This window comes from Lolium rigidum, chromosome 7 (assembly GCF_022539505.1).
Source record: "Lolium rigidum isolate FL_2022 chromosome 7, APGP_CSIRO_Lrig_0.1, whole genome shotgun sequence".
In the NCBI taxonomy this organism is placed as follows: domain Eukaryota; kingdom Viridiplantae; phylum Streptophyta; class Magnoliopsida; order Poales; family Poaceae; genus Lolium; species Lolium rigidum.
This window is the reverse complement of record NC_061514.1, coordinates 55548448-55620536: the sequence shown is the minus strand read 5'-3', so window position 1 is coordinate 55620536 and position 72089 is coordinate 55548448. Positions and strand designations below refer to the sequence as shown.

The 72089-nt window shown below is 45.6% G+C and overlaps 1 protein-coding gene across 1 annotated transcript; it reads left to right on the top strand.

Moving 5' to 3' along the window:
* Positions 1-34510: 34510 nt before the first annotated feature.
* LOC124673854 (calcium-transporting ATPase 5, plasma membrane-type) lies at positions 34511-46569 on the top strand. Its single transcript, XM_047209896.1, has 34 exons — positions 34511-34657; positions 36679-36795; positions 36869-36926; positions 37101-37207; positions 37278-37409; positions 37495-37584; positions 37830-37899; positions 37986-38056; positions 38129-38212; positions 38295-38372; positions 38449-38520; positions 39075-39158; positions 39275-39357; positions 39430-39538; positions 39621-39676; positions 39747-39789; positions 39890-39973; positions 40099-40236; positions 40405-40467; positions 40551-40649; positions 41047-41157; positions 41239-41406; positions 42484-42543; positions 42668-42829; positions 43524-43640; positions 43741-43839; positions 43910-44047; positions 44282-44382; positions 45284-45329; positions 45409-45543; positions 45635-45742; positions 45831-45922; positions 46066-46157; positions 46262-46569. The coding sequence occupies exons 1-34, from the start codon at positions 34526-34528 to the stop codon at positions 46309-46311; spliced, it is 3249 nt and encodes a 1082-aa protein (XP_047065852.1). The 5' UTR covers positions 34511-34525; the 3' UTR covers positions 46312-46569.
* Positions 46570-72089: the final 25520 nt, after the last annotated feature.

Below are 72089 nucleotides of genomic sequence, written 5' to 3'. Positions count from 1 at the left end.
TATGGATGTCTAAGTTGAGAATAATCAAATGCGAGAAATCCAATGCGAGCTTTCTCCTTAGACCTTTGTACAGGCGACATAGAGGTACCCCTTTGTGACACTTGGTTGAAACATGTGCTATGCTATGATAATCCATGTAAATCCAAGCTAATTAGGACAAGGTGCGGGCACTATTGGTATACTATGCATGAGGCTTGCAACTTGTAGGATATAATTTACATAACTCATATGCTTTATTACTACCGTTGATAAAATTGTTTCTTGTTTTCAAAATAAAAGCTCTAGCACAAATATAGCAATCCATGCTTCCCTCTCCGAAGGGTCTTTCTTCTACTTTTATTGTTGAGTCAGTTTACCCATTTCCTTCTATCTCAAAAAGCAAACACTTGTGTGAACTGTGCATTGATTCCTACATACTTGCATATTGCACTTGTTATATTACTTTGCATTGACAACTATCCATGAGATATACATGTTACAAGTTGAAAGCAACCGCTGAAACTTAATATTCCTTTGTGTTGCTTCAATACCTTTACTTTGAATTATTGCTTTATGAGTTAACTCTTATGCAAGACTTATTGATGCTTGTCTTGAAAGTACTATTCATGAAAAGTCTTTGCTATATGATTCATTTGTTTACTCATGTCATTTACCATTGTTTTGATCACTGCATTCATCTCATATGCTTTACAATAGTATGATTAAGATTATGTTGGTAGCATGTCACTTCAGAAATTATCTTTGTTATCGTTTACCTACTCGGGACGAGTAGGAACTAAGCTTGGGGATGCTGATACGTCTCCGACGTATCGATAATTTCTTATGTTCCATGCTTGTTTTATGACAATACCTACATGTTTTGTTCACACTTTATATCGTTTTTATGCATTTTCCGGAACTAACCTATTGACGAGATGCCGCAGTGCCAGTTCTCGTTTTCTGCTGTTTTTGGTTTCAGAAATCCTAGTAAGGAAATATTCTCGGAATTGGACGAAATCAACGCCCAGGATCTTAAAATCCCACGAAGCTTCCAGAACACCCGAGAGCCACCAGAGGGGAGCCCTGGGGGCCCCAGACGACAGGCTAGCGCGGCCAGAGGGGGGGCGCGCCGCCCTAGTGTCTGGTGGCCCCACAAGCCCTCTGACGCCGCCCTTCCGCCTACTTAAAGCCCCCGTCGTGAAAACCCTACCACGATCGACGAAAAAGCCACGGTACGAGAAACCTTCCAGAGCCGCCGCCATCGCGAAGCCAAGATCTGGGGGACAGGAGTCTCTGTTCCGGCACGCTCCCGGGATGGGGAAGTGCCCCCGGAAGGCATCTCCATCGACACCACCGCCATCTTCATCAACGCTGCTGTCTCCCATGAGGAGGGAGTAGTTCTCCATCGAGGCTAAGGGCTGTACCGGTAGCTATGTGGTTAATCTCTCTCCCTATGTACTTCAATACAATGATCTCATGCGCTGCCTTACATGATTGAGATCCATATGATGATGATTGTAATCTAGATGTCGTTATGCTAGTCAAGTGAATTTTACTTATGTGATCTCCGGAGACTCCTTGTCCCACGTGTGTAAAGGTGACAGTGTGTGCACCGTGTGGGTCTCTTAGGCTATATTTCATAGAATACTTATTCACTGTTATGAATGGCATAGTGAAGTGCTTATTAATATCTCTTTATGATTGCAATGTGTTTTGTATCATAATTTATCTGTGTGCTACTCTAGTGATGTTATTAAAGTAGTTTATTCCTCCTGCACGGTGTAATGGTGACAGTGTGTGCATCGTGTAGTACTTGGCGTAGGCTATGATTGTGATCTCTTGTAGATTATGAAGTTAACTATTGCTATGATGGTATTGATGTGATCTATGCCTCCTTTCGTAGCGTGAAGGTGACAGAGTGTGCATGCTATGTTAGTACTTGGTTTGGTTATGTTGATCTGTCATGCACTCTAAGGTTATTTAAACATGAACATCGAATATTGTGGAGCTTGTTAACTCCGGCATTGAGGGTTCGTGTAATCCTACACAGTTAGTGGTGTTCATCATCCAACAAGAGGGTGTAGAGTCTAGTATCTATCTATTTATTATGTTATGTGATCAATGTTGAGAGTGTCCACTAGTGAAAGTATGATCCCTAGGCCTTCTTCCTAAATACTGAAATCGCTGCTTGTTTACTGTTCTACTGCATCTGTACTTTCTGCAATATTACCACCATCAACCACACGCCGATCCGGACGACAAAGCACTTTTTCGGTGCCGTTGCTATCGCTCATACTTATTCATACCACCTGTATTTCACTATCTCTTAGCCGAACTAGTGCACCTATTAGGTGTGTTGGGGACACAAGAGACTTCTTGCTTTGTGGTTGCGGGGTTGCATGAGAGGGATATCTTTGACCTCTTCCTCCCTGAGTTCGATAAACCTTGGGTGATCCACTTAAGGGAAACTTGCTGCTGTTCTACAAACCTCTGCTCTTGGAGGTCCAACACTGGCTACAGGAAAAGGAGGGGGCGTAGACATCAGTAAGCAGCCGCCGCCCCCCAGTCCTCGTCCGGCGGGTGATCAGACACCGCCCCCCAATCCACCTCCGGCGAAGAAGCAGAAGCAGTCCTTGACTATTAACCCGGACCATTATGTACCTAAGACCAAAAAGGTACCGGAGCCATCACTGAAGCCTCTCCCCACAAGGCCTTGGGAACGTAGTGCCGAGGAAACTAACGCAGCCGCGACTGCTGATTATGAGAAATGGAAGGCTGATATGAAGGCGAAAAGAGAGCCTGAGCCCAAGCCAGTATATTCTGACAAGGAAAAGAAGTGGGCTAAGTCATTTTTGAGCACACCGACCCAAGCCGCGAAGAATTTGCCTGACGACTATGCACGTGAACTTCGTAGGCAAGCACTCATGTTGAAGGAGAAGAAAGACTTGGCGGAGAAGCAGGAGAAGAAAGCCTTGGAGGAGGCCGAGAAAGAATTAGCAAGTAAAAAAGCGGGAAACGAGTTGCCCGAGCTCGGGGAACAAAGTAAACAATCGATCCCCCCGCTCATAGTGAAAGCCGTCGGTCCGGATGCTGAACTAATGGACCCCACAATCATAGCAGCTGCGGCAGAATAGGGAATGACTGTAACGGGTGCCAGAGAACAAGCGGCCCAGATCGGTATGACTCTTCGTGCACTGTTAGGCCTTGAGGAGGCGCCAATGAGTGTGGTAGTAATTACAGCAGGAAGAGGATCTACCTCCACAAATGAAAAATCTGCTAATTTGGTACAAGGGTTACATAAAAAATAAAGCCGCCAAAGAATATATTTATGCGGAAGTTAGACACGAGCATCACTTCAAACATTACTATGTAACAGTTCATCTGAGTGAATTGTTCCAGTCTGCTCAATCTGCGCGAGCTCGACAAATCTATCATCAGTTGCTATGTTCTGTAAGTGATTTATTTCTACCCCATCTCGTTCATTGTCCGCACTATATATATATATATATATATATATATATATATATATATATATATATATATATATATATTGTCCTAACTATATTGTTGTGTACGCTATTAATTATGCAGAATGAAGCTTAGGGAATGCATAATAAGGAACATCCATGATGTTGGGTTCATTGACCCACAAATTGTTAATGGATATGTGTTAGAAAAACACCCCGCCGACGTGGAGCAAGACCTGTGGCTTTTTCTTACAAGGCAGGAACTCAAAAGTGATATTCTATTTCCTTACCATTTTGGGTGAGTGTTTCTGTTTTGAGCACATTCTCTTTTGTTTACTCCATGCATGGTATGTGGCTAATCGATGAGTTATGCATGACTGTGGATGTATCGTGTCCGCAGGTTCCACTGGATTCTGCTAGTAATTCAATTTCACACCTCCACAGTTCTCGTCATCGACTCTCTGAATATGGATCCAAAGCTTTGGGTCGACATGAGAAAAATGATGCAAAAGTAATTATTTTCATTCATTTGCGCTCTATATCGATCGGCCTATTTCGTTCATTTCCTAATATCAAGTAACTAATTAATAACTCTCTTGTTCATTTAATTTTCTTTGCCTCGTAGGGTTTGGAGACGGTTCGCAGATGAAAGGGTCGGTGAATTCAAAAAAGAACTACAATTTAGAAGGTCAGTGACTGGGGATACTCAGCCACCGGGGACCAATCTATGTGGATACTATGTTTATGAGATGATCCGGAGATACACCTCTGAGCGGCAGCCGTCTGATAACAATGTCAAGAGGAATAACCTCCGGAAGACGCTTAGTCCAGAAGCTCGCTTCCGACCACTTCAAGAGGAACTAGCAGGATGGTTCATGAGGGAAGTCCTCCATCCTAAAGGAGAACACTATTACGAGGACGTAGAACTTCTGATGCAGTAAATTATGTATGGAAACTTGTTCAAAATTGTATATGGTCATCCGATATTGAATATATATTGTATATTCCTCTTGAATTCTTTTTGGTTCTAATTTCAAATTTGTTTGAAATTGTACATTCATATGCATGTATGTAGTACCGTAGAATATGTGAAACTCCTTCAAAATTAAAATAAAACAATAAAAATTATAAAGAAACCAGATTTAGGGGGGGCTAAAACCCTAAACCTGCGGCAGCCTTTAGTCGCGGTTGGCCAGAAGAACCGCGACTAAAGGTCATCCACCCCGACGGTCGCCTGGCGCCCACGTGGACGGGCCTTTAGTCGCGGTTCGTAAGCAACCGCGACTAAAGGGGAGGGGGGCTTTAGTCGCGCATATTTAATACCGGTTGCGCAACCGGTATTAATGGCCGTTGCGAACCGCGACTATTGGCCCTTTTTCCACCGGTGGATCCAATCCTTCATATCCAAACGGCCGCCATGAACGACATGTTTTGCCGGGACAGCCAAATGCTCACGGCAGAATCTACGTGCTGATAACGTATTAGAGTATAGAGAGAAGAGATACAAAAGAATGGAGCAAATGATTCTCTTGTTTCATTGCAATGTGAGAGACCCACTTATATACAGGGTGAAGGGGTGTGTTGGGGAGATATCTCTTCCCCAACAGACACCTCCTGGGAGGCATCCCTCCCAATACAATTGATCACATGTTTTATTTCACAACAAAAACGTCAAAGTGTCAAAACTTTTGGAAATAGACTTTTGCCCGCTATATTAGTATAGCAACCGCACCGATAAAAGAGTTCGAAAACAAGGAAATGCTAAAACACCAACATACACATGTCCAAAAAAAATGAAGGCAACGGTGAAGCGACTAAACGATGATGGCCCACAATCGTTGCACTCTCCGTCATTGTTCCGCCGAACTTCAAGCACAACGAAATGCCCCGTATCGAGAAGCTCCTTCAAGAAAGGACACGCCGCCGACCTAGATCGATCCTAGAGTTTCTCCGTTACCAATGAACAAGAAATTTTCAGGACAACTTTCAAGTTATCGTCACTACGATCTTGAAGTCATCGTCATTAGTCATTTCGAGACACCGGCAGGTATCGGGTGGCACACACTCTCCTATCCCACCGCTCTCCTCTCTCCCTCCTCCTCCTTGAGAGTCCTCCAAGAGAGACCGGGCCGAATCCGAGCCCTCTCCGGTGGCGCTGCCGGCTGGAGATGGCGAAGGGGAGGCGCCGGAGTTGTACATAGGGTTATGTTTAAGTGTCTCGGCGGTCTGCCGGTAGTTTGGAGTAGGGCACGAGATCTTTGGGGTCAGATCTGGTGCATTTGGGTGTGGAGGTCTTGTCTCGTCGAGCTCCGGCGGCCGGAGAAGGCGAGCTCCTCCACCTCGGGGATCTCCGTCAATAAGATCCTGCTTTGCTGCTGCTGGATTTGGTGTGCTTTGCTACTCTGGTTTCCTCCTCTGGACGGCCATGGAGGCGAGGGGATGAGAAAGCTAGGGGCTAGCTCAGCGGATCCTACAGTCAGCCGGAGGTCAGCTTCTTCCCTGGCGCTTCAACGCGGTGCCAGGCAATCACAGGTGAGGTCCTTCCCTCTGCTCCTGAGGTGGGAGATGGGGAAGTTCTCCGCATATGTGAGGCCTCCCTTCAATAAGCGTCGTCGCCTCTTCTTCGTTGGAGGCCAACCACTGTCGATGCTCCTCTCGGCCGGCCTTGGTGGCGAGGGAGAAGAGCATCTGCTGGTGGATCTGGCGACCGAGCAGAGGCTGCCCAAGAGGTGCTATAGAGCTGCAACTTCTTCTTCGTCGTCGATGCGGGGGCGGCGTCCATCTCGAGAAGCTCTTCAACGGGGGACTTATGCCGGCGGCAACGCCCTGCCCCCGTATCATATGGTCGATTAGCGGCCCTTCTCCTGGATATCCTACTTCCCAGAGACCAAGAAGTCTGAGGGAAAGAATTTTTGCTCCTGCCACGACGCCGGACCAAGTGGTTTGTCCCCGGCGCCGGTGTCTGTTCGGTGGTGGAGCAACTCGACGACGATTTGCTGCACTGGCGGTGCTGTGCACGAAGGACCTGATTGCTTTTTCCTCATTTCCTGCGGGGTCTTTTCTGTAAAAGCTATCTCCTTATCTAGAAATGCCCTGGTCTGTAGGGGTTTTTCTGCAAATTGTAATCGCCACTTAGTCAATACTAGCAGCTTCTAGGGTCTTTTTACCCTATCTTGTTCAAAAAAAAGAGACACCGGCAGGTGAGCTGATCTACGGAAGGTAAGAGCATCCCCACTCGTCTCCCCGATGAGGCCCCCGAGCGACGTTTTTCCCATCCGGACGGCGAAATTCGGCCCAGTCGCGCCCCCGGTTCCTCTATTCCGTCCGGATTTGGGCCTTCATCCATCCGGCAAGCCCACGCGATCCCCGATCCCCCGAGGCGTGCTCGGGGACTCCAGACGAAGCGAAAGCGCGCGAAACATCGAGAAATCTCTCCCGCGCTTTCGCCTCTGCTTCGCCGCAGAGATGGACCCGGCCAGTCAACGGCACACGCATCGTCTTCCGTGCGTAGTAAAGGCCGCCGCTGGTCAGCTCGCCGCGGACGCGTCGCATTCCATGCGGCATTAAATCGCCGGCTCCAGCCCCTCCTAAATACCCCGCTCGCCGCGACGAGTAGCACCACTCTCCCCCTCGACTAGTTCCATGGCATTCAACGAGGAAGACGGCGCGGCCAACAACGGCTTTCCCCGCCGGTCGCTCCACGCGTGGGAGGGGCACCTCCTCCACCAGGCGGGGTACCCCTGCCCGCCGGACACGAGGCCTCCCGGCGGCGGGTGGCGGCTAAGTGCGGGCGGCGTGCCAATCCCGCCGCCGCCCCAGGGACACGCCCTCGACGTCGCCATCGAGGAGGTCCGGCTGACCTTGTCGGACCAGGACCGCGCCCAGCCACAGTTCCACCCCAACAACTACACGACGTGGAATTCCTTCTTCCTGCGGCGGCGGGAGCGGGAGCTCGCCTCCTACGACGGCCCACCGCCTCCGCCTCTGCGCAACAACGCAGCTGGGCGCCGGCGTTGGTGGAGCGCGCCGGGTCGGTCGCTCGAGGCCGTCCTCGAACACATCGAGGGAGGCAACTATCCCGTTCTGACGATGCCCCCGCCGTCGAGGGTATCGGCCAGCCGACGCCGGGGAAGCAGTTGGCAGCCACGGCGCATGGCTGCCAGCTCGTCGTCGTCCGGCTCGGCGTCGAGGTCCGCGCCGATCTCCAGGTCGGCGCCATCATGGGCGCCGGTGAAAACGGAGCAGCCTTCCCCGCCGAGCACTCGCGCGCGCAGCGGCGGCAGGATCGTCATCCGCGAGACGTCGACGCCACACGGCCACCTCCGCCTGGTTCGCCCCAAGCGCGAACCAGGCACCTCCGACGAGCGGAAGCGCAAGCCGGCGAAGGTGAAGGTGGAGGAGGTCAACGATGCCGAGGACGCCGCAATCCTCGAGGCCGTCGTGACGAGGTCCCTCCAGGACCTCGTCCCCGCCGACAACGCCATGCCCCTCGACCAGGTCTGCGCCTGGTCGAGGGAGCAGTGGGAGAAGGAGGAGGCGGAGCTGACGTGGGCATAACCCTTCGGGTACTCGACATTGCCATACCCGGTGCAAACTATGAAGCTGGACCAGCACAAGGACTCGACGAGCTGGACCTGCACGCGCCTCAACTTGGACTACAAGGAAAGAAGATTCCAACACGAATCCTACTAGAACTCTTGTAAACCCTAGCTTGGCTGATATATAAAGCCAGGCAGGGGCACCCCTTAGGGGACATAATCAGAAACATAGATCATGGAGGCGACACGCCTAGACACCGCAACCCGCGGATTAGAACTAGACTAGATCCAACAACTCCGCCTATGGCGTCCCCCTGTACACATATATTCATATACTGGAATGCTAGAAGGACGTAGCGATCCTCCACCGCGGGGACTTGAACCTGGGTACGTCGTGTACCGTCTCGCTCCCGGAACTTCCGTCGTCGGCTTTCTCTAAAACCCAAGCCTCTCATGGTGGGCATTGCCGAGGAACCGCATCATCAATTGGCGCCGTCTATGGAAATGCGACCCTAGATTTTGTCATCCGGGCGGGATCTCTTATCTTCAACAAGTTTTTGTGGATCGTATCCGACATCTCATCAACAACAAGAAGCTATACTCAACCGTCGTGCTGGACCTACGCATAGGCTTGATCTACTGAGATGATATTCGCAGCGGCAGAATTTTTGCCTAACAAAGCCCAGCAGAACCGGCCAAAGCTTGGACAATCTCATACAGTAAATAAAATCAGCGCTTGGATCTGGACGGAAGGAAGAAGAAAGAAAAAATCGTATGGGCAAACTTGGTAGACTACAACGCAGTGCACCCGACCGATTCCAACGCAGTGCCTCCGGAAGCTTTGTCACGACTAGCTTTCTCGTCCAAACATGGCCGCGGCCTAGTGCGTTCCGTCATAATCAACCTACACGCGGTGTTCAGCCGCGGAAGAAAAAGATAGAAACGTTCGGCAGCGCCCCGCAGAACATGTTCTCTACAAGGCATCCAAGAAGGAAGGAAAGGCAATTGGCTAAGGAAAAAAAGACTACTACCGTACGCGTTAGTAAGGAGTAAAGAAAAAAAAAAGAGATCGACCAAATACCTTGCCAGACTCATCAAAAAGAAAAAAGAAAGGAGGATGAGTTCGATCTCAAGACGAATCAGTAGACGAATCAGAAGCTCTAAGACGAAAAAGAAGAAACTGCCAAGACAACGCATAGATTGGATCAAATTCGAAGATGAATCAGCAACCTTTTCGTGAAGCTCCATTGATTAAAGAAAAGAGATCATTAATGCAGCTCCTTGAAGATCAAGCTACAAAAAAAAAAATTCGGGGATTCATCATGACGGCTCGGTCCCGTATTTTTTGGGTCACCTCGTCACAGGCAACACAATGTCTGGCGACTCTAGGGAGTGTTCATACTGATATCACCGGCCATCATACGACTTTGTTCGTCGCTCGACCTCATCCATCGGACCGGTCATTATCAACCAGTCGTCTGATAAAAAACACCAGATTGAAACAAAGCTTCGACTGCTCTGCTCGGTTGATCGCGCCCGCCATCGCGCACTAGTTGCACTCGGGGCTTACCTGTCTTGCACCCGATATTGCAGACTCGATATATTCGGGTGCTCGCCCGTGGTGGATTGGACATATCAACTGCGTCTTCTTCACCGACCACGCCGGGCAGGCGCCGTGCGGCTACATCGAGTATTTCTGGTCGGACTACTATTTCAACTGCGCCAGCCGCATAGACTATCTTGGATGGCGCAATTATTTCGACTGCGCTCGCCACGTGGATTATCTTTGGCCGTGCAACTATTTCGACTGCGCGAACTAAGTGTTCCTCTTTCTTTCGCCACACCCGATGATTGGGAAGGCGCCATTACATCATTCCCTCTGGAGCGCTGGAATTACTCGGGAGCTCTAGGAGTGTTTTCAAACTATTGCGTTTACTCCCATCGGGAGCATTGGAATTCAAGAAGACATGAAGATTCGACTGTGCTCACGGTCCCTTGAAGATTCGACTGTGCTCACGGTCCCTTGAAAATTCGACTGTGCTCACGGTCCCTTGAAGATTCGACTGTGCTCCTCGAGCATGCCGCTCGCTACCGCCGGCCTGCGACTCCTCCATCTGGTGCCCCCGTCCCCGTCATCGACCTCGAGGAGTCCAACGACGAGTGGTACAAGCCGTCGCCGTCCCCACCGAGCAACGGTGGCCGGTGGGGAGACCCCGGCCAGGGCACTAGCAGCCAGGCGGCGGCGGCGCCGCCACGCTTCGACGACGACGGCTCCGACGATGATGGCGGCGATGGTGACGGCGACTACACGGTGTTCTACCGCCATTTTGGCATGTAGAGCGCCGTGATTTAATATTTAAAGTTGTATTCCCCGGCCGAATTCGAAATATATTTGAATCCTCTATGTATGAACTTCGCCATCTATATAGTAAATATTATTAAATTCAGTCTAAATTCAAACGTGTTTATTCGTATTTCGTCAAGCTTTCGTTTTTCGAAATTAGATCGACGTCTTCGCCTGAGATCGCGGCTGGGAAACTGGTCCTCCGCACGTCAATTTTACATCCAATCCAAACGAAATTTACTCCAAATTTTGGAGTGGGAAGGACAAACGAGTGGAGATGCTCTAACAATGTGTTAAACCTAGGGTGTACATTCTCTTCGACAGAACATTCCCGGCGCACCATGATTAAACTATGTATACTTTTCGTTGTGGCGGAAGCTCCATCTTTTGGCACTCTGCGAGGGCCACACTGCAGTCACCAGGCCAAGACAAAACGAAACGCAACCACTATTCTTTCCGTTCGTCCGCTTCTCAAGTTCTGAACGCGTGTCCCGTAATCCAGAGCTCGGTACTGCCACGTTGCCGGAAAACGGTCGACCAGCCGGCTCCGTGTTTTCAAGCAGCTTCGATCGACATTCTCTATGGGAGAAGGTAGATAAAAAAAAGGAGTTTCATATCAGTCGACTGTGCGCCCGTCTTCTCCTGGAAAGGAGAAAATCCGGCGTATCAAAGCCATACGTGCGTGTAGATATCGATCGGCGAGATAGCGACGTTTGTCTGCCCGGCTTTGTATATGTCGGTCGTCCGCTAAGGATCGCCACGTCCCGTTCTACTTTCGGAAGGAACAGCTACGTGTTTGTTTCCAGAAGGAGTACAAAAGGATTTAGATTCGGCGCCAATCACAATAATTCAAATTTCACGATACAGTTAACCAGTTGAGACCGTCGTGTATGTGTTGCAGACTTGCAGCTCGAAAGAATGTGAAGCATTTCACCAAGTGTCCACGCGATATATGATCGTAGAAAAAACACTTTTCTTGAAATAACAACTGTACAGCATTATTAACGTTCCAAAACTACCTTTTTTTTTGTCTTGAATAGTGTTATTATTAATAAGAAAGGGATAAATTACATGTAATTTTGAACGCATGTGTAGGAAATGCTAGTGTATCTATATATCTCATCAATTCGACATATTGCAAACGCGGCAAAAAAGCTCTAAGCCCGTGTGTACGTATCATCTGAATTTCAAGTTGGCTATGCAAAGTGTTGATGAAACTTTGCAGAGAACATGCGCATCTTGAGAAACCGCTACATGCATTGTTCACAATGGACGCATGCTTGTTAAATTTTAATATCCAGCTCCAACAAGTCATTTAAAATGTATAGCAGCACAACGGTGATTTAAATTTTAACACAAATACATAAAGTAAATCTTCTTTTAACAAGGGAATGGGCCTAGTTGCTTCATTATTTTAGTCGGTGGGGGCTATAGTTTACAGAGGACACCAAGGAAAACTGAAATTAAAGAGTGGTCCTCGAAACATACAAAAGAACCCAAAAAATCAGAGGAAAAGCAATCTGGTTCTTCTACTCCAGCAGCAGAACCGCGACTCCACCAGCAGAACCGCGACTCTACCGCTTGCCGGCCACCCTCACCACCACAGGGGACGAGACCACTTGGGGCAACAAGCATGCTGAGCGTGAGTATGAATCCTTGAAGGGGCCTCCGAACTGGAGGTTAAAAGAACACAATCCATGGCATCTTGGGAGGCCACCTCTTTGGCCGTAAATCATGGTGGCAAGCCATGTCCCACCATATGTGGATCTCCACTATGTAGCTTCAAACTTCCCCACGATGACCTAGATCTATCGATAGTGCTGACATCAGACTCCTCCCTGTCATCACCAAGGTGACGAAGATGAAGAAATTTACCGCTCGCACCGCACCGCCCTAGGAAGCTGCCCTGAGCATTCGACTTATTGACGGAGTCCACGTCGGAGCCTCTCGCCACAGCCCTCAGCTCCGACCGACCATGGCGATGAGGAGAGCTCCCAAGTAGCATGAGATTTGAACGAGATGATCTAGGGCTCTCCCTTCTACTGCATACAACTGAAGACCAGCATCACACCAAAAATGAACCTAGACTACCCTATACAACCTACGTTGTGCATCCCCTTCCATGCCGGCCAACAACATCGCCAGAGAGGAGAGTGGAGCGAGCAGGGATTTCTTTTACCGACCCTCACGGACTGTGCGGTGGAGACAAGAGACGAGCGAGAGGCAGAGAGCGGTGTGAGGTGTGGTTAAAATTTTATCCTATTATACATAAAGTAATATGTATGATATGTATGATCAAAGTAAACAAAATTAAAGAAATAATCATTTGTGATTTGTAGAGAAAAAAACTAGCTTTTCAGGAACACCTGAATAGGTTATTTATCAATCCATGCATACACTTATTTTTGGTTGCATCATATTTTTTATTGGAAAAGAAGAAATAGCCTCAGCTTCTTCATCGGTTAATGCAAGCGACATTTTATTACTTTTATTGTACCACTATCTACATGGATACATGTTTTATTATTTTGAAGCATAAAAGGTGCAAAACCACACTAAGATGTGGTGGTAAAGTCTGGAGGTGGTTTAAAGGTGCTTAATATTGCAACACCACCACCCTCTTAGCTCTATATTACTTTTTCGTCCAAACTCTTCACGTGTGTGTGCGCGCCAGTGGGCGTGGGCGTGTGCACGTGCGTGTGTGTGCGCGTGTGAAAGACCATTCGATTCATTTTAAAAAAATATTTTTAATTGTATAATTTTTGTGGCATAGAATTCATATATGTTGATCAAATTTATGATTAAATGTTTTCTTATGTAGTTTTGATTCATCGGTATGCAAGGACTACATTGGGTTTGATTCCTCGTTAAGTAGTTCTGATTCAACGGTATGCAAGAATTACTTCATCAGTATGTAGTTTTGATTCATATTTTTCTCTCAAAACGCAAATTCACACAAAGAAAATCCCAAATATACAAAATACACCACCCACCTACATTTGGACGTTGATCGGACAGTAGAATTAGGTACATTGCTTCAACATGGAGTTCTTCCTTTCTTACGTACCAAGTCGATCTGCATACGATCTGCCTTTTTTGTATATATAGTCAAACAAAGCATGAGCTTTTTGATTTGTTGCACCTACCACTACCCGTTTTAGAATGTGTATGAGTGCATCCAGCGAGTTTCCCCTTGTCTTTGGGTTTGGTTTGTGCTTTGTCTCTCTTTTGTTACCCAGAAACTATTGCCAAGGTGAGGCTCTTTTGCTTTGGCCGGTCTTGGGATTGGGAGGTCGATGTAACGGCCAGCGAAAGAAGTGAACTCACTTGTCTGATTTCGTTTGCAAGTACTACACGCGCTCCATGCTTTCGGGCTTCCGTAGAGAATGCACTGTGGTATCAGGGAAAGCAGACGGAGGCGAATGATCGAATAAAGTGATTTGCTGTTCCAGTTCTGTCCAAGCTTTACCTATTCAAGTTCAGAATGCGTTTTAATTAGTCAGCAGCTTAAACCAAATTTTCTGGATGTAGATACTCCAAAACCCAATTAAACATACTTCGGTAGTAAGTTACATAGTTATCCGCAGAAAGTTTTTAAGGGAGAGTTTCCTTTAGACTATTCATTTAAAAATTGTAATTTTTATCTAAGCTATATAATTTCGAATTTGTCAATAAAAAATAGCACGTATCTATGTGCGTCCTCACCCGCAATTTACTTTTACTTTTTTTAAGCGCTAGAAATACGAATTTAAGGCCGGCAAGTTATAGGGTTTATGAGTACCAATGTCCTTCGGTAGCTTTTGGGTTCTTTGATTTGCAAGTACAACTAGCAGTATGTGTAAAGAGCAGACGTACGATTAGCTACTTTGAAAAATGCCATTCGGTTCAGTTTCATTGCTTTGTGTGGCCGTACGTGTAAAGCTCGGGCCTTTAATCAGCTCGAGGAAAAATGCGAGTGAGCTCCTCCTGGAAAGTAAAAAGATAAGAAGCCAGTTGTTGGAATTAGCTACGGAGTACATTACCTAGGATGAAAGTCCATGGAGAGGGCAAATCATGCATGTTCTGCACCAGCGTTCCATGCGGTCGAGAATATATGCTTTGTGTTAGCAGTACTGTTAATCGACGTGTTCACGTTAGGCCGATCCATGGCATGGCATCCTCACGAGGGGCCACATGGACAGCTTAAGCTCATTCATGAAACATGATTAATTCTTTGACCCGAAGATTAAATGATTAGAATGGTCGGTAGGGTTGGATCCAACGCTCCCTATTTTATTGCGCGAAGCTTCCGTGAATAGATTAACACCAAAAATTTAAAAATGCTGATGAACTAGGTGACATATGCTGTTGTATAAGATGTCAGGTGAGATGGCCAGTTGGCAAGACTACTGACCCATATAACCGTGCCCGTGTGTTTAGGAAGAAGAAGAAGAAGAAAATGGGGCCCTCCCGTCCACCACTATGCTGTAATCCCAAATGGAGGTACCGGGGACTATACCACCGAAATAAGGGCTTGTTGGGATAGAGATTTAGTGTACATGGATATCAGTGATCTTTTTATTAAAAAACTTCCAAAAAACATATTTCTAGGTTTTATTTTTTAAAAAAAAATCATGATGTAGCTAGTAATATATCTCACAAACTTGCAAATTTTCAATTGGTAATAATGTGTAGTTTGAGCTAGCTCAGAAAACAAAACATTTGAAATTGAGATTTTGCACTTTAGTGGGATATATCATTAGCTACTTTTAGAATTTTATTTCATATTTTTTAAAACCTGTAAATATAAATTTTATAATATTTTAATATGCCGACAACACTACTGCTTAGGACTGAAAATGTCTTCTAGCTTGTTCGGTTACTCTCCACGCCAAGTGGATTAGAGAGTATTAGAGTCGATAAAAAAACTTATAAGAACATTTTGGTTTAAAGGGGATTGACACGGATTGGTAAGTATTGATCGAACTGTATTTCATGCCATTCCCTACCAACCCCTCCTAGCTTGGGTCTAACCGAACAAGGTCTAAAGGATTTCATACCCTTCAATTCATTTCAAACCTCATATAATCGAACAAGGCCTAAAGAAGATCGGACAAAATGGGTCACCGTATGTCAGATTTTGCCGGCGTGCCTCAAAGTGGTGATCCAGTTTGCCCCCTGCGCGCCTTTCGGTCAATTTTTACACCAAATTGCGAAGGAATTTCGGTTAGGGAGACACATGTCCGCCAAGGGCCAGCCGGTCAGCCTCCCGCCTATCGTGCAATTCTTTTTAATCACTCCGTCGGCATCCTGCTACGACACACAACCCTCTCTCCGGAAGAGACCCTCAGCGCAGTAGACCAGAACCGCCACCATGCTCGCGTTGCCGAAGAGGTGGAGGTGTCGCACGGAGAACGCCCACAAGGTAGGGTCCTCGTTGGGCAACCGTTCCACGACTTCTTTCGTGCGTGGACCACGAAGGAGCCGGTGCGCCACCAGGTACGTGAACATATCCATGGATCACGCGCAAGCGTACTTTGATGTGTACACCGTCTTGCCATTGCCCGACCTCCACCTTCTTAACTGGTGGCACTTGTATAATTATTTACATAACAATTTTGGTCGTTGTGTATAATTATTTTTATTGCAAAAATGTAAAAAGCCCGACGGCTGCGCAAACAAAATTCGTCACACCGTTTGGTGCATAGCACAAACATGGCTGATCATTGTCCGCCACACCCTTCGAGCAACAAAATTCGTCACACCATTTGGTGCATAGCACAAACATGGTGATCCTCATCCGTGACACCCTTCAAGTGAACAAGAACGAACATATTTCTTATCTAATTTAGAACTAGGTTGTATGGCTATCATGGTAAGGGCTTGTTTGGTACTAGTGATTTTACGGGGCTTTGTGGGGATAATTCTCTAGGGGTTTGAGTGAAATCCCTACCTTCATCTAATTCCCACAAATTGCAATCCCTAATAGGGGTAGACTATTAGAGCTCGAGGAAAATACACTAAATTTAGGAAAAAGTGTGGATTAAACTAGGCCGATACTCTAGTACGAGACATGGTTTTAGAAATAAGTTGGGATTTAGGGTTTGGTGAGAATTTATCCCCACGAAATTCTAGTACCAAAGAAGACCTAAGGAGTAAATTGTATGGATACTATTCAAATTATCATTAGTGCAAACCCGTAGTTTCCACTACCGTATAACCTTCGTGTTCGTTCCACACAAAGTAGCATAGAGATGCATCTTGTTCTCGGCTCCTCCTTCCATCATTCCTCCTTCCACGCACTACTCTTCCCGTTCAAGATTATAAGGTGAAGAGAAAAACGCATCCGCGTTCCCAATTCTTTCACCTTTGCGGTGCATTTGAATACTTGAATGCTATTGATCCTAGACAATGGTGCAAGGCTTTCTTTGAGGATCTGCCCAAATGTGATTTGCTTCTGAACAACATATGTGAAGTATTCAACAAGTGAGTTACTCCTCTATTTATTTATTTATTTTCTCATGCATTGGTCAGTACCTTGAGAACCCTGCATTTATCTTTACTTATTTATCCATGTAGGTATATACTTGATGCTAGAGAACTGCCTGTAGTTACTGGTTTGAAAAAGATTAAAGATCAATTAATTCTTAGGTTTTTTAGCAAACGGAAGGAACTTGGTGAAATGTGTGGCTCCATTTGTCCTAAGATAAGAAAGAAATTGGACAATAATATTAACTTTGCCAGCAATTATGAAGCGCTGCCTGCAGCAGAAGATTTGTTTAAAGTTACTGGGTTATATGGTGAATATGAGGTGCACATTGGGAAGATGGAATGCTCTTGTAGGGCTTGGCAATTGTCTGGAATTCCATGTAGACATGCATGTGCAGCTTTTAGGCATGAAAGGATAAAACCTGAAACCTGTGTGCACAAATGCTATAGTTTGGATGCCTTCAAATCTGCTTACAGTGAGGTAATCATGCCATGTAGTGATCCTAGAGTTTGGAAGAAAATGAATGGTCTTGAAATAAAACCACCTAAATATGACAAGAAAGTGGGTAGGCCTAGTAAGAAGAGAAAGAAATGCCCACTGGAGGAGGAAGATGGCACAAGGATTAGTAGGCACGGCATCATTGGACATTGCAGTGTGTGCAATCAAACTGGCCACAACAAGAGAAAATGTCCAGAAAGAGAGAGGAGCAACCAACCTACAGGGGAGCAAGCAGGTCAACCTGAGCCTGAGCAAGAAGGTCAACCTGAGCCTGAGCAAGAAGGTCAACCTGAGCCCATTCATGTAGTATATCCTGATGATGAAGAGCAAAAGCAACCTCCTAAGAAAATGCCAGTAAAAAGGAAGTGTAGTGCCAAGGTAAAATACTACCAATTCTCTTTTTCCATTGCAAACTATAGTTGTATCTCAAATTTTATCACATTTCTGTAGAAACAAATAATGCCACACACTGCCACAGCGAGTATTGTGGCATCTGCAATGAGCTATGACATCACAACCTCTACTGTTATGCAAGTTCTACAAGACCAAGTGAGTCAGTTATATGAAATTCAATTGATATTCAAGCCACAAACATTTCAATAACTAGTGCTGCACTTGATCTGTAGGCAGTAGCAACACAAATGTCACAGACTTCACCACCAGGTCCTCTACCCGAGAGTCAGTTCATACCGAGCTGCATAGCAGATCTCCCACCTCCAAGGGCAGGCACCAAGACACTAGGTTTATCAAGGCAAAGGAAGAAGCTTGCTTCTACGAAGAAGAAAAACTGATGCTCAGTAGTTAGGTTCAAGTATTTTGAATAGATTTGCCATATTTTGCATAGGTTTGTGATGTCTACGGGAGCTTCTATTCTTGTAGACAGTGTTGGGCCTCCAAGAGCAGAGGTTTGTAGAACAGCAGCAAGTTTCCCTTAAGTGGATCACCCAAGGTTTATCGAACTCAGGGAGGAAGAGGTCAAAGATATCCCTCTCAAGCAACCCTGCAATCACAATACAAGAAGTCTCTTGTGTCCCCAACACACCTAATACACTTGTCAGATGTATAGGTGCACTAGTTCGGCGAAGAGATAGTGAAATACAAGTGGTATGAATGAATATGAGCAGTAGTAATGGCACCAGAAAATAGCTTGCTGGCATGTAGTAAGTAAACATGCAGCAGAACAGTAAATAAATGGAGATTGCAGTATTTGGAAACAAGGCCTAGGGATTATACTTTCACTAGTGGACACTCTCAACATTGATCACATAACAGAATAGATAAATGCTATACTCTACACCCTCTTGTTGGATGATGAACACCACTAATTGCGTAGGATTACACGAACCCTCAATGCCGGAGTTAACAAGCTCCACAATATTCGATATTCATGTTTAAATAACCTTAGAGTGCACGATAGATCAACACAACTACACCAAGTACTAACGTACCATGCACACTGTCACCATCACACTACGAAGGAGGCATAGATCACATCAATACTATCATAGCAATAGTTAACTTCATAATCTACAAGAGATCATAATCATAACCTACGCCAAGTACTACACGATGCACACACTATCACCATTACACCGTGCAGGAGGAATAGAGTACTTTAATAACATCACTAGAGTAGCACATAGATAAATAGTGATACAAAACACATTGCAATCATAAAGGGATATAAATAAGCACTTCACTATGCTATTCATAACAGTGAATAAATATTCTGTGAAATATAGCCTAAGAGACCCACACGGTGCACACACTTGTCACCTTTACACACGTGGGACAAGGAGTCTCCGGAGATCACATAAGTAAAACCCACTTGACTAGCATAATGACATCTAGATTACAAGCATCATCATATGAATCTCAATCATGTAAGGCAGCTCATGAGATTATTGTATTGAAGTACATGGGAGAGAGATTAACCACATAGCTACCGGTACAGCCCTTAGTCTCGATGGAGAACTACTCCCTCCTCATGGGAGACAGCAGCGTTGATGAAGATGGTGGTGGAGATGGCAGCGGTGTCGATGGAGAAGCCTTCCGGGGGCACTTCCCCGTCCCGGCGGCGTGCCGGAACAGAGACTCCTGTCCCCCAGATCTTGGCTTCGCGATGGCGGCGGCTCTGGAAGGTTTCTCGTACCGTGGATTTTCCGTATCGAAGATTTAGGTCAGGGACCTTTATATAGGCGAAGAGGCGGCGTCAGAAGGTCAACGAGGCGGTGACACACTAGGGGGGCGCGGCCAAGGCCTGGGCCACGCCACCCTGTCGTCTGGGGCCCACAGGGCCCTCCTCTGGCGGCTCTCGGGTGTTCTGGAAGCTTCGTGTGATTCTAAGATGCTGGGCGTTGATTTCATCCAATTCCGAGAATATTTTCTTACTAGGATTTCTGAAACCAAAAACAGCGAGAAAACGAGAACTGGCACTTCGGCATCTCGTCAATAGGTTAGTTCCGGAAAATGCATAAATATGACATAAAGTATGCATTAAACATGTAGATATCATCAATAATGTGGCATGGAACATAAGAAATTATCGATACGTCGGAGACGTATCAGCATCCCCAAGCTTAGTTTACTGCTCGTCCCGAGCAGGTAAACGATAACAAAGATAATTTACGGAGTGACATGCCATCATAATCTTGATCATACTATTGTAAGCACATGTAATGAATGCAGCGATCAAAACAATGGTAAATGACATGAGTAAACAAATGAATCATATAGCAAAGACTTTTCATGAATAGTACTTTCAAGACAAGCATCAATAAGTCTTGCATAAGAGTTAACTCATAAAGCAATAATTCAAAGTAAAGGTATTGAAGCAACACAAAGGAAGATTAAGTTTCAGCGGTTGCTTTCAACTTGTAACATGTATATCTCATGAATATTGTCAATGTAATGTAATATAACAAGTGCAATATGCAAGTATGTAGGAATCAATGCACAGTTCACACAAGTGTTTGCTTCTTGAGATGGAGAGAAATAGGTGAACTGACTCAACATAAAAGTAAAAGAATGGCCCTTCGCGGAGGGAAGCATTGATTGCTATATTTGTGCTAGAGCTTTGGTTTTGAAAACAAGAAACAATTTTGTCAACGGTAGTAATAAAGCATATGTGTTATGTAAATTATATCCTACAAGTTGCAAGCCTCATGCATAGTATACTAATAGTGCCCGCACCTCGTCCTAATTAGCTTGGATTTACATGGATTATCATAGCATAGCACATGTTTCAACCAAGTGTCACAAAGGGGTACCTCTATGCCGCTTCGTACAAAGGTCTAAGGAGAAAGCTCGCATTGGATTTCTCGCTTTTGGTTATTGTCAACTTAGACATCCATACCGGGACAACATAGACAACGAGATAATGGACTCCTCTTTAATGCATAAGCATTCAACAACGAATAATATTCTCATAAGAGATTGAGGTTTGTTGTCCAAACTGAAACTTCCACCATGGATCATGGCTTTAGTTAGCGGCCCAATGTTCTTCTCTAACAATATGCATACTCAAACCATTAGATCATGATAAATCACTCTTACTTCAGACAAGACGAACATGCATAACAACTCACATGATATTCAACAAAGAAATAGTTGATGGCGTCCCCAGGAACATGGTTATCGCTCAACAAGCAACTTATAAGAGATAAAGTGCATAAGTACATATTCAATACCACAATAGTTTTTAGGCTATTTGTCCCATGAGCTATATATTGCAAAGGTGAAGAATGGAAATTTTAAAGGTAGAACTCAAGCAATTTACTTTGGAATGGCGGAGAAATACCATGTAGTAGGTAGGTATGGTGGACACAAATGGCATAGTGGTTGGCTCAAGAATTTTGGATGCATGAGAAGTATTCCCTCTCGATACAAGGCTTAGGCTAGCAAGGTTTATTTGAAACAAACACAAGGATGAACTGGTGCAGCAAAACTCACATAAAAGACATATTGTAAACATTATAAGACTCTACACCGTCTTCCTTGTTGTTCAAACTCTTTACTAGAAATTATCTAGACCTTAGAGAGACCAATTATGCAAACCAAATTTTAGTGAGCTCTATGTATTTCTTCATTAATAGGTGCAAAGTATATGATGCAAGAGCTTAAACATGAGCACAACAATTGCCAAGTATCAAATTATTCAAGACATTATACCAATTACCACATGTAACATTTTCTGTTTCCAACCATATAACAATTAACGAAGCAGTTTCAACCTTCGCCATGAAAATTAAAAGCTAAGAACACATGTTTTCATACGAACCAGCGGAGCGTGTCTCTCTCCCACACAAGCATTTATTCAAACAAAAACAAAAACAAAAACAAACGAGACGCTCCAAGTAAAGTACATATGATGTGACCGAATAAAAATATAGTTTCAAGAGAAGGAACCTGATAATTTGTCGATGAAGAAGGGGATGCCTTGGGCATCCCCAAGCTTAAATGCTTGAGTCTTCTTGAAATATGCAGGGATGAACCACCGGGGGCATCCCCAAGCTTAGACTTTTCACTCTTCTTGATCGTAGTATATCATCCTCCACTCTTGACCCTTGAAAATTTCCTCCACACCAAACTCAAAACAACTCATTAGAGGGTTAGTGCATAGTCAAAAATTCACATGTTCAGAGGTGACACAATCATTCTTAACACTTCTGGACATTGCTTAAAGCTACTGGAAGTCAATGGAACAAAGAAATCCATCCCACATAGCAAAAGAGGCAATGCGAAATAAAAGGCAGAATCTGTCAAAACAGAACAGTCCGTAAAGACGAATTTCTAAGAGGCACGAGACTTGCTCAAATGAAAATTCTCAAATTGAATGAAAGTTGCGTACATATCTGAGGATCACTCACGTAAATTGGCATAATTTTCTGAGTTACCTACAGAGAATTAGGCCCAGATTCGTGACGAGCAAGAAATCTGTTTCTGCGCAGTAATCCAAATCTAGTATGAACCTTACTATCAAAGACTTTACTTGGCACAACAATGCAACAAAACTAAGATAAGGAGAGGTTGCTACAGTAGTAAAAACTTCAAAGACACAAATTTAAAACAAAATTACTGTAGCAAAATAAACACATGGGTTATCTCCCAAGAAGTGCTTTCTTTATAGCCATTAAGATGGGCTCAGTAATTTCAGTGATGCACTCGCAAGAAATAGTAGTTGAAGCAAAAGAGAGCATCAAGAAGCAAATTCAAAACACATTTAAGCCTAACATGCTTCCTATGAAAAGGAATCTTGTAAATAAACAAGTTATGTAGGCATAATGCAATAAGCATAGAAAGATAAAACAAGTGCAGCTTCAAGATTTTTAGCAAAAAGAGAGGTGTTTTAGTAACATGAAAATTTCTACAACCATATTGTCCTCTCTCATAATAACTTTCAGTAGCATCATGAGCAAACTCAACAATATAACTATCACATAAAGCATTCTTATCATGAGTCTCATGCATAAAATTATTACTACTCCCAACATAAGCATAGTCAATTTTATTAGTTGTAGTGGGAGCAAATTAAACAAAGTAGCTATCATTATTATTCTCATCATCAAATATAGGAGGCACATTGTAATCATAATCAAATTTATCCTCCATAACAGGTGGCACCAAAAGGCTACTATCATTATAATCATTATAAATAGGAGGCAAAGTATCATCAAAGAAAATTTTCTCCTCAATGCTTGGGGGACTAAAAATATCATGCTCATCAAAGCCAGCTTCCCCAAGCTTAAATTCTTCCATAGCATTATCAATAATAGTGTTCAAAGAGTTCATACTAACATGTTCCATGGGTTTTTTAATTTTCGGATCAAACCATCCATGTCTTAAATCAGGAAATAGAATAAGAAGCTCATTGTTGTCCATTATGCCTTACTAGTGTAAACAAGAAACAAAAAGATGCAATTGCAGGATCTAAAGGAAATAGCTTCGAGCACACACACAATGGTGCCAGAAAAGTACTTAGTTACCTGGAACCGGAGTATGAGTGCCTTTTACCTTTCCTCCCCGGCAACGGCGCCAGAAAAGTGCTTAGTGTCTACGGGAGCTTCTATTCTTGTAGACAATGTTGGGCCTCCAAAAGCAGAGGTTTGTAGAACAGCAGCAAGTTTCCCTTAAGTGGATCACCCAAGGTTTATCGAACTCAGGGAGGAAGAGGTCAAAGATATCCCTCTCAAGCAACCCTGCAATCACAATACAAGAAGTCGCTTGTGTCCCCAACACACCTAATACACTTGTCAGATGTATAGGTGCACTAGTTCGGCGAAGAGATAGTGAAATACGAGTGGTATGAATGAATATGAGCAGTAGTAATGGCATCGAGAAAATAGCTTGCTCGGCGTGTAGTGAAGTAAACATGCAGAGCAGAAGCAGAGTAAATAAACGGAGATTGCAGTATTTGGAAACAAGGCCTAGGGATTATACTTTCACTAGTGGACACTCTCAACATTGATCACATAACAGAATAGATAAATGCTATACTCTACACCCTCTTGTTGGATGATGAACACCGCTAATTGCGTAGGATTACACGAACCCTCAATGCCGGAGTTAACAAGCTCCACAATATTCGATATTCATGTTTAAATAACCTTAGAGTGCACGATAGATCAACACAACTACACCAAGTACTAACATAGCATGCACACTCGTCACCATCACACTATGAAGGAGGCATAGATCACATCAATACTATCATAGCAATAGTTAACTTCATAATCTACAAGAGATCACAATCATAACCTACGCCAAGTACTACACGATGCACACACTGTCACCATTACACCGTGCAGGAGGAATAGAGTACTTTAATAACATCACTAGAGTAGCACATAGATAAATAGTGATACAAAACACATTGCAATCATAAAGGGATATAAATAAGCACTTCACTATGCTATTCATAACGAGTGAATAAGTATTCTGTGAAATATAGCCTAAGAGACCCACACGGTGCACACACTTGTCACCTTTACACACGTGGGACAAGGAGTCTCCGGAGATCACATAAGTAAAACCCACTTGACTAGCATAATGACATCTAGATTACAAGCATCATCATATGAATCTCAATCATGTAAGGCAGCTCATGAGATTATTGTATTGAAGTACATGGGAGAGAGATTAACCACATAGCTACCGGTACAGCCCTTAGCCTCGATGGAGAACTACTCCTCCTCATGGGAGACAGCAGCGTTGATGAAGATGGCGGTGGAGATGGCAGCGGTGTCGATGGAGAAGCCTTCCGAGGGCACTTCCCCGTCCCGGCGGCGTGCCGGAACAGAGACTCCTGTCCCCCAGATCTTGGCTTCGCGATGGCGGCGGCTCTGGAAGGTTTCTCGTACCGTGGATTTTCCGTATCGAAGATTTAGGTTAGGGACCTTTATATAGGCGAAGAGGCGGCGTCAGAAGGTCAACGAGGCGGTGACACACTAGGGGGGCGCGGCCAAGGCCTGGGCCGCGCCACCCTGTCATCTGGGGCCCACAGGGCCCTCCTCTGGCGGCTCTCGGGTGTTCTGGAAGCTTCGTGTGATTCTAAGATGCTGGGCGTTGATTTCATCCAATTCCGAGAATATTTCCTTACTAGGATTTCGAAACCAAAAACGGCGAGAAACAGAAGCGGCACTTCGGCATCTCGTCAATAGGTTAGTTCCGGAAAATGCATAAATATGACATAAAGTATGCATAAAACATGTAGATATATCAATAATGTGGCATGGAACATAAGAAATTATCGATACGTCGGAGACGTATCAGTTTGACAGAAACCCGATGCTAAATTGTAGCTCTGGTTTCAACCAAACCTGATGGTCCCAATACTATGCCTTTATGCAAGTTATAATGACAGTTTATCTGCATACTTATATGAACTAGTGCTCTGGTTTCAACCAAACAATACTTTTATTTAAACATTCATCCATCCATCACTTAGCAAATACAACATACACAAGTACACCAATGACAACAACAATGCCATCAACAATTAACTTGCACAACTTAATGAGCTCATCCATCTTCTGCATCACCCCATCCATCATCTTCGCCCCATCCATCATCTTCAGTCCAGCATTTCCATTCTCCTCCTCTTTTTCTTCGATTGCATCAACAATATAACCACTCAACCATAGAAAATCATCATAGCTATCTTCACCACTCTCCCAGTAGTAGTGGTTGCAAGGATTAGGACCAATCTGCGCCACAAATCAGCAAAAACTCATAAAAATTCTTAAAACTGCAGCCAAAACAATGTCCAGTGTAGCAACCAGCAAACTTACACCATGATTAGGGCATTTGTAGAATACTCGTCCTGGATTCGCTTTTGATTTAGAGACGAGGCGAATTGTCCTCCGAATTCCACAGCAAGTACATGGCACCAATGGCAGCATCCCTGTCGGCACAACAACTGCAGCATCCAGTGTAGGAGATGCCAGCGAGAGGGAGGTAGAAGCTGGCTTCCTCCTCAGGCTAGGGCCAACAGCCGAGCTCGCCGACTTGCTCATGGTGCTGCAGTGGGTGTGAGAGAGCAAAGAGAGAGAGATAGCCAGACCTAAGGGCTGGGGAATAAGAAGGCATGTTCTTATAGGGATTCAGTTGCAAAAAATTCACATGCCCAGCCGCGGGAAAACTCCCGCCAAACTGCCCGCAGCCTACGTGGCAGCAGTCAACGGTCCTAAAACCAATTTAGGACCTCCAGTGACTCACTTACGAAACAATTAGGACTTGTCCGTGCAGTTTTATAGAATTAGGACAAATGGAGCCACACATTTCACCAAGTTCCTTCCGTTCGCTAAAAAACCTAAGCATTAATTGATCTTTAATCTTTTTCAAACCAGTAACTACAGGCAGTTCTCTAGCATCAAGTATATACCTACATGGATAAATAAGTAAATATAAATGCAGGGTTCTCAAGGTACTGACCAATGCATGAGAAAATAAATAAATAGAGGAGTAACTCACTTGTTGAATACTTCACATATGTTGTTCGGAAGCAAATCACATTTGGGCAGATCCTCAAAGAAAGCCTTGCACCATTGTCTAGGATCAATAGCATTCAAGTATTCAAATGCACCTTCATCCAGTGCTTTCATATCATCCATGTGCCTCTGCCGATCACACTCCCTTGTTGCTCTAGCAATTTGCCACAATTTATTTTTAAAAATATCTCCTCTCCAACCAGCCCTCGCAAAGTTCGGTGTAAATGCCTTACACAGAAACTGTGTTGTGCATCAGGCCATAATGCATTGACTGCATTGATCAGACCCTACACTCATAATTAATGAACAAGTCAAACAATGCATAATGATAATTCAACTGATGAAAAAGAGTAAAGTACATCTAGATTGCATATCACCTTTTGTCGATCACTAATAAATGTCCAAGGCCTAGTGTTCTCAATGCCAAGACCATCCTTCAGTGTGCCCAAAAACCATTTCCAAGTGTTTGTATCTTCCACTTCAACAATGGCAATGGCTAGAGGGTATATACAATCATTTGGATCAACTCCAACAGCTGCAAGCAACACACCACCAAATTTATTTTTCATGTGGCACCCATCAATACCTATAATAGGCCTGCAACCTACCATAAAGCCTCTCCTGCAAGCATCAAGTGACATGTACCAATTTTGAAACACACCAACATGTGCATTGACAAACATAGTGCTCCCTGGATTTGATCTTCTAATTTCAGCAGCAAAATCCCATAGCAAATTATATTGTGCCAGTTCATCTCCATGAATTTGCTTCAGCGCACACCTTCTGGCCCTCTGTAACTTGCTTCTACTAGCTGACATGTTGAAATCCTGCTCAACTAGCCTAGAAAAATTCTTCAACGACATCTTGTCATCAGCCCTGAACTTCTCCAAGTATTTACCAGCTAGGTATCTTCGTCGTGAATTGCTTGATCCTAAAATCTCTCTCACACTTGTGTTCTGGCTGGTACTTCTTGATAGTCCAAGATTTGGTAATGCTACAAGGTGCAGCATACAGGTACCATGGGCATTTTTCCTCACAGCATGCCCTAATTCTCTGTTGATCATTCTTTATATAATGAACACCAACTCTCTGCCGCACAATGTATTCCTGTATTGCTCCTCTAAGCTCATATACTGACATAAAAACCATTCCAATCTTGAATTCCAATTCTTTCATATTCTCTGGCCTCCACCTTCCGAGCTTAACTTTTTTCTTCAACTTCTTCCTTCCGTGCTTGTCCTTCACTACCACTTCATCAGCTGAACTTGCCTCTGGAATGTCTGAATCTTCAAGCTCCTCCAAATCTGCATCTGTGTCATAATCACTGTCTTCATGACATTTGCTGCTATTCTTTTTGTTTGCCTCATATGTTTCATCTACCCATTCATCAAACAAATTGTCATCATCTACTTCTAGCTCATTTTCAGAGTCCACCCAATCAGAATCAAGATCACTATCTTCACTGTCTTCACTGTCATCATCCGCTTCCTCTTCTACAGACAGCTTCCTCCTGCTTCTTCTGGTCTCATGGCCAGCATGTTGTTGTTGCTTTGATGCATTGGTACTATCTGCTGCTGATTTCCCCTTATTTTTCTCAGACATTGGGCTCGACACTATTACCAATTCAGGAGATCCACATATGACAACATCATCAATACTTACAGCTGCGCCAGTATTCAGTTTCTTGTGATCCACAAACAACTGAAAATACTGAAATTTTGGCACTACATCAATCATATGAAGTGTATCTACATCACTGTCCACTATGCGCAGTCCTGATCCGAAATCTTTACCCGGGAGCAACCAATACAAACTATAATCCACTGGATTTGTATACCCTAGCTGCTCCATGAAATCAGTAAGCCACAAAGGCGACCATGTGTCTGCCTCGCATCGGTCAAACAGAGCTACTGCACTATCTACATATCTCTTAGCTGAACCAAATCCGGAAAAAATCCACCATGGTTTATTTCTACCGTAATCTGGTCTTCAAATACTCCTATGTTGCAGAAAAATCATCACTTTCTGGTGCTATTTGCTACTGCTCGAATTGGGGATTTAGGGTTCAGAGAACTCACCGTAGCGCGGCGGGGCATCGCCTGGCCGCCGCAGCTTCGGGCCCTTTCTCGCGGGCTCCATCTTCGACTCCTCCTTCCCCGCGGCGGCGTCCGCCGCGAGATCGCCGGTGTCGTCAACTTCCCAGCACCACCGCCTCCAAATCGCCGCCGGGAGACACAACGAGAAGTGAAAACGATTGGGGGTGAGGTTATGAGGAGAAATGGAAGCCACGGGGTTTTTTGCAAAACTGTCCCACCGTTTGTTGCTGTTGCTGGGGCCCATAGCCTACGTGGCAGCAGTCAACGGTCCTAAGACCAGTTTAGGACCTCCAGTGACTCGCTTACGAAACAATTAGGACTTGTATGTGCAATTTCGTAGAATTAGGACCAAACTGACGCGCAGGCTAAAGAATTGGGACCGCGGGTGCGTTTTTCTCTAAGGTGAAAGCGCCAATTCGCTAAGATAAAAAAGATTCATAACTTGTATAATTAATTAGAGTTAATTACGCTGGAGGTACAAGAACTTGTAACGTGGGTGCATTTTGGTACAACTAGTTGCAACCTGTAGTTAGGTGGTACAAGAACTTGTAGTGCGGGTGCAAATTTATACAAAATCATTCCGGGGGTGCCATCTGGTGTTGCCTTTTTCGTGAAAAAATCCTTCATATTTTTTGTTCTAAGCTATATCCTTATGTGCTTCTTTCCCGACAGATTTTACGGCTAGTGTTTCCCATTTCCGCTGTCGGCGCTCGGCAAGCCTCGCTACTAGCCCTACCTGTTTCTACGCGCGATCTGTAACCATAGAAGCTGCACGTTGTTAGTTTGTATATACTCTGTAACTATAGCATGCACATGTACGTATCCTTTGGTACATTTATATGATGTGATAGGCCGTATCCTTTGGTACATTTATATGATGTGATAGGCCATGCACCCCAGAGCGTTGAGTCAGTTACACCCAAAACATCTTGTGCCTCACATTTAACACACATACAGTCACATCACTTTGACATGGGGCCGAGGAGCACCCCTAGGAGCGCCGCCTTGAACAACACACGAGCGGGCGGCGAGCATGACACGGTGCTTAACGTCCCGCCGTTAACGGAGAGGGAGACATCCGAGATGTAGCTTCATTTCATCATACGTCCTAGGTCTTATCCGATGTTCGAGGCCCACACACAAGGATTAGCATCGGCGTGGGCATCGGTGTGGGTGTTGCGCATACCCATGATCCCGCACATGAGCATGGCCAGACCATCTACCTCGTACACTGACATCATCTTGTTCTAGCGCAGAAAACCGTGGACTCGTTGGCGAGGGGTTCAACGATGGCGAGCTTAAGCTTTAACTCATCGAAAAGTGGATCCACCATATGTGGAAGCACACCGGAATCGGTCACCAGAGTCACACAAAATCGGGATGGTCTCGAACTATGCGAGCAACACCCGTTGCTCGTCTATCACGCCGACGGCCTCATCGTCTCCGAAGTCGTCGAGGTCGTTGTCGCCCTCGTGGAGGTAGAAGACGTCCACGGGCTGGCCCCCTAGGATGCGCAAGGCTTTCTGCGACTCTCGGAGCTACACCCTCGCCTCGGCGAGCTTGGCATTGGCCGCTTGTATGTCGTTGTGGGTCGCCGACGGAGGTTGGAAATGGAGCGACTTGAGGGACACCCGCTCGCCCTCCAACGCGACGGCCACGCTCGTCGCCACCTCTGCGACGACACCCAGCCCTCCCGACAGGGTCGTAGAGCTCGTCCTCGCGGGCGTAGGCGATGTTATGCTCCATCTCAAATAGAGTGCGTCAAACGCTCGACCACGCGCGGGCATCGACCGCCCTTGCGTGGGAACCGGTAATCACCGGCGATGAGACTCGATGGGGCGTTAATCTCCATTAAAGGAGATTGACAGTCCAAAAGAAATTTGAGCCAGGCTGCGGGGGACGCCCAGACGCAACGGTCACTTGGGCCTTTCCGGCTAAATTCCGTGTCCACGGCCCGACCCAATCGGATGCAAACTATCATTGTTTGGTGACTGAAATGCGTCGAGCCGAGTTTGGAGATGCCCTTAATATGTCAATGTGGCGACGCAGTTTCGATGGTCTATGTGAAGTTGGTTTCTTCGATTATCCACGTCTGTGGCTATTTTTCTTAAAAAAACCATTACTATTTTTTTCCTAATTAGTTTGAATCAGCGGGCGTGATTTTTCGCCTAATTTGTATGAATAATGTTGTACCATTGACTAAAAAAGATATGGTCTGTTTTTGTTGCATTCCATATTTTTGAACTCTCTCCGAAACTTTATTAATGTTCTATGTATAGTTGAGGAACTCAATGATAATTTGTGAAACCCATGGAAACATGTATAAAACTATTCCCTCTGGTTTTGAATTAATTGATTCAATAGATATATATATATGTATCCGCCGAGGTAGCATCAGATTTTTCATTGTTTCCCACGAAGATTTGTTACAAAAGAGAGGCAACCAGAGCAGTTGGGCGCACACGGTAGGAACAGGGTCACAGGAGATGTTCTGTTCTATATTCAGTAAATTCCGAATAGCAATCACTATGAAGTAAGAAACCCTCCCTCCCTCCCGCGACCCGCGCCGCCCCCGCGGCGGCCGGGCCGCGCCTCTTCCCGCGCCTCCCCAGCCTTCCTCCTCCGCCCTCCCCTGCCGCCGCCGTCGGCGTGTGCCGCCGGGCGTTGCCCGCGCGGTGCCGGCGGCGGCGGGGCGGATTCTACCCGCCGCGAATATGGGGGCGCGGGGTCCTCGGGCTAGCGGCGGTGCACCTCGGCAGGCATCGGTCCGGCGGGGCAGCGTGGAACCTGCTCGTCGGGTGGGAGGAGGGGCGGTGGCGCGGCCGTTGGCGGCGGAGCAGCGCAGGCGGCGCCATGGCAGGCCCGCTCGACCCAGATCTGGGCCCAGGCGGGGCCCGGAGGGGCTCGGCGGTTGCTCGCGCTTGGCAGCCGGCGGCGCTCCCGGAGGAAGAGAAGGCAGGGCCGTGGTGGATGGGCGACGGCGGCACTCCGGCCGGCCAGCTGCAGCGTAGCGGCCGGGGCTTTACGGGCCCTTTTGGGTCCGGCCGGCCGATTCGGGCCTGGTTTGCCCCGTAGCCTCGTCCGGTCGGCTACCGCGAAGGCGGTGGAGGCAGTTCCCTCCCGCGTGGCTGCGGTGCTGCTGCCCCCGTCCCCGCGGCATCCCTTTTCTTTCTCTAGGCCCTACCCCGGTGACCACAGTTAGGCGGCGAGGATGGCTTCAAGACCGTGGTGGCGTGTGCTGGTGGGCGGCATGTTAGGTGGAGTTCGTCGGAGCATCTAGGGTGGTCGGTTTGGAGGTCGGGAGAAATCCCTGTCGGCATGCTTGACACCGACGCGGTGACGCTTGCGGGTGTCACTCTACCTTCCTGAAGGGCGTCGGGTGTACCTCCTCCTCAATCCCCTCCGCATACCGGGGGAAACCCTAGGACTAGTCCGGGCAGCAGCGGCGTCATCGTCGTTTCCTTGGTGAAGGTGTTGCTTGGTATGCGGCGCCTCGGCGTGCTAGGAGCGTGGTGGTTCTTATCCGGAGGGCGCAGCGGTTGCGGGTCGTCATCGTTTTCGTCGATCTGCCGGTGTCGGCATTAGTTTCTCTTTCCTTTCTTTTTCTTTTCTTTTGGGCTTGGTTGTGCTGCGGCCCCAGCGTGTTCGTTGTATCGGGTCGTTTGCTATATTAATATAGCGGGGCGAAAGCCTATTTCGAAGAAGAAGGAACAGGGTCACAGGGAGCACCGGTGGCAGGATTAGTGGGGAAAACTAGCGAGGCTCAGTTGTCGCAGAAAATCATGAAGGGTTTCTTGCTAAAATGGCAACGCCGCATGGCAGGCACACAATGATTTTGTATGAATTTGCACCCGTATCACAAGTTCTTGCACCATCTAACCACAGATTGCAACTTGTTGTACCAAAGTGCACCTATGTGGCAAGTTCTTGTACCTCCAGCGTACTTAGCTCAATTAATTACTGCATGCACCAGTACTTTTACGGATACGAGAGAAAAGAGAGAGAGAAAAAGAGCACGAAAACGGCCGAGAAGAGGGAAGTCCAATCTTGGGCAACGCTGGATTCAAAAGGAAACCAGCATTAATTAAGGCAGGAATGGAAGCGAAGGAAAATGACCCACATTAATTTTGGAAGGAAGAAATTTATTTCATAGAAACTTCATACGCGAACCGGCTGAAACTAGGTGTTGCTAAGGTAAAATATGGGTAAACACTTCTAGTCGGAGCCCGGGCGGACGTATTTGGTCGGACCACTCCAAGGCCGTTGATTCTCAACTCGATCCGACGCTAGTTGTGCGATTTCCTCCCTAATTAATTACATAAATTATGGGAGGGCGCCATTTACGCAGCTCAAACCGCACATATCCATCCATCGCGTGTTGGTCACTCAGTCAGCATGGTTGGAGCCGTAGCAACCCCAGGTACCGCCAGCACCACCTAGCTCTCCTCCCCTCGCCACCACAGGAGCAGGCAGCCAGGCGAAGTTCGGGAAGCGGCGGCTGCCGGCGTCGTCCTCTCGCTGCGGCGCATGGAGTTCGGTCGAGGCGGCACATGCTTTGTTGGTGTCAGCGCGTTGTATGCTTGTGATCTGATGGCATCTAGCGCCCCATCGTAGGCTGCCTCTACTGCGCGGGTGCTTCGATGGCCCTGGTACTATGCTTGTATCGTTGTTGGCGGGTGCTTCGGCCGCCCTGGCGTTCAGCTTGTACCGTCATCCATGGGTGCTTACACAGCCCCGGCCAATGTTGCCTCCACTGTGTCCTCGTCCCGGGTGCTTCGTAGGCCCTAGCGTTCGGCTTCTATCATCGTCCACCGGTGCTTCCACGGCCCCAGCTGATGCTGCCTCCACTGCGTCCTTCGCGCGGGTGCTTTGCCGTGCCAGGCATTCAGCTTCTATCATTGTCCACAGGTGCTTCGACGGCCCTGGTCGATTCTGTGCTAGTAAGGACGGTTGCACAGCGGCTGACACCTATGTTGTCTCTGTGCGCTTTGCAAATCTATCGCTTCCGTACAGGCATAGTGTCACACAATCTTCATGGAAGTAAATTCCCTATTTAACGGAAGCGAATATCAGTCTCTACCGGAAGCATTGTTGATCAAAACTAATATTATTTTTTCTCCAGTGGGAGCAATTTAATGGTAAACCAAAACAATCATTTGGTCCTTGGAAGCACATTGTTTCTAAAATAACACATTAACACAATCTCCGGTTAAGTTGGAAGCAACCTCGGCGACCCGTGGAAGCAAATTATTTTCTCTTTTGAATCATTGTTGGTAGAAATAAACTTTATATCATTGGAAGCAATATATGAAGGATCATGTTGGCAAAAACTTCACATATAGGCCAAAGTTCATTCAAAAACAATACTGCAAAATATATACAAATACATGTATTTCATATCACAACTTTGTACTCCTTACTCCGCCAGTATTACACGGAAGCAACTCTTTGATCTTTTGAAGCACATTTTTCTATGCCAGAAACAAAATACTATATCAAACTATCGTGTTGTCTAAGATAAGAAAACTAGCATGCAAACTTAAGTCTCAGCGAAAATTGAGCGGACTGCTATTGGAAACAAAATTCACATGGAAGCAATCAAGCATACTATACAATTGGAAATAAAATCTCTTCACACTGAAGCAAACTGCGTGGCCCTGAATCGAGGGAGCAGTTATTAGGAAAGTAATTGCCATTGCTAGTAATGGCCCTGCATGCAAAAAAAATAAAATGGAGCGCCTTTTGCTGCCCAATTGCACGCTCTAGATGAAAGCAATCGTATGGTTCCGCACTAGTCCGATGGAAAACCAAGGATCGGCATCCGATCCCTAGTGGTGCCCTAAAATATGTCCCGACATTGCTCGAAAAATCCCAGCGATCAAAGATGTCGGGACTGACAATGTTTGTAAGCGGCAGCGGGTCCACCGGTCATACTGCGCGTCCCAGCAAGGATTAGACAGCGAGGCGTTTGGCTTGCTCCCCTTCCCCAACCCCACTCCCCATATAAGTGCTGGGCGTGACAGCGCCTTTGCCTCTGGTAACCGCAACACTATCTCGCCACCACTCCCACCCTTGCTCGCCGGAAAAAATATCTCCTCGTCACGCTACTCTCGTGCTGCTGCTCTCGCCGCCGCGGCTGAGGAGCGTATGGAGTCCTCCTCGTCGGGCTCCGCCAAGGCGCGCCAGGGCAGCGGCGTTGGCGGCGGCGGCGGCGGCGGCGCGGACACCTTCGACATCCCCGGCAAGGGCGCCCCCATCGAGCGCCTCAAGAGGTGGAGGGTGAGCACCTCCTCCTCCTTCCTCTACTCTAGCGAGCTTCGGCGAGTTTTGGGTGTGGTTTCCGGAAGTGCTAGTTCATGTTTTGGAAAGCGAGGGGTTCTACCGCGCCCTTCCTTTAATTTTTCCCCTTGTTTTGGTAGGATTTCCGGCCGCCTAGGGTTTCAAAATTTCGAAAAAAACATCGCTAGTTTTCGTTTCGGTGCTTCACAGTACATAATCTCGCGGTTTTCGCCTCCACATTTTGAAATCGGGCCTGCATCTCTGTAGACGGGTAGGCCTGCATCTCTGTAGACCGCTAGATTTTCCACACCCACTTCTCATGGATGTACGGAGAGGAGATTTGTTTACTAGGCTGCTTCCGATGCTTCCCCTCTGGCATTAGTGCTCGCCTTAAGATTTTTTAGCTTCCGTTTCCCTATTTTAAACCGAGATATCCCCTTCGGCTCCACCTTTGCTTCCACCCACCGAGCGGATGCACCAGTCTGCCGGCTGCCTTTGTTCGTCGATTCGGTTTATACCATAGGCGCTCGTTCCTGTTCCGGAATTTGTTCGATTTTCCACTTGCGTTTTCGAAATTGTTCCGTTGCTTTTGACGGGACTCGGAAGTCGCGTTAGATTTGGGTTGCCCTTCCCTTTCTCAGGGATACGCTGGCTTTTGCATATTATTTCTAAATATACTAACGTTGCTTTTAGAACCCTGTGGACGCGCATTATAATATTCTGGAGTAGCCACGCGTCGAACCGCGGCCATGGTGGAGCTGCCGACATGCAGTCCTACTCTCTAGTCGTGGCAATCCCAACTGCATAGGACAATACTACTAGCCTCTTCCATTACTATTTTTTGGGATGATAGGTATATTCTGGGTTCGACTCACCTGTAGAGGTCAAATGCTGATAGCTTCAACAGTAGAGAGTACCGTTAGTTCCCTGGTAGTAGATTGTTTATATGCGCGGCATTCACATCATCAGGCATTCCGAGGAAAGTAGTATTCAGTATCTACGTTGGTTGATTCAGTACAGAACTCTCAAGAACTGCAAACGACATGATCTGCTGTTATGATGTGCGATTTCTCCAGATCTGCTTTACACTGGTGCTTTCATAAAGCTTTGCTGTAACAAGGACCAGTGGCCAAAACTGTGGGACCTCATTCACATCCACACATATTTTTTTAATATAAGAAGAGTCGGAGATATTAGCTGGACCTTGTTGAAACATGTGGCTGTGGCTAAATTTGATCCCCACTGGGGGCCCTGCTGGCCACATACAAGTGGTTGCTGGTCATTAGGGTTCTGATCGATTTCCTTTTTCTTAAAACATGTTGTTTCACATGCCCTGTTTTGTCTGGGCCTAACTAACAACTTCAAGGAAAGCGGAATGCAAATTTTTTTAGTTGTTTTCAGAAAATATGTTTGTAATGTTGGATCTTCTTAAACTTTGGAGTGTCTGATTACAGTTTTATTATCGCAGTAGGCTGCACAGAGTTTGTCTTGGTTGTGCTGGCTCTGTCTACGTTTTATTGTTGATAATGAAAGGATCATCAGAGCAATAACATGACAAAATTTTATTCAGGCATGATAAAGCATTACTACTGAAATCGCCTTACAGAATTGTTAACAAATGCCACCCTTCATTTGCCTCTAGCTTTATCTCTTTCTTGTCATGATAATCATGCGAAGATTTTAGTAAGATTATTCACATTTTCCAAAAATCCATAGAACATGGGATTTTGATACAATGTACTACCTCCATTCCAAAATATGTGTCACATTTTAGTTTCTAGATCCATCCGTATCTAGATAAAAGTTGTGGCACTTACTTTAGAAAGGAGGGAGTAGTAATGTAGTGTATTTCGTGCTAGTGAGCAGTGGCTAGTGTAATATGTGCTCTGCTGGATGTTATCAGCAACTGGAGCTCCTCTTTGTGGGAGACTGGACACATTGATTCTTCCTTCTACCAGTCACTATGTGCTTATTATATGGGCTATGTTGAATGTAATCACTTCGTCTTGTGTCTGATGCAGCAAGCGGCTCTTGTGCTGAATGCATCAAGGCGCTTCCGGTACACCCTTGACTTGAAAAAAGAAGAGCAAAAGGAAGAAGTCAAAAGGAAAATTCGTGCACAAGCTCATGTCATAAGGGTATTTTATTTGTCATGTTCTATTTTTGTTTAATTTTGTTTACGTATGCTTACATTTTTATTTCCCTCTTCAGGCCGCGTATCGTTTCAAAGAGGCAGCTCGAGTCAATGTTCAGCCAAAGGAGACAACAGGTACTCTTTCTATTGTTACCTCTCACTTATTATTAGTTTCGTTTGTGCTCCTCCATATGATTACCCTTAGGGTTTGAGGTACTTCATGTATTCCATCCAAGCAGACCATGCTATGTAGGAGTACTGTTGCTAATAAGTACTATGCATGATTTGACACTGGTAATACTAATTCAGATGCAGCACCACATGTCGATGGTGCACTTGGCTTTGGAATTAAAGAAGAACAGCTCACTGCACTGACCAGAGATCACAACTACTCTGCTCTACAGCAGTATGGAGGGGTGAGCTAAGTTCGGTGTTTACTGTGTTTCACATTATCTGATAGATTCCACGTTTTAACTTTCCCTACAGATTTCAGGGGTGGCAAATATGCTAAAGACAGATACGGAGAAGGGAACAGGCGGAGACGATCCAGATCTGAAGGCAAGGCAAAATGCATTTGGATCCAATACATACCCCCGTAAGAAAGGGAGAAGCTTCCTGGTATGCAAATGGTTCTCTTATATTTATATGGCAGTTGCTTTATATCTCTGGGGTGCTCACTCTATGTTTTGTTGCTGTTGTTCAGTCTTTTGTGTGGGACGCCTGCAAAGATTTGACACTCATCATCCTCATGGTCGCTGCTGCTGTTTCACTTGCCTTGGGCATAGCGACAGAGGTTTGTATTGCATCTTTAGTTCTTCTCTTCCTTACGTCTCTATTGGCCAAGCATCATTTCTTGTTATGTTTGAGTACTCTCTACTGTGATTTCCTTGTTCATCTGCCATCATTACAAATTTCAAATATACTCCTTATCATTTCCACAATTTGTTCAGCTGCTTGCTGTTAAATGGATCGTTTGTCGCCATTTTCTTCTCTTGTTATGGCCGTGTAACTCCCATTATGACTTTTCCTGGTTTGCAGGGGATTAAAGAAGGCTGGTATGATGGAGCCAGCATTGGCTTCGCTGTGCTCCTTGTTGTATTTGTTACAGGTATATTGCCAGCGCAATCACTTCTGTATATGGTTACTTTTGTGAGCAGTTGTATAAACTTGTAATACATATTGATTTTATTGCAGCTACTACTGATTACAAACAGTCACTGCAGTTTCAAAATTTGAATGAAGAGAAACAAAATATCAGCTTAGAGGTAAATTTGAGGCACACCGCTCTATAAATTGTTTGATCGTTCCCAAATAACGGCCCGAATAAACTCATTCAGGTAGTTAGAGGTGGAAGGCGAATCAAGGTATCGATATATGATTTGGTTGTTGGCGATGTCGTGCCTCTCAAGATTGGTGACCAGGTACATAGGCAGTTAATCATCCTTTTATAACAAGTGGCTGTACACAGTTTAGAAAGATGAGGGGCATTTCTTCATTGTTCAGGTACCTGCTGATGGGATCCTTATCAGTGGTCACTCCTTCTCCATAGACGAATCAAGTATGACAGGAGAAAGCAAAATCGTGAGTTAGACTCTTGCATACTTTTCGAGCTAACTTGAATAGTTCTAAGCTGATACTGCAAGGTCGTTTCATTTAGGTAAACAAAGACCAGAAGTCGCCGTTTATGATGTCCGGTTGTAAAGTCGCCGATGGCTACGGTACAATGCTGGTGAGTTCGTCTCTGCACCTGCAAAATGTAGAAAATGAAACATACATCTACTTTTAAGGTCTGAAACCTTTTGTGCCCTGTGAAGAAGTGCACTAAATCTCAATACAATCAACTGAATGTCTCACCAATCCATCTTGAGTAACAAATGGGCAACTTATTATTTCTGGGGACTTGATGTGATAAAAGATGATTAATTATTGCCGCTCGAAACCATTTCTTTGTGAGATCAGAAGGTATCCTGATGCTATATTTCTGTTGGTAGTATGTGCTGATTTATGAAGTTGTACTGTAGTTGAATAAAATTTGCATCTATTAACTTTAGGCATGATTAACTTACAAAAGGAATTTATGAATTACTTGCCTATCTCATGTACTTATAAATGTTAATCTGTACTAAGGCTCATAGCGCAGTTATTTTTGGGTTTTGTAGTATATATCTTGAACTAGCTCTTTAATCAATATATAATGGACAGGCCTCAGGGCTGAGGACAAGCTAGTGAGGTCTTTTATGCAATAGAACATTGATCATGGGAATTTTACTGTATAATATCCAGGTGACCGCTGTGGGCATCAATACTGAATGGGGATTGCTAATGGCAAGCATATCAGAAGATTCTGGTGAAGAAACACCTTTGCAGGTTTGGTCTCATAATTTTTATTTACTTTTCATGAGTTTGCATGCTTTTATTGAGCATATGTGTTGGCATGCTTTTTTGAGCACATGCGTTGGTATTCTTGTATTGTTCTTTCGTAGGTTCGCTTGAATGGTGTTGCTACCTTCATTGGAATAATTGGACTTACTGTTGCTGTTCTGGTTCTTGTTGTCCTCGTGGCCAGGTATAATCAATGCATGTTTTAGTTTTGCCAAGTACCTTTCTGGCTTATCTGTGTGACCGTGTTTTCTTCTAGGTACTTCACTGGGCATACCTATAATCCGGATGGGTCTCCGCAATATGTGAAAGGAAAGATGGGTGTGGGCGCAACAATAAAGGGAATTGTTAAAATCTTCACAGTGGCGGTAGGCATTAGCTTTACTATTCATGGCTGCCGATTTAGTTTATTACATTTTCTGTTACCTTACCATCCTGGGATGTAATTAGGTCACGATTGTGGTTGTGGCTGTTCCAGAAGGACTTCCATTGGCTGTCACATTGACGTAAGCATGAGGTTGCTGTAATTTACTAATTGCACTACTAGCAAAAACTTATGCTGCATATTTCTTCCAGGCTTGCTTTTTCCATGCGTAAAATGATGCGGGACAAAGCTCTGGTATGTTGCCATTTCTTGAATCGTTGGGATACTTTGTGACTTGCAACAGCCTTCTGTCTGATGCATACTCTGAGCTGGTTAATTAATACTTGTTATATAGGTCAGGAGGCTTTCAGCATGTGAGACAATGGGCTCTGCAACAACAATTTGCAGTGACAAGACTGGCACTTTAACTTTGAATCAGGTGAAATGCTTTAATGTTGTTCTCAGTACTGTTCTTCTCTTAAAACCTGGAAATTCAAGATTAGGATTTGTGATTTGAAATATGCTTGGCCTTGACTTTCCTTTTTCTTCACTGTCAATGTTAAGATGACTGTTACCGAAGCATACTTTGGTGGAAAGAAGATGGTTCCTGCTGATAATACTGAGATGTTATCTGCTTCTGTCTCGACCATGATTATTGAAGGAATTGCTCAGAATACATCTGGAAGCATATTTGAGCCTGAGGTCAGTCAAGACTTGTATTTTATTTCCCTTTGATGTTCAGCTGATTGTTCCTGCTTGGCATTTACGTAACCTTTCACTTTTCTTCCATGAAACCGGACATCAGTATTGTTTTTCATTCTCATGTTATTGATTAGCCTGGCGGTTACTGACTTTTGTTTAATGTCACAGGGTGGTCAAGCTGAGGTGACTGGATCGCCAACTGAAAAGGCTATACTGTCTTGGGGGTTGCAGGTGCAGATATGGCCTCTTAGTAGCCTCATTCCTAGTGTCGTTTTAACACCTGCTTGGTAACGATGATTTGCATATTTCTACAGCTTGGCATGAAATTCAATGAAACAAGATCCAAGTCCTCTATTCTTCAAGTCTTCCCATTCAATTCGGAAAAAAAGAGAGGCGGGGTTGCAGTGCATGTGGTAATTCGTTTTATTTGCAGCAATGTCAACTTCACTTTTGGATAAACAATAATGTTTCATTGCATCTTTCTCATTGTACGTTCACGCGACAGGCTTATAGCATCCCTGACTTGATAGCGTACTAACGATGGTCTCAATTGTTCAAGCACTATCGTTTGTTACCTTGCACTGGATCCACACCTATATTAAGATTCCTGCAGCAGATTTAATGGTGTTAGTATGCACATTTACAACTGCCCACAACTAACCACGTAAATTCTTGCCTTCAAAGGCTTTAACAAATATGAAAGGGGGCTGTGCCATAAACTTTCTTTATTAATCTGTTTTCTCATACATCTGATTATTTTCTTTGTGTATTTTCGTGATTTAACTAATGTTCTTTCTTCTACTTCTGGAGGGTGACTCTGAGGTTCATATATACTGGAAAGGAGCCGCTGAACTTATTCTGGAGTCATGCACAGATTGGCTTGACGCAGATGGTTCAAAGCATTCAATGACCCCTGAGAAAGTAATTTATTGTTCAAATTTTAATCATGCACTTAAGTACAATACTATGATTTTGTTACTAACTAATTAATTATTGTTGCAGGTTGGTGAATTTAAGAAATTCATAGAAGACATGGCCGTCGCTAGCCTCCGGTGTGTAGCCTTTGCGTACAGACCTTGTGAGATGAGTGATGTTCCAAAAGAGGATCAGAGGGCCGAGTGGATATTACCTGAGGATAACCTGATCATGCTCGGTATAGTAGGAATAAAGGTGAATAGCAAACATGCAATTTATGCTTTTAATGACTACTGTTGATGGACTCTATTATTATTATTATTATTTGATAGCCGAGTGTCTTGATTAGAGTTTTGACTTTTGGTAGTATTGCTGCACATTTGCATGATCTAAATTCTCAATTTAGTTCCTGCCAGTCTATTATTAGTTCTACCGGAACTCTGTTATCTTATGGCTGCGTACTTCCGATTAGTTCTATTTCTGTTTTTTAACTCATATCCAAATTGTTAAAAGTAGAACTTTGAGTTGGATAATTACTACTCACATCTGAATCTGAAACAAGTACATGCTCGTGTGAAGTAAAAGCTACTCCCTCTGTCCGGAATTACTTGTCCCAGATTTCTGTCTTATCTTATGGCTGCGTACTTCTGATTACTTGTTCTATTTCTGTGTATTTTGTAATTCATACCCAAACTGTTAAGAGTAAACCTTGAGTTGGATAATTGCTACTCACATCTCGAACAAGTACATGCTCACATGAAGTAAAAGGTACTCACTCTGTCTGCATTACTTGTTGCAGATTTGTCTAGATACGATGCGTTTTAGTGTATCTAGAAAAATCAGTGACATCTAATTCGGGACAGAGGGAGTATAAAAAATAGTGAACTTGTAAATTTCTTGCATTGTAATGCACAACACCATTTGCTAGTAGAGAAATTTCACTGGTACAATAAGATTTGTATGACATGCATGAAGATCATTCCCTTTTATTTATTTTTCTTATGATTATTGCAACATTTCTGGACTGTGGCATGCACAAGATTTTGAGTTAATATATGCATAGCTTGCATTAGATCCAGTTATTTATTTTATTTGCTTAGTTATTAATGTAACATTTGCTGACATCAAGCAGCAGCTCTTATGTGGCATGAGTCATGTAGGATGACAGTTTTAAAGAAAAACAACTGCATTAGTCTGCAAGGAATTTACTATTGTAACATTTGCTGACATCAAGCAGCAGCTTTTATGTGGCACGAGTCTTGTAGGATGACAGTTTTAAAGAAAAACAACTACATTAGTCTGCAAGAAATTTACTATGAGTTTGTATTATAGGATCCCTGCCGCCCAGGAGTTCAAGATTCTATCCGTTTGTGTACGGCAGCTGGAATTAAGGTAATTCTTGCATATTCACATGAATCAATACTTCAGCAGTCACTAAACTTGAAGAAAATTAAGAAGTGACCAGTTTTACTTTTGACTAATTCTCACTTACATATTTCATTGTTTGAATTGTTAGGTCCGCATGGTCACTGGGGATAACCTTCAAACTGCCAGAGCCATAGCCTTGGAATGTGGAATACTTAATGATCCAAATGTATTGGAGCCAGTCATCATTGAAGGAAAGACATTTCGGGCTTTGTCAGATTTGGAGAGGGAGGAAGCTGCTGAAAATATTTGTGTACGTGTATTCTCCTGGACTTAGTGCATTGTGTTGATAACTGCTTCTTTTCAGTGAATATGGACGTAGACACTAATGTTTTGGTGTGTAATATGTGCATTACGTGTGAAACCATAATCTGTTATGCCAATCCAGAACTTTCAGGTCATGTAGAAAAATCAAAAAGTGTTTTGTGTTTGTTTATAACGTTTCTTCTTCTCTATGATGATAGTTGGACATGGAAGGTGAGATGTGTGAAACCAAATGCCAAGGAAAATGATCCAAGTGCTGTCATGTAGTGCAGATGGTTAACATGAACTCAGTAGAAATTAACTAAAAGTTCTCACATAATCCCTAATATATTTACATTCACTTGTCTCAATTGTTCTGGGGTCGCACCAACTCTGTAGAAATTGAGCAACAGTTCCCACATAATCCCTGATGTATTGACATTCGCTTGTATCTCATTTATGTGTTTTGGGGTCTTGGGTTTTTTTATCACCCTCTTCTATGTGCTAAATCGTTAAGTAATATATAGCATACAATCTTCTTTGTACAAGTAAAAAGGTCTTCTTTTCATCATTATATTTATCTTGCTATTTTCTTCTTAGATTGCTGCCTTCGTGCGGCCTAGTTTATACCAATTTCTGTATGTTTTGCATATTAATATTGTTTTAACCTTACATTTAAGTGTATTTTATGTAATTTGTTACAGGTGATGGGGAGGTCTTCACCAAATGATAAACTTTTATTCGTTAAGGCACTGAGGAACAGAGGTCATGTTGTTGCTGTTACTGGCGATGGCACAAACGATGCCCCAGCGCTACATGAGGTTTGTCTAATGGTCATTTTTTTTTCAAGTTGTGAAGCCATATTCCTGACGGTTCAAAAACCACCATCCAGTATTACTTACACAATTCTCGATTTATTAGGCCGATATTGGTCTCTCAATGGGCATTCAGGGGACTGAAGTTGCCAAGGAGAGTTCTGATATTATTATCTTGGATGACAATTTTGCTTCAATTGTCAGGGTATGCATGATGTGTTCTTTTTTTTTAACCTTCCACCATTGCAACATCTGATTTCTGTCTGTGGATTTAGGTTGTCAGATGGGGCCGTTCAGTTTATGCAAACATTCAGAAATTCATACAGTTCCAGCTAACTGTAAATGTCGCAGCTTTGATAATCAATGTAGTTTCAGCCGTCAGTTCTGGTGATGTTCCGCTGAACGCTGTGCAGGTTTGATTCCTTAATAACCATAATGTTTCTGGAAACTTCTGGATTTCCTGGAATAGTTCTTTTTCACTATATTTCAGTTTTAGGTACTGCTATTGTGTATGTTTAACTCTGGTTTCTAAGGTTTTCTTTTATGTTCAGATTCTGCAAGTATTTATTAGACAACATAAGCTCCTCGCTCTAGTTTTTGTAGCGATGAGTTATAGTTTCTGTTGGTTTTGCCCCATTTCTTTACAGTTACTCTGGGTTAATCTGATCATGGACACTTTGGGAGCACTTGCATTAGCGACCGAGCCACCGAACAACCATCTTATGCAGAGACCACCGGTTGGACGGAGGTTTGTTCTCTGACTTGTTATTATCGTTCATCAGATATCTTATTACTTAGTTTCCTCGAGATTATTTTGGAAGTGATTTACCAAAAAAATTCTAGGCTTGATGAAAAGAAATATGATTCCTTGACCTAAAGATGGATATACAATATTGTTTTTTATTTTTATTTTTTGGATGTAGCTGTCCATGAACTGAGGTAGTTCAGTGCAGAAACATTTTTTTGTGAAGAACGGGTTTACAAAATTGTATATTTTTATGTAGTGGTCAACTAACTGAGGTTGGGCGAGCTGGAGCTGGGCTCAAACTAGGCTGGTTGATGCTTTTTTTAGCAGCCAGTCCACTCGCAAAAGAAAACATTACTATATACAGAATCTGGCCCGTTTTCGCTTAGTAATAAAATCACACGAGATTACATATGAGTACAAGAACTTGTGGGGATTCATCTCTGACCATTCCAGGACACCAAGGCCAAAAGGTCCACCAAGACTATGAGGTCATGGTGCTCCTTAGCATTTTTCAGAAGCCAGGCCACTGTTGAAATAACACTGCTAATTTATCCAGACCATTGAGATTGTATATGCTTATAGTTAATTTATCAAGACCGAAAGTTGGGGCGTCTGGGGTATTGCGCTTGTGCTACGTTTTAGACTTGTTCTGTGCGCCATGCTGCCATATAGCGTAGACTTAAACCCGAGCTTGTCTCGCTGGGCTTGGTGAGCTTAGCTTTGAATCTAGATGATGAGCTCAAGCAGTCTGTGTTGGTACCAGTGCATAAGATTAGACTTCTCCTTACCGCTCCATGACTCGGTAGTTGTATCACATGCTGTGCCGGCAGCTTCTATTTTGCAAGTTTCAATAAGGTTTGCTTTGTGAATGCTGATGGTGTCTCAACCTGCTTGTTTTCAGGGAGCCTTTGATAACAAATATCATGTGGAGAAACTTGCTCATAATGGTATGCTACATATGCAATGTGCTCTTCATATTTGGATTTGAATATCTGATATCGTTCTAATGACAACTTCATCCTCCAGGCTTTGTATCAAGTTGCAGTTCTTCTCACTCTCAACTTCGATGGTACGAACCTTCTGCAGTTGAAACATGACAACCATGCGCATGCTGAAAAAGTGAAAAATACCTTCATATTCAACACATTTGTTCTCTGTCAAGTGAGTTTCGTCCCTTTCTTCTATTCTGACTGGGAGATGCATACAGTTGGTGCAGTGGGGTTAAACTATCACTCAATCTTGTCTTCCTCAGGTGTTCAATGAGTTCAATGCTAGGAAACCAGATGAGCTAAATGTATTCAAAGGCATTACAGGGAACCATCTGTTCATGGGCATTATAGCGATAACAGTTGTACTCCAGGTAAAGGCTCTAAAATGGTTTTTTGACTACTGCAAATGCAGATATCTAGGTTATTCTATTGTCAATGGGCTTATTCCTCTACATCCAGGTACTTATCATCGAGTTCCTTGGCAAGTTCACGTCAACAGTCAGGCTGAGCTGGCAGCTGTGGTTGGTGTCGATAGGTCTTGCTTTTATTAGGTAAGATTCATCATTTAATGAAGAACTGAAGGTTTATGATTGTAACATGTTGCTTATGATAGTATATAGTCAGTTGCAGTTAAGATTTTGAAGGCACTTTCAGTTGGAACATTTAGCTAATGGATTTCTGTTCTTTTATGCAGTTGGCCATTGGCACTCTTGGGAAAACTCATTCCTGTTCCAGACCGTCCGTTCTCAGAGCTCTTTGCGTGCTGCTTCCCAGAGAAGAAACAGGGTATGTTTGACTTCATAATTATGCCATTGGCCAACCATCTTCTGCAAATCTTACGCTGCGGGGACATTCCTTTACATAATGCGATTGTCGAAATGTTTGTGCAGATGATGATGCGAAGGAGAAGGAGGGCAGTGCCAAGCACAGCGAAGTATGAATGAAGGATGGGCGTCGAGGACCTTTGCTGTTTTTTGGTCAAGGTTTAACATGATTGAGCTGTAGTTATGTGGTGATTTGGCTTGTAGATGCTCTAGGCTTCATGTGGATAGGTCTCACTTTTGGAAACTTTCCAGGCTATCTTAACCACACCCGTGACTCTTGAAGGCTGACTTGGAAACTAGTAGAACGTATCATGTTTGTTTAGGGATGCTGGAATTTGGCTTAAATGGATGGTTGAGAAGAGTACTCCTGATTCTCCTTTGTGTTTGTTCCACAAATGCATTTATCTGGTTTGCCATCTCTGGCCACATTGCTCGTGTATTCTGTGGGCAAAGCGCATTGTCTTGTGAATGCTCTATTCGCTTCCCTCGTGCTGGGCTCGAGTGGTGCTTGCCCAGTTAATATTTTGAAAACTTGCACATGTTTTTAAACTGGAAATCAGATCAGATAGTATTTGATAGCTAGGGTAGAAACTAGTTTTCAGTTATTCTCTGTACTCCAGTTAATACTACACGCCAGCAGCAATAAATAAATAAATCAATAACGGCAGCAGCAAAATTCTCACGCGAGGCCGTGACCTGTTCGCAGCCCTCCCAGGCGTCTGCACTCTTTTTGGTGCAATGGGTTGTAAGAAGAGTTCTTGCAGCTGAAAGACATTTGCTGTTGATTCGGGCACGCAAAAGAGGAACAGAATAATTTGTCCAAGGAAGTGCAAAAAGTAATTGCAGTAGCTGGTGTGTACGAGATTAGTCCCCACTGCACACCCGAAGATGAACTAGGGTTACAGGACGGCGCGACTGGACCCGACAATCTCCACCAGTTTCTGCCCACGATCTCGGGCTACCGAGGTTGCGATAGTGAACGGGGCCGCGGCGTATATAAAGCACTTGATGCGACTTTGATTGCCAAGGTGGGACTAAACGGCCGAATCCACTCCGTTTGCTGTCCACTCCACGGCCGCGCACCGAGCGAGTCCCTTCCTGGAGGCCCAAAGGCCCAGCGCCAAGTTCGACTGCATCCCACCTTTTTTTTTTTGCTCTTCTCAGATTCGCTTCATCTTCGACCTGGCATCTCCAGCCGCGCGACAGGTTTTAATGCCCGTGAGCGTTCGTTTGTGTCGCGTTGCGGACGCTAAAATGATCGTTTTTGTACGTGCGTCCGTTTGCGTCTGGGGCTGCTCCAACGGGGCGACACATTTATTTTTTTTCTTATTTTTTTTCCTCTTCTCTATTTAAACATAGTTTTAAATATTACATATTGAAACATGATTTTAAACAAACTAACACATAGTTTGGAACATGATTTACACAAACTAACACATAGTTTGAACCATGGTTGTCACAAATATAACATTTTAAAAAAGAAACCAGTTGTGTTGATTTCCGTACGTTCGCTGCCAAGAAAGAACATTCGAGAGCACATCCAATCACCCAAACTGGAAAATCCAGCGGGAAGAGACGATGCCCTTGTTGGTTCTACCAAGGAAGAACATACAAAGATCTCCACTAATGGCTTCGTCTGGCCCGTAGCCATATTCGCTGCAAAGAAAGAATATTCTAAGTTCTAACTATCGGTGTCCGAGCCGGATTCGCCGGTGTGGTAGTGCCTGCGGCAGGCTGTGTCGTCGAACACCTTGACGATCATCTCGCTGTCCCCCTCATAGAGGAAGGTGACCTGGCAGCCGGGCTCGAGCGCGAGGTCACGGGCGAACTTGTCCCACCCCGTGTGCAGGTACATCTTGCCCTGCCCGTCGAACAGGACCTCCACGGTTCAGCGGTAGAAGTTGCAGCTGGCCTCCCGTAGCTGCAAATGCGTCGGCTCGACGCCATCAGCGAACTCGGCGAACTTGTCTGGGAGCCGCTTGATGCCGAGTGGATCGTCATCGATGCGGAGGAGGAACTCGAAGCAGCGGTCGTACTGCGAAGATGAGGAGGGCGCAGGCGACAGCAAGCGTGGGGCCGTAGCTGCTCCACCACGGCGGCCCCTTCCCCGGCCCCGGGGGCGCCCAGGGCCACGGCCTCGACCGCCTCGCCGGTCAGCCATGGACTTCCTCGCGGGCATGGATGCGTCGCAGGAACACCTAGGTGGCGCTACGGTCGAGCTTTGTGGCGGCTAGGGTTTCTTTGGAGGAGTGGATGAGGAAGAAGAATGCGCGCCCCCTTTATATAGGCCGGAGGCATGCAGTGGCCGCGGGACGCGTGGCGTCATCACCATTTGCGTGGTTGGTGGAGGTGGGCTGCGGCCACTCGGCAGCCGAGGCATCACCATTAACGTGGCGCAGGCTGCCGAAGCGACGCAGCGGCGCAGTCACTGGCGCGTTTGAGAAGATGCATCGACGCAGAGTCGCTGCCAGGCGGTCCCGATAAAATGTTCGCCAGACACGAGCGGACACTTTCCGGACGTCCGCGGAGACGCATCCGAGACACATATTTGGGCCAGGTTTGCGTCTCCGCGGACGGCCCGGTCATTTTGCGTCCCCTACTGAAAGTGGTGCCAGACGCATTTCCGGTCACAACTAACGAAAACGATCACTCAGTAACCGTTTAGGTCGCGCCGCTGGAGATGCCCTAACGGAGTCACGGTCAGAACTCGGAAACAGCCGCAGACAGCTATTGAGATGCCAAGCACACGATCGAGTCATGAGTCTACAGTGTGTGTTGAAAAACTTGTCACGAAAACACGGCAAGTTGCCGAAAGGCAGCGAACGCCTCACAGAAGAGATTAACGGCATATACGCGTTAGGTGACGGTTATGTTGAGTAACCCACGGAGAAAATGAGACCAATATATATGCAGTACGTACGTAGCATCTGGATCCCACAGCAAGTATTGACGTTTTAACAACTCTCTTTTTTTTTTTTTTTTTTTTTGAAATTCCTTCGGGTGGAAACCCGACAAAGCTGCATATAAAATCTGGAGTACAAGATAACCCTAAAAGATACCAGAATTACACAGGGGTCATAGAAATAAGCAGAGAGGACCCTAAAGAAAAACTAAAACGCGATCCAGTCCTCCATCTTCCTCCTCCAGATCGAGCTGGAACGGCGGACTGCGCCAACCTCTCCGGGGACAAACCAGTTGGAGACGAAGCACATGAGACTCCGCCGGTCAGAGCAGAGCAGCAGCGGAGCGACAACCCTACTGTCATTCAGTCCGACGCCAGGAAGCATCGGAGAAGAGCTCCAAAAGCCGCCGCTGCCATCAATCGAGTCTCACCACCAAGCCACCACCATGGGACTTGAGCAAGTGAGAGAGAGAGACGGCCGCAGCGAGAACTGCATCATCAGCTTGGAAGAGAAGTATGGCTGCTTGGCACCTCCCGTCCCCTCGCCTCCACGGCCGGTCAGACCGAAATGGACCAAGCAGTCTGCCTCTACGCCCACCTCCCCCGCCACCATGGCCGGCCAAGGAGGCAAGAAGGACACCTTCTCAGCAGCTGAAGACTCCTAGGCGTCTTATCGAAAGGCGAAGTCGTCGACGAGATCCAGACTAAAATCCCCCATGGATTTGGAGGGAGGCCGTCAACGACAGGCCGCCTGGTGCTGCGCCAGGGCACCAGATAGGCACACCGCCTCTGCCATCTCCAGATCAAGCCGAAACGGCGTCTCCAACCCGTCCCCCTCGCCACCAAGGCCAGCCGGGAGAGAAGAAGAGACGCCGTGAGAAGCTGAAGGGAGGTGGCGATGGCCTTATCGCAGAGATCAACCGAGAAGGAGGCTCCCTGGGCTCCGGCCACCGGAGCAGAAAGGGACGCCACGCCACCGGCCGGCTCTGGATCTGGCCTCGAAACCAGAGCTTACTCTAAAACCTAACCGGCAAGCCGCCGGGAAACTACACCTACCCTAGGAATCTACTCCGGCGCCTCACCTCCGCCACCTCCGGCCTGCATCGCTGCCGGAGGGGCTCAGGATCGGGCCGGTTTCTACGGGAGTGGCTCTGGCTACTGTAGCAAGTTGGGAGGGGAGACTGGAGGAAGAGGGATCTATTTGGCTCCGGCTCACTGTTACACTACATGGTCCCGTTTGTGGCATCACGTTTTAACAACTCGAGGTCACAGCAAAAAGATAGCTTCACCTGCTCTAGTCAGTAGTCACGCTTCTGTTGTTTCGGTATACTAATCAATGCAGTTCTCATCCTTATCTGAACCATTACATGTACCAATTCCTGGCTCTCAGAAAATGAGATCTATTCTACAAGTTTTCGATCCTTCGTGATTGTTTTAGACCTATTGTGATTTAGGCCATCTCCAACGCCCGTCTGTCCATCTCGCCGCGCCCGCGTCTGAATGATCGCCCCGGACCTAGCATGGTGACCCATCTGGGCAGCTGTCTGTCGCGACTCAATGCGGGCCTAAGTTTAGACCTGCTTTGCGTGTCTGCGGGTGGCGATAGACATGCGGCGTGTCCTCGCGCATCCGCATGCTCCTCTCCCTGGGGCCACCTCCAGTCGGTGGCGCATCCATCGATAGAGCCGCTACCATGGCTTTGAAGAAGGTCGTGGGGAAGAACGACCGTGGGGCATCGTCCTCCCGCCAGCCCCCGACCACCTTCACCATGTCATCGCTGCCCGTCCACAGAAGCCCACGTACGCGATGGTGACAGTGTCGCGGACGTTCTGGAAGACCGGTGCCCCGATGCCGTGGCTAGATGTGAATCTGCGTCACAGCTGACACCTGAGCCAAGATCTGGATGTGTCGAAATCTAGCTTCCACAGGCACCTCCTGGCAGACCTCCGTGACGACCGGGAGTACACGGAGGGGTCCTATCATTGGGACCTCTGGTTCACCGTCGACCACAAAACACACCGGCAGATGTACTTCGTGCCACAAGCGCCACCTCGGTAGGCTCAGCCGTCGACCGACAGCACCATCATCGTCGAGGAGGAGGAGGCGAGTGACACGGTGACGTGGGCACTACCCTTCGGGTAACCGACATTACCCTATCCTGTACTGACTAATTGGAGGCCCATGAAGACACCTGGAGGCGAGATGGGCCACTAGGGCGGTGCACAAGAAGGTTCCTTGACGGGCAAGACAAGGAAGCGATCAAACAAGGAAAGATTGGATCTAAATCTACTGTAAACATAGTCGTACTCGGTGAGACCTCTTGAGACCTGGCCTCCTATATAAAGGCTAGGAGAGGGGCTGCCGAGGGACACGATCAATCTTAGCCAACAAAAGCTTAGAGGTAGGTCACCTTAGCAATAGCCATCTCGACGAGATCTCAGCCGAACTATTCGGCACCCCATTGTAACCCATTATCATCATAATCAAGAACAGACAGACATGACGTAAGGGTTTTATCTCATCGAGGGCCCCGGACACTGGGTAAATCGCTCTCCCCGCTTGTCACGTGAACCGATGTCTCGTGTCAGCTTGCAGGATTCCATCAACCCTAAGCCCCTATCGGAGGGCATTGGCGAGGAGTACCCTCGACAATTGGCGCCGTCTGTGGGAAACCTGTCGGCACAAGGCAAGTCATCGGCAGTACCAGTCACGTCCGCGGCGTTCTTACTCGAATCACCGACGCCGGCAGAGTCAAGAGATCCGATCCGCTGCGGGTCCTTCGAGTTCGTGCCTGATACGTCTCCGACGTATCGATAATTTCTTATGTTCCATGCCACATTATTGATGATATCTACATGTTTTATGCATACTTTATGTCATATTTATGCATTTTCCGGAACTAACCTATTAACAAGATGCCGAAGAGCCGATTCTTTGTTTTCTGCTGTTTTTGGTTTCAGAAATCCTAGTAAGGAAATATTCTCGGAATTGGACGAAATCAACGCCCAGGGGCCTATTTTCACACGAAGCTTCCAGAAAACCGAAGAGTCAACGAAGTGGGGCCACGAGGTGGCCAGGAGGTAGGGCGGCGCGGCCCAGCCCTTGGCCGCGCCGGCCTGTCTCCTGGGCCCCTCGCGACGCCCCTTGACCTGCCCTTCCGCCTACAAATAGCCTTCGTCGCGAAACCCCCAGTACGAGAGCCACGATACGGAAAACCTTCCAGAGACGCCGCCGCCGCCAATCCCATCTCGGGGGATTCAGGAGATCACCTCCGGCACCCTGACGGAGAGGGGAATCATCTCCCGGAGGACTCTACGCCGCCATGGTCACCTCCGGAGTGATGTGTGAGTAGTCTACCACTGGACTATGGGTCCATAGCAGTAGCTAGATGGTTGTCTTCTCCTCATTATGCTTCATTGTCGGATCTTGTGAGCTACCGAACATGATCAAGATCATCTATCTGTAATGCTATATGTTGCGTTTGTTGGGATCCGATGGATAGAGAATACTATGTTATGTTGATTATCAATTTATATCTATGTGTTGTTTATGATCTTGCATGCTCTCCGTTATTAGTAGAGGCTCTGGCCAAGTTTTTGCTAGTAACTCCAAGAGGGAGTATTTATGCTTGATAGTGGGTTCATGTCTCCGTGAATGCTGGGGAGTGACGAAACCTCTAAGGTTATGGATGTCTTGTTGCCACTAGGGATAAAACATTGATGCTATGTCCAGAGGATGTAGTTATTGATTACATTACGCGCAATACTTAATGCAATTGTACTGTTGTTAGCAACTTAATACTGGAAGGGGTTCGGATGATTAGTTGAAGGTGGACTTTTTAGGCATAGATGCATGCTTGGATAGCGGTCTATGTACTTTGTCGTAATGCCCAATTAAATCTCACAATACTCATCATAATATGTATGTGCATGGTCATGCCCTCTCTATTTGTCAATTGCCCAACTGTAATTTGTTCACCCAACATGCTATTTATCTTATGGGAGAGACACCTCTAGTGAACTGTGGACCCCGGTCCAATTCTCTATCTCGAAATACAATCTACTTGCAATACTTGTTCTACTTGTTTTACTGCAAACAATCATCTTCCACACTATACATCTAATCCTTTGTTACAGACAAGCCGGTGAGATTGACAACCTCGCTGTTTCGTTGGGGCAAAGTACTTGGTTTGTGTTGTGCGAGGTTCCACGTTGGCGCCGGAATCCCTGGTGTTGCGCCGCACTATATCTCGCCGCCATCAACCTTCACGTGCTTCTTGACTCCTACTGGTTCGATAAACCTTGGTTTCTTACTGAGGGAAACTTGCCACTGTGCGTATCACACCTTCCTCTTGGGGTTCCCAACGGACGCGTGTCGAACGGAAAGACAATACGTCAACCACGCGCATCAAGCAAATTTCTGGCGCCGTTGCCGGGGAGATCAAGACACGCTGCAAGGGGAGTCTCCACATCCCAATCTCTTTACTTTGTTTTTGTCTTGCTTTATTTTATTTACTACTTTGTTTGCTGCACTAAATCAAAATACAAAAAAATTAGTTGCTAGTTTTACTTTATTTGCTATCTTGTTTGCTATATTAAAAACACAAAAAAATTAGTTACTTGCATTTACTTTACTTATTTCAACATGTTTCCTTTTAATTTTACCGTAAAAAACATGCCGGTAGGACGTGGGTCTATAATTGGGAGAAATAATATAGAAGAATTTTTCAATCATGTTAGTACCGTTGAAGATTTTGAAGATAGACACTTGGTAGAACTTGCTCCTACTTATGAAATTGCTTCTTGCTGCTTTAGTTCGCATGTTGGAAACTAAATTTGTTAATCTCAATCCTATAATCGAACACATGTTTCTTACACTCGGTGATATGGAAGAAGGGGAAAAGAAAGATTTTGTTTTAGAAACCCTTCTTAGAGAATTTGGTGGTATAGCAAGAGAGGCTAGAAAGGTCTTTATTAAATATAAGATGCTTGGTTCTTATACCAATTTTGTTAGTCTCCTTGAAAAGATGGACATGAAGAGAGTAAGGTACACTAATAATATTAATGATGGTGGGGAGATCAAAGCACCAATACCATGTAAGCTCCTAGCGATGAATGACGCACTAGAAAATAACTATGCTTGGCTTGTTCCTGAAAATTTGTTCGATGAGAGTAGCAAGCCCAAGACTAATGAAAAGGGAGCCGCTAAAACTTATGTATCCAATATACTATGCATGGTTGAGAAAACTCCAAACCCCGCTGTAGATGCACCATCCTTCGATAATACTTAATACACACTTTCTGCGCCTAGCTGAAAGGCGTTAAAGAAAAGCGCTTATGGGAGACAACCCATGTTTTTAATACAGTATTTTGTTTTATATTTGAGTCTTGGAAGTTTTTTACTACTATAGAAACCTCTCCTTATCTTAGTTTTGTGTTTTGTTGTGCCAAGTAAAGTCGTTGATAGTAAGGTTCATACTAGATTTGGATTACTGCGCAGAAACAGATTTCTTTGCTGTCACGAATCTGGGCAAAATTCTCTGTAGGTAACTCAGAAAATTATGCCAATTTACGTGAGTGATCCTCAGATATGTACGCAACTTTCATTCAATTTGACCATTTTCATTTGAGCAAGTCTGGTGCCTCAATAAAATTCGTCTTTACGAACTGTTCTGTTTTGACAGATTCTGCCTTTTATTTCGCATTGCCTGTTTTGTTATGTTCGATGGATTTTTCGATTCCATTGACTTTCAGTAGCTTTGTGCAATGTCCAGAAGTGTTAAGAATGATTATGTCACCTCTGAACATGTATATTTTGATTGTGCACTAACCCTCTAATGAGTTGTTTTGAGTTAGGTGTGAAGGAAGTTTTCAAGGATCAAGAGAGGGAGATGATACAACATGATCAAGGAGAGTGAAAGCTCTAAACTTGGGGATGCCCCGGTGGTTCACCCCTGCATATATCAAGAAGACTCAAGCGTCTAAGCTTGGGGATGCCCAAGGCATCCCCTTCTTCATCGACAACATTATTAGGTTCCTCCCCTGAAACTATATTTTTATTCCGTCACATCTTATGTGCTTTGCTTGGAGCGTCGGTTTGTTTTTGTTTTGTTTGAATAAAATGTATCCTAGCATTCTTTGTGTGGGAGAGAGACACGCTCCGCTGTTGCATATGGACAAGTATGTCCTTAGGCTTTACTCATAATATTCATGGCGAAGTTTCTTCTTCGTTAAATTGTTATATGGTTGGAATTGGAAAATGATACATGTAGTAATTGCTATAATGTCTTGGATAATGTGATACTTGGCAATTGTTGTGCTCATGTTTAAGCTCTTGCATCATATGCTTTGCACCTATTAATGAAGAAATACATAGAGCATGCTAAAATTTGGTTTGCATATTTGGTCTCTCTAAGGTCTAGATAATTTCTAGTATTGAGTTTGAACAACAAGGAAGATGGTGTAGAGTCTTATAATGTTTACAATATGTCTTTTATGTGAGTTTTGCTGCACCGCTTCATCCTTGTGTTTGTTTCAAATAGCCTTGCTAGCCTAAACCTTGTATCGAGAGGGAATACTTCTCATGCATCCAAATACTTGAGCCAACCACTATGCCATTTGTGTCCACCATACCTACCTACTACATGGTATTTCTACGCCATTCCAAAGTAAATTGCTTGAGTGCTACCTTTAAACAATTCAAAATTTATTACCTCTGATTTGTGTCAATGTTTTATAGCTCATGAGGAAGTATGTGGTGTTTATCTTTCAATCTTGTTGGGCAACTTTCACCAATGGACTAGTGGCTTCATCCGCTTATCCAATAATTTTGCAAAAAGAGCTGGCAATGGGATTCCCAGTACCAAATTAATTAACAAAAATAGACACTCCTCCATGGTATGTGATTGTTGGACGGCACCCGAAGGATTCGGTTAGCCATGGCTTGGGAAAGCAAAGGTGGGGAGGAGTGTCATCATAATAAAACTAAAATAAAAAGGCACTCCTTCATGGTATGAGATTGTTGGCGAGGCACCCGAAGGATTCGGTTAGCCATGGTTTGTGAAAGAAAGGTTGGAAGGAGTGCCACACAAAAATAAAATAAAATGGGAGCCGCTCTTTGAAGGTTTGTCTGGCAAGGGGGTTAGAGTGCCCACTACCATTCGTTGACAACAACAAACACCTCTCAAAATTTTACTTTTATGCTCTCTACATGTTTTCAAAATGAAAGCTCTAGCACAAATATAGCAATCGATGCTTTCCTCTTTGAAGGACCATTCTTTTACTTTTATGTTGAGTCAGTTCACCTATCTCTCTCCATCTCAAGAAGCAAACACTTGTGTGAACTATGCATTGATTCCTACATATTTGCATATTGCACTTGTTATATTACTTTGCATTGACAATATTCATGAGATATACATGTTATAAGTTGAAAGCAACCGCTGAAACTTCATCTTCCTTTGTGTTGCTTCAATACCTCTACTATGAATTATTGCTTTATGAGTTAACTCTTATGCAAGACTTATTGATGCTTGTCTTGAAGTACTATTCATGAAAAGTCTTTGCTATATGATTCAATTGTTTACTCATGTCATTTACATTGTTTTGATCGCTGCATTCATTACATATGCTTACAATAGTATGATCAAGGTTATGATGGCATGTCACTCCAGAAATTATCTTTGTTTATCGTTTACACTGCTCGGGACGAGCAGAAACTAAGCTTGGGGATGCTGATACGTCTCCGACGTATCGATAATTTCTTATGTTCCATGCCACATTATTGATGATATCTACATGTTTTATGCATACTTTATGTCATATTTATGCATTTTATGGAACTAACCTATTAACAAGATCTTTGAAGAGCCGATTCTTGTTTCATGCTGTTTTTGGTTTCAGAAATCCTAGTAAGGAAATATTCTCGGAATTGGACGAAATCAACGGCGAGGGCCTATTTTCACACGAAGCTTCCAGAAGACCGAAGAGTCAACGAAGTGGGGCCACGAGGTGGCCAGGAGGTAGGGCGGCGCGGCCCAGCCCTTGGCCGCGCCGGCCTGTCTCCTGGGCCCCTCGCGACGCCCCTTGACCTGCCCTTCCGCCTACAAATAGCCTTTGTCGCGAAACCCCCAGTACCGAGAGCCACGATACGGAAAACCTTCCATAGACGCCGCCGCCGCCAATCCCATCTCGGGGGATTCAGGAGATCGCCTCCGGCACCCTGCCGGAGAGGGGAATCATCTCCCGGAGGACTCTACGCCGCCATGGTCGCCTCCGGAGTGATGTGTGAGTATTCTACCCCTGGACTATGGGTCCATAGCAGTAGCTAGATGGTTGTCTTCTCCTCATTATGCTTCATTGTCGGATCTTGTGAGCTGCCGAACATGATCAAGATCATCTATCTGTAATGCTATATGTTGCGTTTGTTGGGATTCGATGGATAGAGAATACTATGTTATGTTGATTATCAATTTATATCTATGTGTTGTTTATGATCTTGCATGCTCTCCGTTATTAGTAGAGGCTCTGGCCAAGTTTTTGCTAGTAACTCCAAGAGGGAGTATTTATGCTCGATAGTGGGTTCATGTCTCCGTGAATGCGGAGGAGTGACGAGAAACCTCTAAGGTTATGGATGTCTTGTTGCCACTAGGGATAAAACATTGATGCTATGTCCGAGGATGTAGTTATTGATTACATTACGTGCAATACTTAATGCAATTGTCTGTTGTTAGCAACTTAATACTGGAAGGGGTTCGGATGATAACCTGAAGGTGGACTTTTTAGGCATAGATGCATGCTGGATAGCGGTCTATGTACTTTGTCATAATGCCCAATTAAATCTCACAATACTCATCATAATATGTATGTGCATGGTCATGCCCTCTCTATTTGTCAATTGCCCAACTGTAATTTGTTCACCCAACATGCTATTTATCTTATGGGAGAGACACCACTAGTGAGCTGTGGACCCCGGTCCAATTCTCTATCTTGAAATACAATCTACTGCAATACTTGTTCTACTCGTTTCTACGCAAACAATCATCTTCCACACTATACATCTAATCCTTTGTTACAGCAAGCCGGTGAGATTTACAACCTCGTTGTTTCGTTGGGGCAAAGTACTTGGTTTGTGTTGTGCAGGTTCCACGTTGGCGCCGGAATCCCTGGTGTTGCGCCGCACTATATCTCGCCGCCATCAACCTTCACGTGCTTCTTGACTCCTACTGGTTCGATAAACCTTGGTTTCTTACTGAGGGAAACTTGCCACTGTGCGCATCACACCTTCCTCTTGGGGTTCCCAACGGACGCGTGTCGAACGGAAAGACAATACGTCAACCACGCGCATCAGTGCCATGCCGCGAAGCACTTCACCCAAACTCTATGGTGTCATCTCACGACGCGTGTCGAGATTCCGGAGGTTTCCTTCGCCTCCCTAGGGCCGGCGCGTCCGACTCAAAGGCCGTACCTCCGGAGGGTGTCCCTTCAGCGACAACCCTAAAAGTTTCGCCCAGAAGCATACAAGAGAGCGACCGAGGGAATCTCGACACCGCGGGTGGACAAAGAAAGAGACGAAGAAGCTCACACCGTGAGGAGGAAGGCAGAGCAGCAGTTCATCCTCGACAGTTCGAGCAAGGATGCCATGACACATCGTCAATCAGGGGCCGCACCCGTTCCCCGTACCTTTCGGCTACAGAGCAACTCGAGGCACCATGTTACCTCCACTCCTACTTTGATCCAAAAGATGGTCGGGAGAAGTCTACTCATTTGTTGAGGAACTGCCGACACTTCCTAGAGATTCGACAGTTCTGTGATGATCTTCGAGCCGAAGCTTTATCAAGAGTTCACATGATGGAGGAGAAGGCAAGGTCCTACGACCATCCGCCAGAACCGTATGTACCAGAACCATACGAGCCAATGGAAAAAGATGAATATGTACTAGTCGAAGTGTTCCCAGCGCTACGTGGACAAATCAGCATGATCCATAAAACCAGCTTTTCGAAGAGAGAAATCAAGAAGTTCTCCCGAGAAGTAAAATATGCGGAAGTCGCCATGGTTGATACGCCGGATTTCATCGACTGGTCAGAACAAAGCATCACTTTCAGCAGGGCAGATCACCCGAAAGCTGTCCCAAGGCCCGGTCACGCGGCCCTTGTCCTTGAAGCACAAATTGGAGGGTATAGTATGGGCAAAGTATTCATGGATGGAGGAAGCGGCTTGAACCTGCTATTCGCCAGCACAATGAGAGCAATGGGTTTAACAGTCGACATGCTAAGAAAATCTGACACAGGGTTCCACGGCATTATACCGACTCGACCCGCTTACTCGCTAGGCAAAACATCATTGGACATAGTCTTCGGCACGCCCAGTAATTTCAGGAAGGAAAAGATCGAGTTCAAGGTAGTCGATTGGGAATCTCAGTACCACGCCATCCTCGGCAGGCCTGCGTTTGCTAAATTCATGGCCGTGCCTCATTATGCATACCTGAAACTGAAGATGCCAGGCAACAACGGGACCCCAATAACCGTTCACGGCAGCTTCGCTCGATCAGACAACTGCGACAGGGAGTTCCAGAAGATCGCCTCGAAGTTCGGAGCCAAGGAAGAACTTAACGCGATCGATACCGTTATAGACCATACACAACCACCAGCCGACAATCGAAACGTAAGATCCGATGAGTTCGACGCTGTAAAGGAAACTAAGAAGCTGCAGGTGCACCCTACTGACCCGAAGAAAACGGTCAATACCTCGGCTGATCTCACTGTCGCATAGGAAAGCGCGCTCATCGAGTTCCTCCGTGAGCGCTGGGAGATATTTGCATGGGAACCATCCGACATGCCAGGTATCCCCAGGGAACTCGCTGAGCACGCCCTGAATGTTGACCCAACGGCCAAACCAGTACATCAATCAATGCGACGTTTTTCTGAACGAAAGAGAAGAGCAATCGGCGAAGAAGTTAATCGACTTCGCAAGGCAGGATTTATTCGAGAGCTTAAGGAATCTGAGTGGGTAGCCAATCCCGTCATGGTGCCAAAGAAGGACACAACCGCCCTCCGCATGTGCATCGATTACACCAGCCTTAACAAGCACTGCCCGAAAGATCATTTCCCGCTGCCTCGAATAGACCAAATAGTCGACTCCACGGCCGGATGCGACCGTCTCTCTTTCCTCGATGCATACTCCGGGTACAATCAGATTAAACTGAAGAAGGAAGACCAGGAGCTAATCGCGTTCATCACTCCACACGGCGTTTTTTGCTACAATGTCATGACCTTCGGGTTGAAAAATGCGGGAGCTACTTACCAACGTTGCATGCAAGCCTGCCTTGTGGAGCAGATTGGAAGAAACATTGAAGTTTATATTGACGACATCGTGGTGAAAACGAAGCATGCAGCCACACTCATCGATGACTTGCGGGAAACCTTCGACAATCTGGACAGATACAGAATCAAGTTGAATCCCAAAAAGTGCTTCTTCGGAGTGCCAGGAGGACAAGTACTCGGGTACTTCATATCAGCTAGGGGAATCAAAGCCAATCCCTTAAAGATCAAAGCTATTCTTGATATGGAGCCGCCAAAGAATCTGCACCAAGTGCAGCAATTGGCAGGCCGGCTAGCAGCGCTCAGCAGGTTCATTGCGAAGCTAGGGGAGAAAGCTTTGCCCTTCTACAACTTGATGAAAAAGTCGGAAAAGTTCGAGTGGACAAAGGAGGCACAGGAATCCTTCGACAACTTGAAGAAAATCTTATCGACCTCCCCGGTGCTTGTGACTCCACACGAGAAGGAGACGTTGCTCATGTACATAGCCGCAACAACACAAGTCTTCAGCAGCGTTTTAGTCGTCGAACGAGAGGAAGCAGGGAGAGTTCACGGTGTGCAGAGGCCCGTTTATTACCTCAGCGAAGTGCTCACTCCTGCAAGGCAGAGGTATCCCCATCACCAGAAGCTGGCGTATGCAGTATGGAGGTCGGCTCAAAGTTGCGGCACTACTTCACGGAGCACCCGATTAAAGTTGTAAGTGAAGCACCCCTGAAGAGCATAATGACCAATCCGGAAGCCACGGGTCGAGTGTCCCAATGGGCTATCGAACTAGCGCCACATGACATAACTTACGTTAATCGAACGGCGATAAAATCCCAAATCCTCCTAGATTTCGTGGCAGATTGGATCCAATCACAGACACCAGCAGCACCCGACATGTCGAGGTCATGGATAATGTATTTCGATGGGTCAAAACGGAGTACAGGTGCAGGAGCAGGAGTGGTGCTGATATCACCACAGGGAGCTAAGATGAAGTATATACTACGTATGAACTTCTCTCTGCCAACGAACAACGAAGCTGAATACGAAGCATTGTTGCACGGAATGAAAATGGCAAAGGCGTGTGGTGCTACTCGCCTTGGAATCTATGGAGACTCAAACTTGGTGGTACAACAGTCGATGAACCTGTGTGACGCAGTTAGCGACAACATGATCGCCTACCGGCAGCTGTATCAGAATATGGAAGCTAAATTCGAAGGATGCGAGCTCAAACATATCGGCAGAGCCAGTAATGAGGAAGCCGACACTTTGGCAAACATCGGATCTACATGCTCCCCCATCCCAGACGGAGTGTTTTACGAAGTGATCGCTCAACGGTCAATAAAAGAAGAGACGTCGACACCTCCAAAACCATCGACTGGTGAATCGGAGGCAAGCTCACAGCAAACTCCTTCAGCTGAAGAATCTCCAACTCCTCCCGCCGAACAAGTCCTCCTCCTCGAGCCACTGTGGACCAAGCCATTCCTAGCGTATCTGACAAAGCAAGAGCTGCCAGAGGACTCTGTGGAAGCTAGGCGAATCGTCAGACGTTCAAAGGCCTTCGCCGTAATAAATGGTGAGCTTTACAAGCGTAGCATCTCAGGGTTCTTCCAAAGGTGCATCGCCATTGACGATGGAAAAGCACTGTTGCGCGAGATACACGAAGGAACCTGCGGGCATCACGCAGGGAGCAGGGCCCTTGTGGCAAAAGCCTTTAGGGCAGGATTTTACTGGCCAATGGCAGCGTCAGATGCTAGGGATCTAGTCATGAAGTGCAACCCCTGCCAACGTTTTTCACCAAAACCGCACGCTCCCGCAACGGACCTAATGACAATACCCTTGGCATGGCCTTTCGCTCAATGGGGACTCGATCAATTTGGACCGCTGCCAAGATCGTCACCCGGAGGACACACGTACTTATTGGTTGCAGTCGACAAATTCACTAAGTGGATCGAGGCAGTACCTGTGCGAAACCAGAAAGCCGAAACAGTGGTTCAATTCTTCAAGGGAATAACTTGTCGATTCGGTATGCCCCACAGCATCGTCACAGACAACGGCTCCAACTTTGATTCTGAAGAGTTCAGGAAATTTTGTGATGATGGAGGAATCACATTGAAATTCGCATCAGTCTCTCACCCCCAGACCAACGGCCAGGTGGAAAGGATCAATGGTCTAATAGGAGATGACCTCAAGAAACGCCTTAAAGGCGCAACCGGAGCCTGGGTCGAAGAGTTACCATCTGTACTCTGGAGTTTGCGTACCACACCCAACAGGTCGACTCAATATACTCCATTCTTCTTGGTGCACGGAGCCGAAGCAGTCCTACCAGCCGACGTCCGATTTGAAGCTCCTCGAGTGACAACATACACAGAGTCCTCTTCCAACATCGCGCTACAAGATGCTGTCGATCTCCTTGACGAAGCTCGAGATATCGCCTTGGCAAGAACAACGGTGTACCGGCAAGCGCTAAGAAACTACCACAACCGACGAATACGCAGTCGAAGTTTCAATGTTGGGGATATGGTACTGCGGCTGAAGCAAAAAAGACCCTTGAAGCTAGAATCTCCATGGGAAGGACCATACATCATCACCGAAGTGATACCAGGAGGAGCCTATCGGCTCAAAAATCCAGCTTCAGGAAAAGACGTCGAGAATCCGTGGAACATCGCGCAGTTGCGACGGTTCTATACATAGGACACGATTGTTTTTAATCATTCGACATCCTATAAGGTTGCTTTTACATTATGAATAAAGATCTAATCAGATTTTCTACCTTTTTTCTTGCTTCAGGCTTTGGCACCCGAACATAACGTTTGGAACCCCTACCATCGGCTCTAACTCCCATCGGGAGCGTTGGCCTAAAAGAAATGTGCTTACACAGTGTCATTAATTAAATACTCTCAGCGAGATCTAGGATTAATGCCACACAAAAACAACCAATCCAAGCCTCGAAAAATACGCGAGTGCTGCAGTCGATGGTTACATTATCACAAGATAAGGCTCAAACCGGTGCACCGCGTGACGAAGCCAAGCTCTCGAATAAATTACCTATCGACTTCGCAATAACATTGCATAAAATTCAAAGAAGTCGTCGAGAAAGCAGGTTGAACTGATCACTCAGCCGCACTTGACAATAAAATATCAATCAAGCTAACATAGCGTGCAGCGTACGCAGTAAACAATCTTATGCAGATACAAGGTTATTACATCTATAATCGGGTTCCCCGGTCCCAGTGGGCCTTTAGTTCCTTTTCAAGGCATGATTCCATCCGAGAAACGACGGTGTAAGCAGGACCTCTAGCAACATCATAGTACTGGCCTAAATCCCTTTCAGTATTTGCTACGGCTCTTAAGTCTAAGGATGGATGGCACGCCAATATTGAAGCAAAGGCAAGCTCAGCACCGGCCAGAAGCTCTTTCCGCACCAGCTGTCGAATCCTCTCAGGAGACTTGAATCGGGTGAACAAGCCAGACAAGGTTTCGGGTGCTTGGTCCAGAGGAAACAGGGTGTTCCAAACCATCGTGAGATGGGCATAGTACTTATCAAAATAGTAATGCGCCTTCATCACCCGGTACTTAAACTTCGCCATGACGACAACCTTCGGACGATGCAGCCATAAACCATGCGTCGGATGCGCAACATCGGTCATCGCCTCAACCTCTTCATGAATCTTCTTGTCCTCTTCAGCCGCATCCGAAGCTACGACTGGAAAAGGAATGAATGTCAGATAAAAGAACATTCAAGCTATGCCAGAAATCAGAAGGTAGGCTAATACTTACAGCCCAAGCTTTCGGTAGCAACATGAAGACCATCGAGAGCGTATTGTTCGACAACAGTCGCTATCTCTCCCTTTTTCTTCACCAAGGCAGCCATCGCACGAAGAGAAGTGATGTCTTTATTTAGACAAGACACCTGATCACGTAGGCGACGAACAAGGCCTGACTCATCATTACTCGAAGGGTTCGGAAAGAGCTCGGCACGGGAAGAAGATGAAGGAATCTGCAGTACAGTCCTCAGTTCAGACCAAGCATTAATATAAAAACTCCCATCGGGAGCATTGAGCACACATCATACAGACAAAAGGATGTTTAAATTGGCAACAGATCCGAATTTTTCGAGTTACGGATGATCTTATGTACAACAAGGCAAATAACAGTTCAAGGATTCGCCGACGATGGACCAGGGGCAGACTCAGGAACAGGCTCGGCTTGTGCTTCATCCACCAGCTTCAGAAGTCGGTTGGCGCAAGTTATTGCCGATCTCTTGAAAGGCTCAAGATCGACCAGATGGTGTTCATCATCAACAGGCAGTGCCTTAGAAAACTCCTCCAATTCTGACCCCATCCCATGGCCCATAAGCAACTGAAAAGTAAGAACCGCTCCAATCAAGCGGCTGCGGCGTTTCAGTACCTCCACAGGCTCGGAAGGATCGATAAGGAAATTTTCCGCCATCTCGTCAAGAGTCTTGTCCAGCTTCATCTTTGGGAAGATCATCGAGTATAGCTTCGACAGTGCTCCCTTGGTCTTTTGCAGTAATCTAAGGACCTGGATATTAGACTCAGCGGCAAGTGACAAAGCATCGGCTGTGGAGTCCTCTCGAAGCTGATGGCGTCGGCTGACAGTTATATTGGCGGCCTCTGAAAGAGAGACATATCAGTAGTCAATGAAGAAACATCAAGAAAGAAGCGCAATGCCATGAGGATTTTTACCCAATAAATTCTTGACGGATTCACGGAGGACACCTTCCTTCTCATCGACTGCAGCCGTCGCTGCACGCCTGGCATCTTGATCATCCTTCATCTGACGCTTCAGCCTCTTCACTTCTTCCTTCAACAAGGCGTTCTCATTCTTGGCATCGGTAGCAAGCCTGTTGGCTTCAACCACCTGATCAACCGAAGATTTGACGGCCTTCCGAAGTTGAGAGTTTTCGGCCTCAAGGTGAGTGAATTGCTCAGCAAAATCCGCCACAGCGTCGACTATAGCGTAAATCGGCTGCAGCCAGAAAAATCAAGAGGAGTCCGACGACAGAAACTCGACAGAGCCAGATAGATTAAGTACTTACATGATCACGGCCAGCCGACGGGGTGGGAGCATCATCAGGAGGAATAACTCTCGATACTGGGACCTTCTCCACACCCGTTCGCGAGGGAGGTGTTGACTTGGCAGAAGAAGGACTTGACTCCTTAGCCGATGCTGCTCTCTCAGAGACTAGCTTGGCCCTCTTCGCGAGAGGAACATCGTCATCATCAGAGCTACTTAAGTACAGTGCACAGTTAGCATGCAGGATGACAAGAAATAAATTAAAAAAAAGAGAGAGAGTATATATACTCACAGGTCCAGATCATCTTCGTCCACGAAGAAGCTTGTTGAACTCTTCTTAGCAGGAGGAGACGAAGCAGCTTCGTCAGCATCATTATCTCGTCCTCTAGGACTTGATTCAGCCGATGTGATAAGGTCAACGTGTACCTGCTTACGACGCCTGCTCCTGAGGAAGGCGTCATCTTCGGCAGCTTCCTCCTCTTGGACATCGCTATCCTCAAGAACGTGCTGAACGTCCTCGGTTCCTTCAGAATCATCATCGTCATCCTCCAGTACCACGCCGCTCTCGGGTGAGGGAGGATAACATTGGGCAACAGTGGGAGCCTGAAGAAGGAGAGAAACTTGTAAGGCACAGACAGGAAAAGAAGTAATAACAGTAAAAGAGGAGCGGTAAGGTTACCTCAGACGGAAGGTGTTTGAGATCATAAGGAGGACGGGCCGAAGTCAAGACAATGGTGTCCTTCGTACTAAGGCATGTTAGGCGACGAACTTCGTCTTGAAGCTCATCTGCCGATAGGTCGGCAGAGTTGATCCTTGACTTGTCGCTTTTGCCAGTATAAAGCCACAACTGGTGAGGGCGGGACATCAGCGGCTGCACTCGACGTTGTAGGAACACTGAAACTACTTCAGTGCCGCACATCGTCAGGCCTCCTGTATTCTTCAAAGTGACTATCTGCTCAAACAGTTCATCGGCTATCGCCTTTTCTTCGGGAGAAAGGGCGTTTTGCCAAGACTTCTTCTTTTGAGCTACCAAGACATCATCAAAGAGAGGGAGATTTGAACGCCGCCCAGAAACGGCGGGATCTCGCAGGTAGAACCACTTGTTGCGCCAACCCTGGACGGACTCCTTCATTGGGTAGTCAAAGTAGTCGACCTCCTTCCTGACGACAAAGCCAACGCCACCAACAACGGGGGGGGGGCATTACTGTCGTTGTGGCGCTTCACATAGAAGATCTTCCTCCAAAGACCCCAGTGAGGCTCAATGCCGAGGAAGGCCTCGCAGACGGTAATACAAATGGAGAGGTGGAGGATGGAATTTGGGGTCAGCTGCCAGAGCTGAATCCCATAAAAGAAAAGGAGGGAACGAAGGAACTCGTGGGCCGGAAGGGAAAGGCCACGAAACAAGAAAGCGGCAAACATGACAGTGAAGCCCTTCGGGGGCTTTGGGCGAGAAACCGAACCTGGGAGACGAATGTCATCCTCAGATGCGGAGATGAAGCCGAGAGCGCGAAGTTTGCTGATGTCGCGGTTGGAAATGGCGGAGGCGCTCCAATCGCGGCTAACGTTGCCCGCCTCCGAGGTACTGCCGCTCTTGTTCTTGCCCATGGTGAACGGAGCTTCTGGTGAAGAGGCAGAGGAACAGGGAGGCTTGGGGGAGAAGATGAGCGATAGAACGGGGTAAAAGATAAAAAGAGAAGAGGCCCCCTATTTATCCCGTAAGAATTCGTGTTCAATCGTGGCCATAACTCCACAAAGGATCGTGGGGGGTGAAGCAGATCTGACTGTACACGTGGCGCTCGAAGAAGGAGTGGAACCGGCGGCCCATTATTCCCACGTCGTGCGAAAATCGAGGAGACGCCTCGATCGCCACGCGTGCATTGGTCAAGCCCTAAAAACTGCCTGCGCAAAGCTAGGGTGGGCCCGTCAGGTCAAGTCCTGTCAATCGGCCCACAGCAGTTACACGTCAACAGTGACATCATAAAAAAACTTGAAGCATTCGAAGGAAAAAATGAAAAGTTATCGGATGAAGGACTTGAGTCTACGCCCGGCTGCAGACATCCGCACCTAGACTCGGGGGCTACTCCCATCGGGAGCGCTGACGCGCACCCGATAAAATGAAGACTCGGCAGAATGAACAGTCGAAGGAAGAAGGTTTGAGTCTGCACTCGGTTACAAGTGCTCGCACCCAGACTCGGGGGCTACTCCCATCGGGAGCGCGGCGTGCACCCGATAGAAGTTTTTTGCACTCCACGATCATGCCCGGGGACTTGATTCTGTGTAGGGTAACGTTGTTTTGCCATCGGCAGTTAACCAAACAGCAGTTGGGCACGTTACTCGTTATCCTTTGCATAAAGAAAATATATCGGATGACCTATGAAGATCTGTGGAAAACATCGGCAGAGGAGAATATCCGAGTGGTACAACTTGAGTCTACGCACGGACTGCAAGCATCCGTACCTAGACTCGGGGGCTACTCCCATCGGGAGCGCTGACGCGCACCCGGTAAAATGAAGACAGAGCAGATTCAAGATGAAGGAGAAGAACATCAGGAGAAGACATGTTTTAGTCTCTACCCGAACTATCTTCGGCTAGACACTCGGGGGCTACTGACGTGGGCACTACCCTTCGGGTAACCGACATTACCCTATCATGTACTGACTAATTGGAGGCCCATGAAGACACCTGGAGGCGAGATGGGTGATGTCTACGCCCCCCTCCTTTTCCTGTAGACAGTGTTGGGCCTCCAAGAGCAGAGGTTTGTAGAACAGCAGCAAGTTTTCCCTTAAGTGGATCACCCAAGGTTTATCGAACTCAGGGAGGAAGAGGTCAAAGATATCCCTCTCATGCAACCCTGCAACCACAAAGCAAGAAGTCTCTTGTGTCCCCAACACACCTAATAGGTGCACTAGTTCGGCAAATAGATAGTGAAATACAGGTGGTATGAATAAGCAGTAGCAACGGCACCAGAAAAGTGCTTTGCCCAGGACAGTAAACAAGTAGTAGTAACGCTAGCGAGTAGTAACGTGATAGAAACAGTAAACAAGCGAGCGATAGCGATATTTAGGAACAAGGCCTAGGGATTAGACTTTCACTAGTGGACACTCTCAACTTTGATCACATAACAGAATAGATAAATGCATACTCTACACTCTTGTTGGATGATGAACACATTGCGTAGGATTACACGAACCCTCAATGCCGGAGTTAACAAGCTCCACAATTCAATGTTCATATTTAAATAACCTTAGAGTGCACGAAAGATCAATACGACTAAACCAAGTACTAACATAGCATGCACACTCGTCACCTTCATGCTAAGAAAGGAGGCATAGATCATATCAATACTATGATAGCAATAGTTAACTTCATAATCTACAAGAGATCATAATCATAGCATAAACCAAGTACTAACACGGATGCACACACTGTCACCATTACACCGTGCAGGAGGAATAAAACTACTTTAATAACATTGCTAGAGTAGCACATAGATAAATTGTGATACAAAACACATTGCAATTATAAAGAGATATAAATAAGCACTTCACTATGCCATTCATAACAGTGAATAAGTATTCGTGAAATATAGCCTAAGAGACCCACACGGTGCACACACTTGTCACCTTTACACACGTGGGACAAGGAGTCTCCGGAGATCACATAAGTAAAATTCACTTGACTAGCATAACGACATCTAGATTACAAGTATCATCATATGAATCTCAATCATGTAAGGCAGCTCATGAGATTATTGTATTGAAGTACATAGGAGAGAGATTAACCACATAGCTACCGGTACGGCCCCGAGCCTCGATGGAGAACTACTCCCTCCTCATGGGAGCAGCAGCGGTGATGAAGATGGCGGTGGAGATGGCAGCGGTGTCGATGGAGGAGCCTTCCGGGGGCACTTCCCCGTTCCGGCGGCGTGCCGGAACAGAGACTCCTGTCCCCCAGATCTTGGCTTCGCGATGGCGGCGGCTCTGGAAGGTTTTCTCTGGTTTTGTCGAACGTATCAGGGTTTTCGCGACGGAGGCTTTAAATAGGCGGAAGGGCAAGGTCGGTGGACTTCTGGGGGGCCCACACTATAGGGGGGCGCGGGCCCCCCCTTGGCCGCGCCGGCCTAGGGTTTGGTGGCCCTGTGCCCCCTCTCGGCTGTTCTCGTGTGTTCTGGATGCTTCCGGGCAAAATAGGAACCTGGGCGTTGATTTCGTCCGATTCCGAGAATATTTCTTTACTAGGATTTCTGAAACCAAAAACAGCAGAAAACAGCAACTGGCACTTCGGCATCTTGTTAATAGGTTAGTTCCAGGAAACGCATAAATATGACATAAAGTGTGCATAAAACATGTAGATATTATCAATAATGTGGCATGGAACACAAGAAATTATCGATACGTCGGAGACGTATCAGCATCCCCAAGCTTAGTTCTGCTCGTCCCGAGCGAGGTAAAACGATAACAAAGATAATTTCGGAGTGACATGCCATCATAACCTTGATCATACTATTTGTAAAGCATATGTAGTGAATGCAGCGATCAAAACAATGTATATGACATGAGTAAACAAGTGAATCATATAGCAAAGACTTTTCATGAATAGTACTTCAAGACAAGCATCAATAAGTCTTGCATAAGAGTTAACTCATAAAGCAATAAATCATAGTAAAAGCATTGAAGCAACACAAAGGAAGATTAAGTTTCAGCGGTTGCTTTCAACTTATAACATGTATATCTCATGGATATTGTCAACATAGAGTAATATAATAAGTGCAATATGCAAGTATGTAGGAATCAATGCACAGTTCACACAAGTGTTTGCTTCTTGAGGTGGAGAGAAATAGGTGAACTGACTCAACAATGAAAGTAAAAGAATGGTCCTCCATAGAGGAAAAGCATCGATTGCTGTATTTGTGCTAGAGCTTTTGTTTTGAAAACATGAAACAATTTTGTCAACGGTAGTAATAAAGCATATGTATCATGTAAATTATATCTTACAAGTTGCAAGCCTCATGCATAGTATACTAATAGTGCCCGCACCTTGTCCTAATTAGCTTGGACTACCGGATCATCGCAATGCACATGTTTTAACCAAGTGTCACAAAGGGGTACCTCTATGCCGCCTGTACAAAGGTCTAAGGAGAAAGCTCGCATTGGATTTCTCTCTATTGATTATTCTCAACTTAGACATCCATACCGGGACAACATAGACAACAGATAATGGACTCCTCTTTAATGCATAAGCATGTGGCAACAATTAATTTTCTCATTTGAGATTGAGGATATTGTCCAAAACTGAAACTTCCACCATGGATCATGGCTTTAGTTAGCGGCTCACTGTTCTTCTCTAACAATATGCATGCTTAACCATAAGGTGGTAGATCTCTCTTACTTCAGACAAGACGGACATGCATAGCAACTCACATGATATTCAACAAAGAATAGTTGATGGCGTCCCCGAAACATGGTTATCGCACAACAAGCAACTTAATAAGAGATAAAGTGCATAAGTACATATTCAATACCACAATAGTTTTTAAGCTATTTGTCCCATGAGCTATATATTGTAAAGGTGAATGATGGAATTTTAAAGGTAGCACTCAAGCAATTTACTTTGGAATGGCGGAGAAATACCATGTAGTAGGTAGGTATGGTGGACACAAATGGCATAGTGGTTGGCTCAAGGATTTTGGATGCATGAGAAGTAATCCCTCTCGATACAAGGTTTAGGCTGGCAAGGTTATTTGAAACAAACACAAGGATGAACCGGTGCAGCAAAACTCACATAAATGACATATTGTAAACATTATAAGACTCTACACCGTCTTCCTTGTTGTTCAATCTCAATACTAGAAATTATCTAGACCTTAGAGAGACCAAATATGCAAACCAAATTTTAGCATGCTCTATGTATTTCTTCATTAATGGGTGCAAAGCATATGATGCAAGAGCTTAAACATGAGCACAACAATTGCCAAGTATCACATTATCCAAGACATTATAGCAATTACTACATGTATCATTTTCCAACTCCAACCATATAACAATTTAACGAAGAAGAAACTTCGCCATGAATACTATGAGTAGAAACTAAGGACATACTTGTCCATATGCAACAGCGGAGCGTGTCTCTCTCCCACACAAGCATTTATTCAAACAAAACAAAAACAAAAACAAACCGACGCTCCAAGTAAAGTACATAAGATGTGACCGAATAAAAATATAGTTTCGGGGAGGAACTCGATAATGTTGTCGATGAAGAAGGGGATGCCTTGGGCATCCCCAAGCTTAGACGCTTGAGTCTTCTTGATATATGCAGGGGTGAACCACCGGGGCATCCCCAAGCTTAGAGCTTTCACTCTTCTTGATCATAGTATATCATCCTCTTCTCTTGACCCTTGAAAACTTCCTTCACACCAAACTTCTCATAAATTTTATTAGAGGGGTTAGTACATAATCAAAAACTCACATGTTCAGAGGTGAAAAAATCATTCTTAACACTTCTGGACATTGCTCAAAGCTACTGGAAGGTAATGGAACAAAGAAATCCACCCAACACAGCGAAAGAAGCAATGTGAAATAAAAGGCAGAATCTGTCAAAACAGAACAGTCCGTAAAGACGATTTTTTAATAAATACTTCCGTTGCTCAGATCAGAAAA

What these genes read in the sequence shown, in the direction of transcription:
- LOC124673854 (XM_047209896.1), top strand. Translation starts at nt 34,526, where the DNA reads ATGGAGTCCTCCTCGTCGGGCTCCGCCAAGGCGCGCCAGGGCAGCGGC. An exon ending in AACAAAATATCAGCTTAGAG is followed by an intron (nt 38,057 to 38,128) that starts GTAAATTTGAGG and finishes AAACTCATTCAG; the next exon opens with GTAGTTAGAGGTGGAAGGCG. An exon ending in TGACAGGAGAAAGCAAAATC is followed by an intron (nt 38,373 to 38,448) that starts GTGAGTTAGACT and finishes CGTTTCATTTAG; the next exon opens with GTAAACAAAGACCAGAAGTC.